Source organism: Chanodichthys erythropterus, chromosome 11 (genome assembly GCF_024489055.1).
Source record: "Chanodichthys erythropterus isolate Z2021 chromosome 11, ASM2448905v1, whole genome shotgun sequence".
NCBI lineage: Eukaryota > Metazoa > Chordata > Actinopteri > Cypriniformes > Xenocyprididae > Chanodichthys > Chanodichthys erythropterus.
The window spans coordinates 41,549,143-41,621,231 of NC_090231.1; the positions used below are offsets into that span (position 1 = coordinate 41,549,143).

At 36.8% G+C, this 72,089-nt stretch overlaps 3 protein-coding genes and 1 pseudogene across 7 annotated transcripts; all 4 read left to right on the plus strand.

Annotated features, from left to right (window-relative positions):
• The first annotated feature begins 3,566 nt into the window (after nucleotides 1-3,566).
• LOC137030616 (uncharacterized) lies at nucleotides 3,567-7,791 on the plus strand. 3 transcript variants are annotated; one of them, XR_010896437.1, is made up of 3 exons: nucleotides 3,567-4,936; nucleotides 6,483-6,846; nucleotides 6,912-7,791. XR_010896437.1 is itself a non-coding variant. In XM_067401029.1 (3 exons), the coding sequence occupies exons 2-3, from the start codon at nucleotides 6,483-6,485 to the stop codon at nucleotides 7,643-7,645; spliced, it is 1,116 nt and encodes a 371-aa protein (XP_067257130.1). In that variant the 5' UTR covers nucleotides 3,567-4,936; the 3' UTR covers nucleotides 7,646-7,791. The 3 variants fall into 3 exon arrangements, 2 of the variants coding, with proteins under 2 accessions (XP_067257130.1, XP_067257131.1); XM_067401029.1 differs by having other exon boundaries at nucleotides 6,483-7,566; nucleotides 7,614-7,791; XM_067401030.1 differs by having other exon boundaries at nucleotides 6,483-7,566; nucleotides 7,632-7,791.
• A 1,505-nt stretch (nucleotides 7,792-9,296) lies between these two features.
• Nucleotides 9,297-14,971, plus strand: LOC137030759 (uncharacterized; annotated as a pseudogene).
• An 11,270-nt stretch (nucleotides 14,972-26,241) lies between these two features.
• LOC137030617 (uncharacterized) lies at nucleotides 26,242-30,377 on the plus strand. 3 transcript variants are annotated; one of them, XR_010896438.1, is made up of 3 exons: nucleotides 26,242-27,611; nucleotides 29,069-29,432; nucleotides 29,498-30,377. XR_010896438.1 is itself a non-coding variant. In XM_067401031.1 (3 exons), exons 2-3 carry the CDS (start codon nucleotides 29,069-29,071, stop codon nucleotides 30,229-30,231), a joined length of 1,116 nt encoding a protein of 371 aa, XP_067257132.1. In that variant the 5' UTR covers nucleotides 26,242-27,611; the 3' UTR covers nucleotides 30,232-30,377. The 3 variants fall into 3 exon arrangements, 2 of the variants coding, with proteins under 2 accessions (XP_067257132.1, XP_067257133.1); XM_067401031.1 differs by having other exon boundaries at nucleotides 29,069-30,152; nucleotides 30,200-30,377; XM_067401032.1 differs by having other exon boundaries at nucleotides 29,069-30,152; nucleotides 30,218-30,377.
• Nucleotides 30,378-31,882: 1,505 nt separating this feature from the next.
• LOC137030760 (uncharacterized) lies at nucleotides 31,883-37,558 on the plus strand. Its single transcript, XM_067401196.1, has one exon. The coding sequence runs from the start codon at nucleotides 31,883-31,885 to the stop codon at nucleotides 37,556-37,558; it is 5,676 nt and encodes a 1,891-aa protein (XP_067257297.1).
• Nucleotides 37,559-72,089: the final 34,531 nt, after the last annotated feature.

Genomic DNA, 72,089 nt, shown 5'->3' on the forward strand with positions numbered 1-72,089 from the left:
TCACTCAGCTGAAATCAACATCGTTTCGACGTTAGGTAAGCAAACCAATTAGATCGATTTTATGTTGAATATGTGTTGATTCTACAACGTCGTTTCAACCATCCGAAAATCAACATCGTTTCAACGTTCGGTAACCAAACCAATTGCGTCGATTTTCCGTTAGATTTGAATGGAGTGTCTGACGTTGATTCAACATTACCCCGATGAGCAAACTGATGCCGGATCAACGTCGGAGATCAACGTCGTTTCGATGTCACGAGAAACGTCGTTTCTACGTTGATTCTATGTCAGTTTGCTATCTGGGTTGTCATTTTTCATCTTTTTAACTGTTATAACTTCTATACCTGTTGCCCAATCTCCACAAAATTTGTCATGCTTATTTAGAACAATATTTGGCATATGCTCACTTATTTTCGTGAAGTTCCGAGTTTTCGTTTAGGATTTATAGGCTTTTGAGTACATTTTGCCACACCCATTTTCTAAATGACCCAGTTATAGCAACCCAAAGGACAAAGTTCAACTTTTTTTGATAATTATTGATCTAGAGAGTCCATAGAATTGTCCTACACTGGTTTCATTCCAATCGGGTGAAAAACCTAGGACTAGTTCGCAAAAGTAGGTTTTTCACATATTTGCGAATAATTAATGAACGATTTGATTGACAGAATTGGTTCTTGAGGCAAAGTTGTTCAGCATGAGGAGATCTATCAAATGATATGCATTTTATGAAACACCATGTGATTACCGAGGCGTAAAACTCGTTAGCGCCAACTTGTGGCCGATTTCTTTCAAAATTCTTACAGACCTCTAGGACCATGAGTTGAACATGCCCATTGAGTTTCGTTCCGATCGGCCTCCGTTAACCTGGTCTAATAGGTGCTCAAACTTCATTGGCCGATGGCGGCCATGTTTTTTGAGATACGCCAATGTCCTCATAGACCATCATGCCCCCTTGGACCAAGACACTGCATGCCAAATTTCAAGTCGATTGGACTAACGGTTGCTTAGTTACAGACGTGTTTATGTTTTTTTCAAGTTATAGCGCCACCTAATGCCCAATCGACGAGATTTTTTTATCGTGACCAAAGAATGAGCCCATACACATGTGTACTGAGTTTGGTGCAAATATCTCATTTCGTTCTCGAGTTATAGCCATTTTAGTAAAAGTGGCTCCGCCCTTAACGAACGTTTTGGCGCCCCTTCGTGACCGTGAATCAAAATTTCAACTTTTTTTTGATAATTATTGATATTCACACTCCAGAGAACATTTCTGCACTGGTTTGGTTCCGATCGGGCAAAAAACCTAGGACTAGTTCGAAAAGTAGGTTTTGGACAAAATTCAAAATGGCGGGAAAACGGGACCTCGGAGAGCAAATCTGATCTTCTACGCTTGTCACCGCCTTGACGCAAGGATTCCAAATATGTAATTCTTTTAATCTACGACAAACGGTTTAGGAGTTATGAGCCATTTTGCGCATTTGATCGCTGTAGCGCCACCTATTGGCCGATTTGGGTCATACTTTGTCAACCTCTCCTCGATTTTTGTACTATCATCTGACAAAGTTTCAAGTCTCTAGGCCTTACGGTTTGGGCTGCACGATGCGTTTTACGGCAGAAGAAAAAGAATAATAATTAAAGCTGCAAGCAGCATTTACCGGGGTTCAAGCCTTTAAGGCGTTTAATTAACATATATGTGCAAAAAGATATTAAGCTTTATTTAGCAAGCATGACACTGCTTAAATCACAGATGACCAGCTAATATATATGCTAAATCAAACACAGAGAAAGAGAAAGAAAAGGCTTAAACAATAATACGCGTGCTTACACATACACAAACACACATCACTTATTGGCTCACTTTCATTCTGTGTCAGAACAGTATCTGTTTTGTGTTTTGTGTGTCTGAGCATTCCTTGGAGAGATATATGGCTTTCAGGGACACTTGGTGAAGGCCACATTTTGAAATTACCCTTTTATATCCACTAATGCAAAAGTTCAACTTTTTTTGATTATTATTAAACAACAGAGTCCAGAGAATTGTACTGCATTGGTTTTATTCAGATTGAGCAAAAAACCTGATTAGTATGCAAAAGTAGGTTTTTAAAATATTCTTGAATGAACGATTTGATTGACATAATAAATGATGGGTAACAAAATGTTTACTGCAAGTCTCCTTAAAGTTTCACATAATGTGGCACAATTGTCATTAATAATTGAACCGAAATTGAGTGATGCATTTTGACAAAATGTGATTGTAATCATTAATAGTGATTTTATCAAGTCTAAATATGCATTACAGAACAATATGACTACTTTAACCAGCAGGTGGCAGCAAAGGACCAGTCATTAGCCTACTTTCAGTTTAAAAATGGTCTGGTTTTGTACATTTTCCATAACTGCATTAAACATGTTTACACACACATTGTTGTAAATATTTGAAATACATGATAGGTAAGAAAATCTTAGTGCAAGTCTTGTCTTTCTGACAACAGAATAATGAATGAATGATAAATGGGAATTTGGTTTTTCGCTTATATCTCGGGAACAGGACATCGAAAAATTCTGAAACTCAGAGAGTAGATAGTGCTCAACAGGCCCTGTGGAACGAGACCATCGCGGGGACAGTGAGTGTTGGGGGTCGGGAGTTACGCCTGGTCTAATGCGTATCTTTTTGTGCTTATATCTCAAGAACGCCCAGACCAAATCGCACCAATCTTGAATCGAATCTAGTTGGGGAAATGGCCTTTCCAACGAGCCCTTCCCCAAGGTCCTAGGAGGTAGGGCTCGGGAGTTACGGCCGTTTAAATTCGGGGGTCCCGCGAACTCGCGATCCGCGGGGGGGCGTTCCCGAGGCCCGAGACGGATGTGGCCGCTCAAGGGCCCGGAGGGGACCTTACCATCCGAGTTTGAGCTCGCGGGGACTTTCGGTTCCTGAGTTAGAAGCAAAAATGTACCGGGATGTGACGTCATTGGCGGCCGCCATTTTAAAACGCGCCCGCTGGTTTTTGGCTAATATCTCGGCGAAAATTCAATGAAAATGCCTGAAATTCATAATGTGGACAGACGTCATCTAGACGGTTCGAATGAGCTCAGTGCTGGCTGGATTGGTTTTATTTTGGATGGATTTATTTATTTTGTTTATAACACTATTTTCACATTTCTCTGCAATTATAATGCGTTTTAATTATTATTCCATGCACTAGAGGGCGCATGTATTATTGTTAGAGATAGCGTATTCCGGGTTTGCCCGGAAGTGAAGCCATTTTGTCTACTAGCTGGGCAAGGTAAGATGTATGGTGTTCTTTCTGTCTCTAATCCTAATCATCTGTGCATTATTGTTAGTCATCCGTGATATTTTGAAGTTATTCTAAGTAGTTTTTTGTGTGTTTGCATATTGTGTGGCTGTATTTCTTACATAAATGTTGAAAGGCAACGTTTTATTTCAGTTCTAGATTCTTAATTGACTGGGACAGTAATTTGATTATAAGACGAAATAAATCTCTTCTTTTTTTTTTTTACAGTGATTGCTATTATTAGTTTAATAGTTAGTGGTTCATGTAGTTTATTCTTAGTATTGACATGTTTGGAAAGTAAGGGTGTAATTGTTAATTGCTCTAGCTTCATCTGTTTTTCTTCTTGGTTGAATTTATCATTAGCTTCAGTTTTAAAGGGTAGTTCATAAAAAAATACCAGTTTTGTGTTATATTTACTCATATTTTGTTGACGATGTAAATTCTGTCTATAGATACATTAGTATATTGTATAACGCATGCAGTGCGTCAACAACGTGTAGCACATGCAGTGCATGGGCAAGACACGTGATAAATGTTATTCATATGGTGCATTCAAGTCCTCCTGGGAAGTTTGTATTTATGAGGTGGAAAGTCGTGTGTACAACGGTAGGTGTCTTTCAAGTCACTTTCGTCGGAGTATGATGGCGGTGGGCCTTGTCTAAATTAATTACACAAAATAACAACATTTCTGCTTCTAGAAAATGTAGAGCAAAGAATATGCATTAGTTGTATGTTGCTTTTTTATGTTTTTTAATTAATTTATGAAGCCATTGTAAAATTTATTGTTACATATTACATTTTTATATTGTGATGCTATCGTATTTTTTGCTGGGAATCAGCTTACTTCGTTGTAAATAGAAAAGCCTGACAATGTCACTGCTAAATACCTGTAAGTATTGTGGTATTTCACTATGTTTCTGATTGACATGCCCCCAACTCGTACAGATCGGAGATTAAAGAAAATTACGAGATTCCCACTGGTATTTACGACATTGTGGTGGCGTTCATGTTGGTTCTGCTCGTAAATACGATCTTTCCGACATGACTTGAACGCACCATTAGTCTTTTTAACTAAAGCTAATTTTTTAACCATTTGTTGTGTAAATGTTTTATTCTTTATTGTTATGAAATTTTTCCATGTACCATGAATATGAAATCGAAATTACATACTTTAATAATCATAATTAAATCGTAATTGTAATAATCGTACTTTATCAGTCTCATGTTTCACTTGTTGTTAAACGTTTTTCTGTGTTTGTTGTGTACATAACTGAAAGCATAATAAGTTTGTGATTGGAAGAGAGAGGGCAGATAACTAATACGTGACATGATTGACAGTCAAGTCAAGTAAGCAATCATGGAAACATACTTGATACAGCATTTTAAATCAGTGATGCTCATTAGATCACATAATTTCGTGGATAAACAATAGAATCAGATTATATGTAAAACAAAAAAAATGAAAGTATACCTAATGATATCAGTATCTCTCTTAATAAACAATTTTGACTAAAAGCCATAATTGGCCGTGTTTAGTGATGCTTGCATTAAAATGTAGTGTGAAGTCTTTAAATGTATTTCTTTATATGTTATTAATTTTTTCTCAATTTTGTTGCAGAAGATTTGCAGAAACGTGATTTGAGGTAAGATGATAGTTCTTTTGATATTGCAATAATATGTCCAACAGTGAAGTATTTTGGGTAAAGTAGTGAATGTTTCACAATTTTTTTAATAGATAGCGTGTTGATAAGATTTGTGTAATATACTGTGTATTCTGTAAATAGTTATTATATGTGCTTTCTGAAGATATGTCTAATAAATTTTTATTTTATTTTATTATATTCTTTTTATTTATAGGTAAGAAAAACTCAAATGTTTATCATTTTTTGTAGGACTAGAGTGAATGTAGTTATAAAGGTCATGAAAATCTACATTGAGACATTTATAGTGCAAAAGATATTGATTTCAGTACAAGAAGTTACGTTAAAGTAAAATTAATCCCTCACACAACAATTATTTTATTGTATTTTAAATGAGGAAAGCATTTCAATTAAGATGGACTTTATTAATTGCAAATAGTCTGGCTGTGCTTAATGGGTATATATTTTTTTCCCTTTAAGCACACCCCTGTACTCATTAAGCTCACATCATGTTTTATTAAAAATTCTTGTTTATTTTAAACAGCCTTTTTAAAGAATAATTGAAAAATGTTTTATTTTAAGGCACAAAGTTAATCACACAGACACACAAAAACAGAACTATAAAATCAAGCAACGAGGCATTCAATTTGATCACTTATATATAATATACATGATTTTCCACTTTCTACTTTCCAGTTTAAATAATTTTGCTAAAGTTTGTTGTTTAGCACATTTTGAAATAATGAAAACAATCATGAGTAGTTGGTGGTGGTGTTGGAATTTGAATAATGATTTATCCTTTATGATCATAAGTTAGTTTTGTTTCAACACTTTTGAATTGCTGTGTGTGAATATACATAGATGCACACAGATTTGTATGTGTGCTTATGATATAATGCAATAGAAAATTTGCACATTTACTGCATTTTGAAACTGTTTGGGAAAATAATCTCTAAACTGAACATTTAATAATTATTTGACACCATTTGTAAGTTAAAAATGGGGTAAAGGTCTTTCAAATGCAAAGAAGCTAAATTATTGTTCATTGGTACAAAGAAATAAATAAAATATGTAACTTTACGATTTCACCACTAGATGTCAGTATAGCTCTAATTAAAACAGGGTTGTTTTGTAGGGATTTAAAGAATTGTGTATTCGTTATCAATGGCTTTTTAGTGCAATCTGTTTATTGAAAAGCATAATGACTATGCAGGTTAATTTTATGTTTGTTATATATGTGAGTAATTATGTTCTGTTTGGTTATTATGGTTAGCTAATATGTTAATAGTTGTGAGTTTAGTTACCATTCAGTTTTATCAGTTAAACATTTAAAAATGAAAAAGTTAATGCTTGTATTTATTTAATTTTTTCATATATAAACATTTTAAGTGCAAAAGACCAAAGTAAGGAGAGTAGCATGCAATATTATTGTTACTAAACATTATTGTAATGTGAACTAAATTTAAAAAAATCTTTAATGTATTTTTTGTTAATTATTATGCAGTAATATGTCATTTAATTTATCTTCCTATATTTTGTGTATGTGCAGATGCCTCGGACGAAGCAGTCTCAGCGTTCTCAGGCAGCCAAGAGGAGAATCGCGGACAGGCTGGCTGCTAATCCTGAAGAGATTTTGCAGCCTCCTAAACAAAGAAAAGAAATACAAGAGCCTGATCCTAATTTTGCCAATTGTTCCGAATTTGCCAATTGTTCCGAATTTGCCAATTGTTCCGAATTTGCCAATTTTACCGATTCTTACCCAAAGTCTGATTCAGACGCTAATTCAAAGTCTATGCCAAAGTTTCCAAAAGATGCTGAGATGACTATGCATGCTGTTTCTTATTTGTCTCCACAGACTTCCTATATCAGAGGCTCTTTTCATCAAGGACATCCCCGCTTCAATCCCAATGGTGGTAAGCAATGTGCTGCAAACAGTTTAATTGCCATTGTCATGTCTAAGATGAAAAATGTGTTGCAGTGGACCATCAGTGACCTGAATGATGTTCTGATTCACGGAAATGACCTGTACAGTGCCATGAGAGATGCAGGGAAAATCAACGATCACTTAGATGGCTACATGGAAGTTGCTGAGCTGCCTGACACACACACGCTGAATAATTGTACTTTTTCAATAAAGTATGGACAATTACACACAGGGTTGTTTGGCATTTCTAATTATGATGAAGGTCTGCAAGGCTTCGCCATGTCATTTGATGAAGCAGTAAAACAAGCATTCCAGAGGTTTGATGCATGTTTGGTAAATATGAACCACACCATATGTGCAGCTGTTAGACAAGGTTCATGGTATGCAGTGATTGATCCACATTCCCGACACTGTGATGGAACAATGGCAGCTTACGGTAAGAGTGTAGTGACTTTCTATGGCAGCATAGAATCTTTACTCATTCATTTCAAGAGACTTGGTGCATCCTTGAATGCAAAAAATCATCCTTTTGAGGTAACGGGGGTTGAGGTGAATAAGTGTGTACAAAAGTCAAAATGTTTCTCTCCCTATGTCTCTACTACTGAACATAATGAGATGAAAATGAATGCTGGTACTGATGTATGTCCCCAGAGATCTTGCATAAGAGGCTCTTTCCATCAAGGACATCCCCGTTTCAATCCCAATGGTGGTAAGCAATGTGCTGCAAACAGTTTAATTGCCATTGTCATGTCTAAGATGAAAAATGTGTTGCAGTGGACCGTCAGTGACCTGAATGATGTCCTCATTCACGGAGATGACCTGTACAGTGCCATGAGAGATGCAGGGAAAATCAACGATTGCACAGATGGCTACATTCAAGTTGCTGAGCTGCCTGACACACACATGTTGAATAATTGCACTTTTTCAATAAAGTATGGACAATTGCTCACAGGGTTGTTTGGCATTTCTCATTATGATGAAGGTCTACAAGGGTTTGCCATGTCATTTGATGAAGCAGTAAAACAAGCATTCCAGAGGTTTGATGCATGTTTGGTAAATATGAACCACACCATATGTGCAGTTGTCAGACAAGGTTCATGGTATGCAGTGATTGATCCACATTCACGACGCTCTGATGGAACATATGCACAGTATGGTAAGAGTATAGTGACTTTCTATGGCAGCATAGAATCTTTGCTCATTCACTTCAGGAGACTTGGTGCATCATTGATTGCAAAAAATCGTCCTTTTGAGGTAACTGGGGTCGAGGCAAATATGATTAATGATAACACTCTCCGCAATCGTTTGGTGTGCCATCCAGTGGTGGAAGAAAATACTGAAGCAGAACCAGTGAGTAGAGGTATGAAATCAGAAATGGAAAGTTGCAGTAATACTCTGACTGATTTTATCAACACAGATGCAATACCTGTGCATGAAACATGTACACAAATTGACAAAGATATTCAAAATAATCAGGTGATATGTAATCCTGTGATGGAAAATACTAAAATAGAAAAAATGACTGAGGGTATAAAATCAGAAATGGAAAGTTGCAGTTACTCTTTGACTGATTTCTCTAGTGCAGATGAAATATATTTTGTTCAAAGTTATGCACAAAGGAAAACGGAAATGCCCAGTGCATGCCCAAGAAATGAAAATACAGCAGATGTTGAATTCATTTCACAAACTGACACTGTTTGTTTTCAGTTTAGTCCATTAACAGTACAGCAACAAAAAAATATTTGCTTGAAGCTAAACATTGTACATGTTTCAATTGAACAAAATTATCCAAATGAAAGTGTTGAAATGGCTGAACCTTGTAAAACCAAAGATATTGTGGGTGATGGTAACTGCTTTTTCATGATCAATAGCTTATGCTGTAAGTGGAAGTGAAAAAGAACACAGAAAAGTGAGACGTGCTGTTGTATCTCATATTCTCCAAAATGAAGAAAGGTACATTCAGTATCTCAGACAAGGACACAGTTCTGTTGGGAACTATATTGCCACTTTGAGAATGAAATATGTTGGAACTTGGGCATCAGAGCTAGAAATACAAGCAGCCAGTGATTTAATTGGTGTAGACATATTTACTTTTACTCAAGAGAAATGGCTTAAGTATTCAGCCTTAAATGCCACATCAAACAGACAGAGCTGCCAATACAAGGGGATTTACTTGAAACATGCTAATAGTTGTCATTATGAAGTTGTTCTATGTGTGAAAAAAAGGATGGTAGCTGTGCTTCAATTTGTAAATCACCAGTTGAAGTTTCCATGTTTCCTGCATCATTAAATCCCAAGTCAGACCCACTTAAGCTTTATAGACAGAAAGTCCAATACAATAGTAATTATGACTTAAATGAGGGGAAAAAAATGAAAGCAATGAAAAGATATCATGAGGATGAAATGTACAAACATAGGAAAATTAAATCTGGTATTAAAATGTATAATGAAAATGAACACTATCAAGAAAAATTAAAAATATTAAGCAAAAATAAATATGAATCGCGCTGTCAATCTTTGAAAAGGTATTCTATTGACAAATACGCAGAGAATACCGCACACAGGGAATCTTTGAAGCAGCATTCTATTGACAAATACGCAGAGAATACCGCACACAGGGAATCTTTGAAACAGTATTCTATTGACAAATACGCAGAGAATACCGCACACAAGGAACGTTTGAAACAGTACAGTATTAGAAAATATAGTGAAGATGAAATGCACAAGACTAAGGTGATTCATTATAACAAAGAGAAATATAAAAATGATATTAATTTTGCTAGTAGCATTAAAATTAGAAATGCTGTAACTCATCATGAGGCAGAGATCAAAAGGAAAGAGATTGATTGTGTGATTGAACAATTTAAAGAAAAAATATCAACAGGTCCTGAATATGTATGTTCAGTTTGTCATCGCTGCTGCTTTAAAATGCAGGTGAAATACTGTAATAAAAATAAATATATTCAAAAATCTATCCAGGCTGGCTGCATTGCAGAAAAATGTATAACATTGAATGATTTTCATAAATGTAATAAAGACTGCAGTGAAGAATGTGTGTATAAAAATAGTCCAGCGGAATATTTGTGGATTTGTCACACATGTGATAGAAAAATTTCTGAAGGTAAAATGCCTGCTGAAAGTGTTGCAAACAATCTCACTCTGGATCCTATTCCTCCTGAATTGAGCTGTTTAAACTCTCTTGAGCAACATCTAATAGCGAAGCATATCCCATTCATGAAAATGATGGCATTACCACGAGGTGGACAGAATGGTGTTCATGGACCAGTGACATGTGTTCCATCTAATGTTACAGATGTGGTGAATGTTTTACCAAGATCAGAAGATGAGGATTTGATGATTCGTGTAAAGCTTAAGAGAAAACTGACATATAAAGGACACTATGAATATAAGTTTGTGCACGTTGATAAGGTAAAAACTGCTTTAAAATATCTACAACAATATAACAAGTGCTATACAGATGTAGAGTTTAATGAAAGTTGGATTAATCCTCTGAGTAAAACAGAAGAACAAATAAATGATAAAAGTGATAACAATGAACGAGACTTGGGCATATGTGTTAATAAAGAGTATGATATTGAAAATGAAGACAATGACATCACTGATGAGACACTTCATGATCGACAGCAACATGGTTTGTTTATGGATTCGTGTTTGCAACCAGTTGACATTGCACAAGAGGTGTTAGATCAACATTTTGATGGAATTATATCACTTGCACCAGCAGAGGGCAACAATCCAGTGAGAATGTTAATGGATGAAACTAATGAAGCAAAATGCTTTCCAGTTCTCTTCCCAAATGCAACAGGAACATTTCATGATTCACGACCTGAAAAATTAACACTGTCTAGATATTTAAATAATAGAATCCTAAATGCAGATGGACGTTTTGCTCAAAACCTGGACTACATCTTTTATGGACAATATTTGTCTGAGCTTAATCAAGTGATCTCAAATGTATCTATTGCTTTAAGGAAAGGCTATGACACAAGCAACAAAACAAAAATTACTTCAGAAATGCTAACAAACAAAGAATCCCTGCAAAAGATTTTAAATTTTGATCAGGGTTATAAATTTTGAAACCTGTGAGAGGGACTCCTGTTTTTTGGCAAAGTGTTCAAAAAGATTTATTTGCAATGGTTAGACAATTAGGTATTCCAACATGGTTTTGCTCATTTTCATCAGCGGATTTGCGATGGACAGAGCTAATGCAATGTATTGTAAAACAAGAGGGCTGTCAAACACCTATTGATAAATTGGATTGGTCTGATAGATGTGGGATGTTGAAACGTAATCCTGTAACTGCTGCCAGAATGTTTGATTATCGATTTCACTACTTTCTGAAAGATGTTATTATGTCTCCAGCCCAACCAATTGGAAAAATAATAGATTATTTCTATCGAATAGAATTCCAACAACGTGGTTCACCTCATACACATTGTCTGTTTTGGGTTGAAAATGCACCTCAAGTGGACAGAGATGATGATAATGAAGTTGTAGCATTTGTTGATCGCTATGTCACTTGTGAAATGCCACCTGAACAGCAAAAAGAAATGCATGAAATAGTGAGCAGTGTGCAACAACACAGTAAAAGACATGCAAAAACATGTAAAAAGAAAGGAACTGTGTGTAGATTCAACTTTCCACGTCCACCAAGCAAAAATACTTTTATTACAAGAAGCAGCAAGAGTGATAAAGATGAAAAAGAAACTGATGATGAAAAAAATGAAAGACAATACAAAAAGACAAACTGTAAACAAATATCAAAAGAGTTAGCTGAAGCTGTAATGAAAAAAGTCAGAGAATGTTTATTGAATAGCGATGTTGCATTTGATTCAGTTGACTCTATGTTTGCATCTATTGGTATAAATCAAGAGACATTTGAAATGGCATACAATAGAATTACGAAAAAAACAAATGTTGTTTTGAAGAGAAAGCCAAGTGATGTATGGGTTAATCAATATAATCCTGATCTTCTGAGATGTTGGAATGCAAACATGGATATACAATTTGTTGTTGATGCTTACTCTTGTATAGTATATATAATTTCCTATATTTCCAAAGCTGAGAGAGAAATGGGTTTGCTGCTGGCTAATGCTCAAAAAGAAGCACACAGTCAAGGTAATATGGATGCAAAACAAGCTTTAAGAAAACTTGGCAGTGTGTTTTTACATAATCGAGAGGTCTCAGCTCAAGAAAGTGTTTATCGGCTGACTAACATGAAACTAAAAGAGGGGTCAAGGAAAGTAGTGTTCATTCCAACTGGAATTAATACAATAAGAATGAGTTTACCCTTAAACACTATACATAAAAAAGCTGAATGTGGAGATGACAACAGTGATGGCATATGGATGAAAAGCATCACAGAGAGATACAGAGCCCGTCCAAATACCAAAGAATTTACTGGAATGTGTTTAGCAACCTTTGCCTCAGAGTACAGAGTTTTGAGTAAATCTGAATACTTGTGTGCAGATAGAGTAAAACTGGAAAATGACATGGGCTTTGTGAGAAAACGAACTTGTTCAAACTGTGCCATTGTACGATATGCCCGTTTTTCACCCACTAAAAATCCAGAAAATTATTATCAAAGTATTTTGGAATTATTTTTGCCTCATTTTGTGCGAGATCAATTGAAGCCACCACATTTCCCTTCCCATCAGGAGTTTTATGAGACTGGATTTGTAACAATTTATAATGATGAGCTTGAGTCAGTGAAAATTATAGTTGACACAAACATGGCAAAATTTGAAAAAGAAGCAGACACAATACAAAGAGCTCAAGATGATTTAGAACAGCACGGACCAATGGAAGATGCTTGGGCCCAAATCTGTCCAGAAGCAGAACTTGAACGTTTGGAATGTCTAGAGAGTAAGAAACAACAAATAGAAACAGAGGAAGGTGATGATATTATACCTGATCTATTACCAAATGTAGGTCCTTCAAAACTAGAATCCAATCCATCTGCTATGACAAAGCAAGATGTTTTGGCTTTGCTACGGTCTTTGAATGAAAAGCAGTCACAAATCTTTTACAAAGTGCGGCAATGGTGTTTAGCAAAAGTACAAGGTGAAAACCCAGATCCATTTCATGTCTTTATATCTGGTCCAGGAGGTGTTGGAAAGTCAGTGCTGATAAAAGCAATCTATTATGAAACCTCTCGCATACTTTCAAGGTTAACAGAGAACCCAGATGAGACACACGTGCTATTAACAGCACCAACTGGTGTTGCAGCTTACAACTTAAAAAATGCAGCTACAGTACATTCCACTCTGTCCATTGGAATAAATGCTACACTGCCATATCAACCACTTGGAGATGAAAAAATTAATTCCTTGAGAGCCAAATTTGGAAAACTGCAAATATTAATAATTGATGAAATTTCAATGGTTGATCATAAACTTCTGTCATATATTCATGGAAGATTGAGACAAATCAAACAAACAGGTGATTACTCTGCATTTGGAAATGTCTCTGTGATAGCAGTTGGAGATTTTTATCAGCTGTCTCCTGTTAAAGGAAAACCACTTTACACTGAACCAGTCAACGGTGTTAATCTTTGGGAAACTAACTTTCATTTTGTTGAACTTACAGAGATTATGCGTCAGAAGGACAAAAAGTTTGCAGAATTATTAAACCGTTTAAGGCTACGTAAAAAAGATGAAGTAATGCTTGAAGAAGATGTTAATATGCTTAAGAAATGTGAAACAGGTGATGGTGATGATAGTACAGATATCCATATTTATGCAACTAATAGTGAAGTTGATGATCACAATATATCAAAGTTACACAAAGTATGCACTGACACGGTTACTATAAATGCTCAAGATTTTGAAAGAAATGCTAAGAATGGCCGAATGGAAAAAAAGGATGGGTTTCATTCCAGAGTGCAGAACAGTAGTTTGGAAAAATCCCTTGAATTAGCCATTGATGCTCGAGTAATGCTGCTGAAAAATATTAATGTCTCAGATGGTCTTGTGAATGGAATCTTTGGGACAATTAAAGAATTTTGTTATGATGATGATGAAATGTTTCCATCAAAAATATATATCGAATTTGATGATGAACATGTTGGTAAAGAAGCTAGAGGTAAAAAAACATGTTTAAAACCTGGACTGGAGAAAAGTACACCAATTGAACCTGAAGAAGAAAAAGTAACAAGCACTGGTGGTGTCAGAAGGCAATATCCTTTGAGACTGGCCTGGGCGTGCACAGTTCACAAAGTACAAGGTCTGACAGTGAACAAAGCTGTTGTTTCAATGAAAAAGATGTTTGCTCCAGGACAAGCATATGTAGCATTAAGTAGAGTGACCTGTCTTGATGGACTCATAATAGAAGATTTCAAAGAAAATGTTATTTTTGCAAAAGACAACATTGAGCAAGCTCTACAGAGTATGCCTCCATTCATTGTTCCAAGGGAAATTACAGAAAGTGTAAAATTTCAAATTATGTTACACAATGTTCAAGGAGTCAATCCACATATTTTAGATATTCGCCAAGATAAGAGATATTTTCAAGCAGATATGATTTGTGTAACAGAGACATGGTTAAAACCAAACTATTTTGAGAATGAAATCAGTCTTACTGGATACTATTGTTATGATAAACCACGAAATGTTGCTTACGACACAAGTCAGGATGTTTTTGCTAAACTAAAAGAAGAAAATCATGGTGGTGTTGGTATCTATTATAGACAGAATGTAAAAGCTACTTTAGTTGATTTACCATGTATTAACATTGAATGTCTAACGTGCAATATACAACATTTAAACACAACCTTGGCAGTTGTGTATAGACCACCATCATATATCTTACCATTGTTTAGAGAGAGGTTGATTACCTTAATTAATCAAATAAACTGCTTACCAGGTGGAAAAATAATTTTAGGGGATTTCAATGAAAACCTTTTTAGTAATTCAACAATTCATGATGTTATGCAGCATTTTGGTTTTACACAAATTGTTGAAAAACCAACAACTGAAAATGGGACATTAATTGACCATGTATATATAAAAGATATTGACTTGGATAAACTTACGATTGACATAATGCCCACATACTTCAGCTATCATGACTGCATTGTGATGAAGTGGCTATAATGCATTGTCCACCGTAAGGGGGGGATACAGAGGTGGATGTTAATCAGTGGACAGCCTCTGTGGGAATTTATGCTGCCTTCATGTGCTATCGGAATTATTGTAAATAAAAGTTTCTTATTTCATAATTTAATATGATTTTACATAAATATCTTTAATAACAAAATATTAATCAATGACATTTCTAAAAAAAAAGAAGGCAAGAATCAACCTGCCTTCTATTGAAATTCCTATATTCCTATAGAGAATTAAATAAATTACGAAGACAAACTAAAAATTATGACTTAAGAAGTCAAAAGTAGGACATTTCCGATAGCACGTGAAGGCAGCAGTAGCCATTGGGATTGTTTAATTTTTTACTACTTTAAGTTGGTGTTAAGGTCATGTTCATATTTATGTTTATCTAAAATAAATAGCAGTACTCATTTTTTAGTTATTTAAACTTGTAATGAGTTAATATATTTAAAATATATTTATTGGATTCAAAAATAATGCCATTTATTCAGAGGCCTTAACACCATACACTTTTTTTAAAACAATTACTCATTTTAATTGTTGTAGTTTTTTTATTATTATTATTATTCATTCATTTATTCATTCATTCATTCATTCATTTGTCTTTGTTTGTTTCCAATATTTTATTGATCAAAATGTCTATGTAATATGCTTTTGTAATGACTTTGTATGCAGAAATTAATTTTACAGTTGGCATTGATCAAATTTATATTCAACTACTTAAAGAGGTGAAACTTCATTTTAAAACAGTAAGACATTGTATATAAAAGAGAAAGGAAAGACAAAGAGGAACTTTAAGAAATCTTGGACTATCTTAGCTACTTCATTTTCATCATATTACAACAGTTGGAGTATTCATAAACAGGTGAGACCATTTTTATCTTTTAAATTGGTCATAAGTTTTATAATATTAACATACAATTCTAAAATTACCACTATACAATATTTTTGCATTAGAAGAATATTTTGTTTGAATATAAAATATTGTGGTTAAAGTAACCATTTACAGTGTAATCCATTTGTATGTGTTGTAAAATTTAAAAAAAAATTCTAATCAGAATCTAATTCTCCTTAGGTACATCAAATGTAACATCAAATGTTGCTTTGATGACCACATCATCTCCATTATTAGGACAACATTCAACTCCAAGACCTCCTGGCATTTCCATTACATTTCCGTTTTCTACGTAAATCAGGAACAAACAGTTTGACTGCAGAGAACATTCTCCAGACCATTACAGCCCCATCACCATTATGGATTATTGATTCAAGGCAAGTTATTGACTCATGATCTCGGTATCATATGTGTGTGGCTGAATTCAGCTGCAAATCAAATAAGAGTGCAGTGTACCTTTTTCCACTGTTGACTGACCTTTTTTTTTTTTTTTGACTTTGAGCTAATTGCAGATTTAGCTTTCTGTTCTTGGCTCTCAGAAGAAGGAAACAATTTGATCATGTCATTTTACATTGCCATTTATGTAAAACGTAAAAAAAAGGATTTTTTTTGTCTGCAGTAGCCTATTATCATTCACTGGATTGTTTGTGCATTTAATTATTTGTTTACATACTAAGTAAGACTATTGATCTTCTAGGATTTTCCTGCAGAACTGTAACAGAAATACTCAATTCAAACAACAATCATGACTCCATCTGTCTCGCTGAGGACAATATCTGCCTCACTTTGAACCAGAAACTGAGTCAGCCTTTTTGGATCCTTGGTACAGATAATGAGAGCCTGGAGTGTTTGACAACATCTAATGTCATATTTCGCTGAGGATATTTTGTTGGCCTGCATGGACTGAAACTCAAACTGCTATCACTGAGAATTATCCTATGAGCTCAGTTACCATCAAGTTTTGTTATATTATGAGCTAAATTCTAAGCCAATCAATCCAATTCCAAGTAATGTCCATCACTGCTGATTCCACCCAACTTTAAGTATCTGTTGTTGGAGCTTGTCTCTGTTGGCTCAAAGTCTCCTTTATCAACATGTTCACCTGGATTTACACTGTTCACAACTCCACCCATGTCGGTCAAGCTCCTTGTTCTATTGTGCATCTAACCTCCATCTGTTTAGTTGTGGGCCTCCATCACATCCTACCTTCTTACTTCTTATCCACTGTATTATTTGTTTCTGCTACATCCTAAGTCTCATCAGTCTTTGCCTGCTCCTCTCCAACGTTTTGAACCACTTTTTGTTGCTTCTGTTGAGCATTTTGCAGCACAACCACATACTTTTTAGTAGTGGGGCTTGGAGAGTAATGTCATGAAAATATTCTGATAGTTCAGTTTCAATCTGATTTAATTTTGAACATGTATTAACACAAAAATTTTACTACTTTCACATATATAACCCATTGAAATTGATGGAATGAATGAATGAATCATTTTAAATTTGTTGGATATTTTTAAAATGTTTTATGCTTTTTAAAATTTTCAGTAATTTAAAAAAAAAATGTACTTTTTACATTTCTAAACTCTGTAAATGTTTTTGACACTTAACATTTGTTACTTCAAAGATATGTTTTATATATTATGTGCTTTTTGTTTTTGACATCTACACACTTTAATATCCAAACCATTGAAACTGAATGAATGAATGAATGAATTAATTAATTAATTAGGCTAATTAATATTTCCTTACTATTTTATATTTCTTATTTTCACATGCATTTTTTTTTTTTATATTTTATTGTCTTTATACTCATATACATTTTTTTGTTTGTTAATTGTATGTACTTGTTTTTTATATATAATTTTATATTGTGTAATATTTTTTAAATCTAATATGTGATTTTCCTTTTGCACATCTTATCACCTTTATAAATTATAAGGTTCTGTCTGCATTCTAGTTACTTTTTTAAGTAAGCTTCAAAGTTTTTTTATTGTATTTGTAAATGTATAATTTCCAGCTGACCATATATTAACACAGTTTGCTACTTTAATACACCAACAATTGAAATGAATACGTGTTAATTTACATTTATTGGATTTTTTAATGTATCTTTTTTTTTTTTTTTAAATTCCCCATGTAATAGTCAATATTTGATTTGTATTGAGTTGGTTTTGGTTTAATTCACAATATTTATTACTGCAATATACAAAAAAGTAAAATAATAATAATAATAATAATAATAATAAAATAAAATAAAATAAAATAAAATAAAAACAAAAGGTAATGAGAGAATTTGATGTTATTTAGACTATTATACATTATATGAAATTATTTACAAATAGTTTAACTTTACTGTTTTTACTATTTGTCTTAACAAATGTTTCATTTGAACTCAGTATACAATATTTTTTTTTCTGAACCATATATATGCAAATAGAAACAATATAATGAAATTCCTAATAAATGCATTAATTATTTATTTCCTATAATATTTTAAAAATTGAACCTACTTTGTATGAGTATATGCAAAATTTCACCAACCAAAAAACTTCTTTCCATTAATTATATATTTGTATTTTTAGTAATAACTCAACCATATTGTGGCGGGCTTCAATGAGAACATTGGGGCAGACAGATTTACAGTTGTTTTAAGGGAATTTTAAACAACAGTTGCAGTATGTACAATATTTATATAAACAGTCCCAATGTCATGTGTGTTCTGTTGTCTGTCATGTTCTAGTTGCCATGTTGTTTGATTATGTTAATCCTTGCTTAGCTGTTCCCATTTAGTTCCCTCATCCACTCCTGTGTATATATTCTCCCTGTTTAGTTCAGTCTCTGTCTGTTATTGTTTGTGTGTTAGCACTCTGTTGCATATTTGCCTGAATTAAAACCTGTTTTTTGTTATTCAGCCTTCATCTGTATTCTTCCTGTAACACCCAAACACTAATAAATTATATGATCATACACAGGTATAACTAGATTTTTTGATAACTTTATTAAACATCATTTATAAACTTTCAAAGTACAAATACATTTTTTTCATACATTCATAGACAATTGAAAACCATAATTACATTTCCTATTGGTTAATTCCTTTTTAGAACTGTGCACACACTCAAAAAACAATGAATCAAACAGGTCCACCAATCGGCCTCTATAACTGATAAATGATACATAAAAAATACTTACTGCAAGCTAAAATTAATTAAATTTAATAATTAGCAAAATTATTTTGAAATGACCCTTTTATATCCACTAATGCAAAAGTTCAACTTTTTTTGATCATTATTAAACAACAGAGTCCAGAGAATTGTACTGCATTGGTTTTATTCAGATTGAGCAAAAAACCTGATTAGTATGCAAAAGTAGGTTTTTAAAATATTCTTGAATGAACGATTTGATTGACAAAATAAATGATGGGTAACAAAATGTTTACTCCAAGTCTCCTTAAAGTTTCACATAATGTGGCACAATTGTCATTAATCAACCGAAATTAAGTGATGCATTTTGACAAAATGTGATTGTAATCATTAATAGTGATTTTTATCAAGTCTAAATATGGATTATAGAACAATATGACAACTTTAACCAGCAGGTGGCAGCAAAGGACCAGTCATTAGCCTACTTTCATGGTCTGGTTTTGGTTTTGTACATTTTCCATGACTGCATTAAACATGTTTACACACACATTGTTGTAGATATTTGAAATACATGATAGGTAAGAAAATCTTAGTGCAAGTCTTGTCTTTCTGACAACAGAATAATGAATGAATGATAAATGGGAATTTGGTTTTTCGCTTATATCTCGGGAACAGGACATCGAAAAATTCTGAAACTCAGAGAGTAGATAGTGCTCAACAGGCCCTGTGGAACGAGACCATCGCGGGGACAGTGAGTGTTGGGGGTCGGGAGTTACGCCTGGTCTAATGCGTATCTTTTTGTGCTTATATCTCAAGAACGCTCAGGCCAAATTGCACCAAACTCGAATCGAATCTAGTCGGGGAAAGGGCCTTTCCAACGAACCCTTCCCCAAGGTCCTAGGAGGTAGGGCTCGGGAGTTACGGCCGTTTAAATTCGGGGGTCCCGCGAACTAGCGATCCGCGGGGGGGCGTCCCCGAGGCCCGCGACGGATGTGGCCGCTCAAGGGCCCGGAGAGGACCTTGCCATCCGAGTTTGAGCTCGCGGGGACTTTCGGTTCCTGAGTTAGAAGCAAAAATGTACCGGGATGTGACGTCATTGGCGGCCGCCATTTTAAAACGCGCCCGCTGGTTTTTGGCTAATATCTCGGCGACAATTCAATGAAAATGCCTGAAATTCATAATGTGGACAGACTTCATCTAGACGGTTCGAATGAGCCCGGTGCTGGCTGGATTGGTTGAGATTTCGTTTATAAACATAGGAATATTGTCATTTTTCATCATTATAACTGTTATAACTTCTATACCTGTTGCCCAATCTTCACAAAATTTGTCATGCTTATTTAGAACAATATTTGGCATATGCTCACTTATTTTCGTGAAGTTCCGAGTTTTCGTTTAGGATTTATAGGCTTTTGAGTACATTTTGCCACACCCATTTTCTAAATGACCCAGTTATAGCAACCCAAAGGACAAAGTTCAACTTTTTTTGATAATTATTGATCTAGAGAGTCCATAGAATTGTCCTACACTGGTTTCATTCCAATCGGGTGAAAAACCTAGGACTAGTTCGCAAAAGTAGGTTTTTCACATATTTGCGAATAATTAATGAACGATTTGATTGACAGAATTGGTTCTTGAGGCAAAGTTGTTCAGCATGAGGAGATCTATCAAATGATATGCATTTTATGAAACACCATGTGATTACCGAGGCGTAAAACTCGTTAGCGCCAACTTGTGGCCGATTTCTTTCAAAATTCTTACAGACCTCTAGGACCATGAGTTGAACATGCCCATTGAGTTTCGTTCCGATCGGCCTCCGTTAACCTGGTCTAATAGGTGCTCAAACTTCATTGGCCGATGGCGGCCATGTTTTTTGAGATACGCCAATGTCCTCATAGACCATCATGCCCCCTTGGACCAAGACACTGCATGCCAAATTTCAAGTCGATTGGACTAACGGTTGCTTAGTTACAGACGTGTTTATGTTTTTTTCAAGTTATAGCGCCACCTAATGCCCAATCGACGAGATTTTTTTATCGTGACCAAAGAATGAGCCCATACACATGTGTACTGAGATTGGTGCAAATATCTCATTTCGTTCTCGAGTTATAGCCATTTTAGTAAAAGTGGCTCCGCCCTTAACGTACGTTTTGGCGCCCCTTCGTGACCGTGAATCAAAATTTCAACTTTTTTTGATAATTATTGATATTCACACTCCAGAGAACATTTCTGCACTGGTTTGGTTCCGATCGGGCAAAAAACCTAGGACTAGTTCGAAAAGTAGGTTTTGGACAAAATTCAAAATGGCGGGAAAACGGGACCTCGGAGAGCAAATCTGATCTTCTACGCTTGTCACCGCCTTGACGCAAGGATTCCAAATATGTAATTTTTTTAATCTACGACAAACGGTTTAGGAGTTATGAGCCATTTTGCGCATTTGATCGCTGTAGCGCCACCTATTGGCCGATTTGGGTCATACTTTGTCAACCTCTCCTCGATTTTTGTACTATCATCTGACAAAGTTTCAAGTCTCTAGGCCTTACGGTTTGGGCTGCACGATGCGTTTTACGGCAGAAGAAAAAGAATAATAATAATAAAAATCAGCACAATAACAATAGGGTTTCAGCACTACGTGCTTGAACCCCTAATAATAAAAATCAGCACAATAACAATAGGGTTTCAGCACTACGTGCTTGAACCCCTAATTAAAGCTGCATGCAGCATTTTATCGGGGTTCAAGCATTTAAGGCAGTTTAAGGCAGGATTTGTCTTATTTAGCAAGCATGTACCACTGAAATCATATATGCTAAAACAAACACAGAAAGAAAAGGTTTAAACAGTAATACCTTATACATACGAAGCATGCTTTACACACATACACACACACACATAAACAAAAAACTATAATTTTCAGGTCACAATGTAATTGTAATGTTGTCTTACTGCAAAGACATAAGTCACATGAACAAATGAAGTGGTAAACCTTGAAAAAAATGTGATTTGTAATGTTATTATAAGGATTTATATAGTTTAAAGTAGGGGTGCCCAATCCTGTTCCTGGAGATCTACCTTCCTACAATTCAGCTCTAGCCCAGCTCAACACACCTGTCTGTAATTATGAAGTGCTCCTGAAGATCTTAATTAACTGATTCAGGTGTGTTTTATCAGGGTTGGAGCTAAAATGTGCAGGTAGGTAGATGTCCAGGAACAGGATTGGGCACCCCTGGTTTAAAGGGATTTTAAATGACAAAACATTGAATTCTTGAAACCTTGAATTATATTAGTGGCCTTCTGCTGCCATCTGGTGGCACAAAATGACAGTGTCAGGCAATTCATTATAGAAATATATAGTTTTAAAGGTTTTTTGACAGTTATAGCGCCACCTATTGCCCGATCTCCACCATTTTTGGGGGATGTCCTTGGAGTGTATCCATACATATGTGTGCCAAATTTGGTGAAAATATCTCATTTCGTTTTGACGTTATAGACACTTATATATATGAGCGCATAAAAATTGACCCATGAAAGACTTTGATTGGATTTTTTTGCCACTTCCTATCAAAATTTTGACATTTGGGCTTTAACGTATAGTATACCAACTTAGGTTCCGTGTTTTCTACGGTGGTTTCGTGACGATCGGACAAACGGTTTCGAAGATATTCGCAAACGTTTTTTAAGCGCTAAATCACAACGTGGCACAAACCGTTTTCCGAAACCTGGCAAGTCTGATATGGTTGAACTCGGCAAGGATTCAGGAGTCTAAAGATATATCTCCCGTTGAAATAAGTCGATCACATCCAGAGTTATATACAATTTCATCCAAAAGCATTAAAAACACAAGTTTTTTAAAGTTTTCTAACAGTTATAGCGCCACCTATGGTCCGATCTCCATAAAAATTGGTGTGCTTCTGTATAGTCATACTCTGCATGCGTTCACCAATTTTCGTGAAGTTCTGAGTTTTCGTTTAGGTTTTATAGGCTTTTGGGTATATTTAGCCACGCCCACTTTCTAAATGACCCCGTTATAGCGACCCAAAGGATAAAGTTCAACTTTTTTTTAATAATTATTGATATAGAGAGTCCAGAGAATTGTTCTACACTGGTTTTATTCCGATTAGGCGAAAAACCTAGGACTAGTTCGCAAAAGTAGGTTTTTAAAATATTCATGAATAATTAATGAACGGTTTGATTGACAGAATTGGTTCTTGAGGCAAAATTGTTCAGCATGAGTAGATCTATCAAATGATATGCATATTGTGTGGATTTATGAAACACCATGTGATTACAGAGTCGTAAAACTCGTTAGCGCCAACTAGTGGCCGATTTCTTTCAAAATTGGTACAGACGTCCATGAGCACGATTCGATCATGCACACCGAGTTTCGTTCCGATCGGGCTCCGTTAACCTTGTCTAATAGGTGCTCAAATTTCATTGGCCGATGGCGGCCATGTTTTTTGAGATACGCCAATGTTCTCATAGACAATCATGCCCCCTTGGACCAAGACACTACACGCCAAATTTTAAGTCAATCGGACTAACGGTTGCATAGTTACAGCTGTTTTCATGTTTTTTTCGCGTTATAGCGCCACCTAGTGGCCAATCGTCGCGATTTTTTTATCGTGACCAAAAATTTAGCCCGTATACAGGTGTACCAAGTTTGGTGCAAATATCTAATTTCGTTCTCGAGTTATAGCCATTTTAGTAAAAGTGGCTCCGCCCACATCGTACGTTTTGGCGCCCTTTAGTGACCGTGAATGAAAATTTCAACTTTTTTAATAATTATTGATAATCACACTACAGAGAACATTTCTGCACTGGTTTGGTTCTGATCGGGCAAAAAACCTAGGACTAGTTCGCAAAAGTAGGTTTTGGACAAAATTCAAAATGGCGGGAAAACGGGACCTCGCAGCGCGAATCTTTTTTTCTATGCTTTTAACCGCCTTGACCCAAGGATTCCAAATATGTAAATTTATTAATCTACGATAAACGGTTTAGGAGTTATGAGCCATTTCGCACATTTGATCGCTGTAGCGCCACCTATTGGCCGATTTGGGTCATACTTTGTCAACCTCTCCTCGATTTTTGTACTATCATTTGACAAAGTTTCAAGTCTCTAGCACTTACGGTTTAGGCTGCACAATCAGTTTTACGGCAGAATAATAATAATAATAATAATAATAATAATAATAAAAATCCTAACAATTACAATAGGGTTTCAGCACTTCGTGCTTGAACCCCTAAAAATCAGCACAATAACAATAGGGTTTCAGCACTACGTGCTTGAACCCCTAATTAAAGCTGCAAGCAGCATTTACCGGGGTTCAAGCCTTTAAGGCGTTTAATTAACATATATGTGCAAAAAGATATTAAGCTTTATTTAGCAAGCATGACACTGCTTAAATCACAGATGACCAGCTAATATATATGCTAAATCAAACACAGAGAAAGAGAAAGAAAAGGCTTAAACAATAATACGCGTGCTTACACATACACAAACACACATCACTTATTGGCTCACTTTCATTCTGTGTCAGAACAGTATCTGTTTTGTGTTTTGTGTGTCTGAGCATTCCTTGGAGAGATATATGGCTTTCAGGGACACTTGGTGAAGGCCACATTTTGAAATGACCCTTTTATATCCACTAATGCAAAAGTTCAACTTTTTTTGATTATTATTAAACAACAGAGTCCAGAGAATTGTACTGCATTGGTTTTATTCAGATTGAGCAAAAAACCTGATTAGTATGCAAAAGTAGGTTTTTAAAATATTCTTGAATGAACGATTTGATTGACATAATAAATGATGGGTAACAAAATGTTTACTGCAAGTCTCCTTAAAGTTTCACATAATGTGGCACAATTGTCATTAATAATTGAACCGAAATTGAGTGATGCATTTTGACAAAATGTGATTGTAATCATTAATAGTGATTTTATCAAGTCTAAATATGCATTACAGAACAATATGACTACTTTAACCAGCAGGTGGCAGCAAAGGACCAGTCATTAGCCTACTTTCAGTTTAAAAATGGTCTGGTTTTGTACATTTTCCATAACTGCATTAAACATGTTTACACACACATTGTTGTAAATATTTGAAATACATGATAGGTAAGAAAATCTTAGTGCAAGTCTTGTCTTTCTGACAACAGAATAATGAATGAATGATAAATGGGAATTTGGTTTTTCGCTTATATCTCGGGAACAGGACATCGAAAAATTCTGAAACTCAGAGAGTAGATAGTGCTCAACAGGCCCCGTGGAACGAGATCATCGCGGGGACAGTGAGTGTTGGGGGTCGGGAGTTACGCCTGGTCTAATGCGTATCTTTTTGTGCTTATATCTCAAGAACGCCCAGACCAAATCGCACCAATCTTGAATCGAATCTAGTTGGGGAAATGGCCTTTCCAACGAGCCCTTCCCCAAGGTCCTAGGAGGTAGGGCTCGGGAGTTACGGCCGTTTAAATTCGGGGGTCCCGCGAACTCGCGATCCGCGGGGGGGCGTTCCCGAGGCCCGAGACGGATGTGGCCGCTCAAGGGCCCGGAGGGGACCTTACCATCCGAGTTTGAGCTCGCGGGGACTTTCGGTTCCTGAGTTAGAAGCAAAAATGTACCGGGATGTGACGTCATTGGCGGCCGCCATTTTAAAACGCGCCCGCTGGTTTTTGGCTAATATCTCGGCGAAAATTCAATGAAAATGCCTGAAATTCATAATGTGGACAGACGTCATCTAGACGGTTCGAATGAGCTCAGTGCTGGCTGGATTGGTTTTATTTTGGATGGATTTATTTATTTTGTTTATAACACTATTTTCACATTTCTCTGCAATTATAATGCGTTTTAATTATTATTCCATGCACTAGAGGGCGCATGTATTATTGTTAGAGATAGCGTATTCCGGGTTTGCCCGGAAGTGAAGCCATTTTGTCTACTAGCTGGGCAAGGTAAGATGTATGGTGTTCTTTCTGTCTCTAATCCTAATCATCTGTGCATTATTGTTAGTCATCCGTGATATTTTGAAGTTATTCTAAGTAGTTTTTTGTGTGTTTGCATATTGTGTGGCTGTATTTCTTACATAAATGTTGAAAGGCAACGTTTTATTTCAGTTCTAGATTCTTAATTGACTGGGACAGTAATTTGATTATAAGACGAAATAAATCTCTTCTTTTTTACAGTGATTGCTATTATTAGTTTAATAGTTAGTAGTTCATGTAGTTTATTCTTAGTATTGACATGTTTGGAAAGTAAGGGTGTAATTGTTAATTGCTCTAGCTTCATCTGTTTTTCTTCTTGGTTGAATTTATCATTAGCTTCAGTTTTAAAGGGTAGTTCATAAAAAAATACCAGTTTTGTGTTATATTTACTCATATTTTGTTGACGATGTAAATTCTGTCTATAGATACATTAGTATATTGTATAACGCATGCAGTGCGTCAACAACGTGTAGCACATGCAGTGCATGGGCAAGACACGTGATAAATGTTATTCATATGGTGCATTCAAGTCCTCCTGGGAAGTTTGTATTTATGAGGTGGAAAGTCGTGTGTACAACGGTAGGTGTCTTTCAAGTCACTTTCGTCGGAGTATGATGGCGGTGGGCCTTGTCTAAATTAATTACACAAAATAACAACATTTCTGCTTCTAGAAAATGTAGAGCAAAGAATATGCATTAGTTGTATGTTGCTTTTTTATGTTTTTTAATTAATTTATGAAGCCATTGTAAAATTTATTGTTACATATTACATTTTTATATTGTGATGCTATCGTATTTTTTGCTGGGAATCAGCTTACTTCGTTGTAAATAGAAAAGCCTGACAATGTCACTGCTAAATACCTGTAAGTATTGTGGTATTTCACTATGTTTCTGATTGACATGCCCCCAACTCGTACAGATCGGAGATTAAAGAAAATTACGAGATTCCCACTGGTATTTACGACATTGTGGTGGCGTTCATGTTGGTTCTGCTCGTAAATACGATCTTTCCGACATGACTTGAACGCACCATTAGTCTTTTTAACTAAAGCTAATTTTTTAACCATTTGTTGTGTAAATGTTTTATTCTTTATTGTTATGAAATTTTTCCATGTACCATGAATATGAAATCGAAATTACATACTTTAATAATCATAATTAAATCGTAATTGTAATAATCGTACTTTATCAGTCTCATGTTTCACTTGTTGTTAAACGTTTTTCTGTGTTTGTTGTGTACATAACTGAAAGCATAATAAGTTTGTGATTGGAAGAGAGAGGGCAGATAACTAATACGTGACATGATTGACAGTCAAGTCAAGTAAGCAATCATGGAAACATACTTGATACAGCATTTTAAATCAGTGATGCTCATTAGATCACATAATTTCGTGGATAAACAATAGAATCAGATTATATGTAAAACAAAAAAAATGAAAGTATACCTAATGATATCAGTATCTCTCTTAATAAACAATTTTGACTAAAAGCCATAATTGGCCGTGTTTAGTGATGCTTGCATTAAAATGTAGTGTGAAGTCTTTAAATGTATTTCTTTATATGTTATTAATTTTTTCTCAATTTTGTTGCAGAAGATTTGCAGAAACGTGATTTGAGGTAAGATGATAGTTCTTTTGATATTGCAATAATATGTCCAACAGTGAAGTATTTTGGGTAAAGTAGTGAATGTTTCACAATTTTTTTAATAGATAGCGTGTTGATAAGATTTGTGTAATATACTGTGTATTCTGTAAATAGTTATTATATGTGCTTTCTGAAGATATGTCTAATAAATTTTTATTTTATTTTATTATATTCTTTTTATTTATAGGTAAGAAAAACTCAAATGTTTATCATTTTTTGTAGGACTAGAGTGAATGTAGTTATAAAGGTCATGAAAATCTACATTGAGACATTTATAGTGCAAAAGATATTGATTTCAGTACAAGAAGTTACGTTAAAGTAAAATATTAATCCCTCACACAACAATTATTTTATTGTATTTTAAATGAGGAAAGCATTTCAATTAAGATGGACTTTATTAATTGCAAATAGTCTGGCTGTGCTTAATGGGTATATATTTTTTTCCCTTTAAGCACACCCCTGTACTCATTAAGCTCACATCATGTTTTATTAAAAATTCTTGTTTATTTTAAACAGCCTTTTTAAAGAATAATTGAAAAATGTTTTATTTTAAGGCACAAAGTTAATCACACAGACACACAAAAACAGAACTATAAAATCAAGCAACGAGGCATTCAATTTGATCACTTATATATAATATACATGATTTTCCACTTTCTACTTTCCAGTTTAAATAATTTTGCTAAAGTTTGTTGTTTAGCACATTTTGAAATAATGAAAACAATCATGAGTAGTTGGTGGTGGTGTTGGAATTTGAATAATGATTTATCCTTTATGATCATAAGTTAGTTTTGTTTCAACACTTTTGAATTGCTGTGTGTGAATATACATAGATGCACACAGATTTGATAATTATTTGACACCATTTGTAAGTTAAAAATGGGGTAAAGGTCTTTCAAATGCAAAGAAGCTAAATTATTGTTCATTGGTACAAAGAAATAAATAAAATATGTAACTTTACGATTTCACCACTAGATGTCAGTATAGCTCTAATTAAAACAGGGTTGTTTTGTAGGGATTTAAAGAATTGTGTATTCGTTATCAATGGCTTTTTAGTGCAATCTGTTTATTGAAAAGCATAATGACTATGCAGGTTAATTTTATGTTTGTTATATATGTGAGTAATTATGTTCTGTTTGGTTATTATGGTTAGCTAATATGTTAATAGTTGTGAGTTTAGTTACCATTCAGTTTTATCAGTTAAACATTTAAAAATGAAAAAGTTAATGCTTGTATTTATTTAATTTTTTCATATATAAACATTTTAAGTGCAAAAGACCAAAGTAAGGAGAGTAGCATGCAATATTATTGTTACTAAACATTATTGTAATGTGAACTAAATTTAAAAAAAATCTTTAATGTATTTTTTGTTAATTATTATGCAGTAATATGTCATTTAATTTATCTTCCTATATTTTGTGTATGTGCAGATGCCTCGGACGAAGCAGTCTCAGCGTTCTCAGGCAGCCAAGAGGAGAATCGCGGACAGGCTGGCTGCTAATCCTGAAGAGATTTTGCAGCCTCCTAAACAAAGAAAAGAAATACAAGAGCCTGATCCTAATTTTGCCAATTGTTCCGAATTTGCCAATTGTTCCGAATTTGCCAATTGTTCCGAATTTGCCAATTTTACCGATTCTTACCCAAAGTCTGATTCAGACGCTAATTCAAAGTCTATGCCAAAGTTTCCAAAAGATGCTGAGATGACTATGCATGCTGTTTCTTATTTGTCTCCACAGACTTCCTATATCAGAGGCTCTTTTCATCAAGGACATCCCCGCTTCAATCCCAATGGTGGTAAGCAATGTGCTGCAAACAGTTTAATTGCCATTGTCATGTCTAAGATGAAAAATGTGTTGCAGTGGACCATCAGTGACCTGAATGATGTTCTGATTCACGGAAATGACCTGTACAGTGCCATGAGAGATGCAGGGAAAATCAACGATCACTTAGATGGCTACATGGAAGTTGCTGAGCTGCCTGACACACACACGCTGAATAATTGTACTTTTTCAATAAAGTATGGACAATTACACACAGGGTTGTTTGGCATTTCTAATTATGATGAAGGTCTGCAAGGCTTCGCCATGTCATTTGATGAAGCAGTAAAACAAGCATTCCAGAGGTTTGATGCATGTTTGGTAAATATGAACCACACCATATGTGCAGCTGTTAGACAAGGTTCATGGTATGCAGTGATTGATCCACATTCCCGACACTGTGATGGAACAATGGCAGCTTACGGTAAGAGTGTAGTGACTTTCTATGGCAGCATAGAATCTTTACTCATTCATTTCAAGAGACTTGGTGCATCCTTGAATGCAAAAAATCATCCTTTTGAGGTAACGGGGGTTGAGGTGAATAAGTGTGTACAAAAGTCAAAATGTTTCTCTCCCTATGTCTCTACTACTGAACATAATGAGATGAAAATGAATGCTGGTACTGATGTATGTCCCCAGAGATCTTGCATAAGAGGCTCTTTCCATCAAGGACATCCCCGTTTCAATCCCAATGGTGGTAAGCAATGTGCTGCAAACAGTTTAATTGCCATTGTCATGTCTAAGATGAAAAATGTGTTGCAGTGGACCGTCAGTGACCTGAATGATGTCCTCATTCACGGAGATGACCTGTACAGTGCCATGAGAGATGCAGGGAAAATCAACGATTGCACAGATGGCTACATTCAAGTTGCTGAGCTGCCTGACACACACATGTTGAATAATTGCACTTTTTCAATAAAGTATGGACAATTGCTCACAGGGTTGTTTGGCATTTCTCATTATGATGAAGGTCTACAAGGGTTTGCCATGTCATTTGATGAAGCAGTAAAACAAGCATTCCAGAGGTTTGATGCATGTTTGGTAAATATGAACCACACCATATGTGCAGTTGTCAGACAAGGTTCATGGTATGCAGTGATTGATCCACATTCACGACGCTCTGATGGAACATATGCACAGTATGGTAAGAGTATAGTGACTTTCTATGGCAGCATAGAATCTTTGCTCATTCACTTCAGGAGACTTGGTGCATCATTGATTGCAAAAAATCGTCCTTTTGAGGTAACTGGGGTCGAGGCAAATATGATTAATGATAACACTCTCCGCAATCGTTTGGTGTGCCATCCAGTGGTGGAAGAAAATACTGAAGCAGAACCAGTGAGTAGAGGTATGAAATCAGAAATGGAAAGTTGCAGTAATACTCTGACTGATTTTATCAACACAGATGCAATACCTGTGCATGAAACATGTACACAAATTGACAAAGATATTCAAAATAATCAGGTGATATGTAATCCTGTGATGGAAAATACTAAAATAGAAAAAATGACTGAGGGTATAAAATCAGAAATGGAAAGTTGCAGTTACTCTTTGACTGATTTCTCTAGTGCAGATGAAATATATTTTGTTCAAAGTTATGCACAAAGGAAAACGGAAATGCCCAGTGCATGCCCAAGAAATGAAAATACAGCAGATGTTGAATTCATTTCACAAACTGACACTGTTTGTTTTCAGTTTAGTCCATTAACAGTACAGCAACAAAAAAATATTTGCTTGAAGCTAAACATTGTACATGTTTCAATTGAACAAAATTATCCAAATGAAAGTGTTGAAATGGCTGAACCTTGTAAAACCAAAGATATTGTGGGTGATGGTAACTGCTTTTTCATGATCAATAGCTTATGCTGTAAGTGGAAGTGAAAAAGAACACAGAAAAGTGAGACGTGCTGTTGTATCTCATATTCTCCAAAATGAAGAAAGGTACATTCAGTATCTCAGACAAGGACACAGTTCTGTTGGGAACTATATTGCCACTTTGAGAATGAAATATGTTGGAACTTGGGCATCAGAGCTAGAAATACAAGCAGCCAGTGATTTAATTGGTGTAGACATATTTACTTTTACTCAAGAGAAATGGCTTAAGTATTCAGCCTTAAATGCCACATCAAACAGACAGAGCTGCCAATACAAGGGGATTTACTTGAAACATGCTAATAGTTGTCATTATGAAGTTGTTCTATGTGTGAAAAAAAGGATGGTAGCTGTGCTTCAATTTGTAAATCACCAGTTGAAGTTTCCATGTTTCCTGCATCATTAAATCCCAAGTCAGACCCACTTAAGCTTTATAGACAGAAAGTCCAATACAATAGTAATTATGACTTAAATGAGGGGAAAAAAATGAAAGCAATGAAAAGATATCATGAGGATGAAATGTACAAACATAGGAAAATTAAATCTGGTATTAAAATGTATAATGAAAATGAACACTATCAAGAAAAATTAAAAATATTAAGCAAAAATAAATATGAATCGCGCTGTCAATCTTTGAAAAGGTATTCTATTGACAAATACGCAGAGAATACCGCACACAGGGAATCTTTGAAGCAGCATTCTATTGACAAATACGCAGAGAATACCGCACACAGGGAATCTTTGAAACAGTATTCTATTGACAAATACGCAGAGAATACCGCACACAAGGAACGTTTGAAACAGTACAGTATTAGAAAATATAGTGAAGATGAAATGCACAAGACTAAGGTGATTCATTATAACAAAGAGAAATATAAAAATGATATTAATTTTGCTAGTAGCATTAAAATTAGAAATGCTGTAACTCATCATGAGGCAGAGATCAAAAGGAAAGAGATTGATTGTGTGATTGAACAATTTAAAGAAAAAATATCAACAGGTCCTGAATATGTATGTTCAGTTTGTCATCGCTGCTGCTTTAAAATGCAGGTGAAATACTGTAATAAAAATAAATATATTCAAAAATCTATCCAGGCTGGCTGCATTGCAGAAAAATGTATAACATTGAATGATTTTCATAAATGTAATAAAGACTGCAGTGAAGAATGTGTGTATAAAAATAGTCCAGCGGAATATTTGTGGATTTGTCACACATGTGATAGAAAAATTTCTGAAGGTAAAATGCCTGCTGAAAGTGTTGCAAACAATCTCACTCTGGATCCTATTCCTCCTGAATTGAGCTGTTTAAACTCTCTTGAGCAACATCTAATAGCGAAGCATATCCCATTCATGAAAATGATGGCATTACCACGAGGTGGACAGAATGGTGTTCATGGACCAGTGACATGTGTTCCATCTAATGTTACAGATGTGGTGAATGTTTTACCAAGATCAGAAGATGAGGATTTGATGATTCGTGTAAAGCTTAAGAGAAAACTGACATATAAAGGACACTATGAATATAAGTTTGTGCACGTTGATAAGGTAAAAACTGCTTTAAAATATCTACAACAATATAACAAGTGCTATACAGATGTAGAGTTTAATGAAAGTTGGATTAATCCTCTGAGTAAAACAGAAGAACAAATAAATGATAAAAGTGATAACAATGAACGAGACTTGGGCATATGTGTTAATAAAGAGTATGATATTGAAAATGAAGACAATGACATCACTGATGAGACACTTCATGATCGACAGCAACATGGTTTGTTTATGGATTCGTGTTTGCAACCAGTTGACATTGCACAAGAGGTGTTAGATCAACATTTTGATGGAATTATGTCACTTGCACCAGCAGAGGGCAACAATCCAGTGAGAATGTTAATGGATGAAACTAATGAAGCAAAATGCTTTCCAGTTCTCTTCCCAAATGCAACAGGAACATTTCATGATTCACGACCTGAAAAATTAACACTGTCTAGATATTTAAATAATAGAATCCTAAATGCAGATGGACGTTTTGCTCAAAACCTGGACTACATCTTTTATGGACAATATTTGTCTGAGCTTAATCAAGTGATCTCAAATGTATCTATTGCTTTAAGGAAAGGCTATGACACAAGCAACAAAACAAAAATTACTTCAGAAATGCTAACAAACAAAGAATCCCTGCAAAAGATTTTAAATTTTGATCAGGGTTATAAATTTTTGAAACCTGTGAGAGGGACTCCTGTTTTTTGGCAAAGTGTTCAAAAAGATTTATTTGCAATGGTTAGACAATTAGGTATTCCAACATGGTTTTGCTCATTTTCATCAGCGGATTTGCGATGGACAGAGCTAATGCAATGTATTGTAAAACAAGAGGGCTGTCAAACACCTATTGATAAATTGGATTGGTCTGATAGATGTGGGATGTTGAAACGTAATCCTGTAACTGCTGCCAGAATGTTTGATTATCGATTTCACTACTTTCTGAAAGATGTTATTATGTCTCCAGCCCAACCAATTGGAAAAATAATAGATTATTTCTATCGAATAGAATTCCAACAACGTGGTTCACCTCATACACATTGTCTGTTTTGGGTTGAAAATGCACCTCAAGTGGACAGAGATGATGATAATGAAGTTGTAGCATTTGTTGATCGCTATGTCACTTGTGAAATGCCACCTGAACAGCAAAAAGAAATGCATGAAATAGTGAGCAGTGTGCAACAACACAGTAAAAGACATGCAAAAACATGTAAAAAGAAAGGAACTGTGTGTAGATTCAACTTTCCACGTCCACCAAGCAAAAATACTTTTATTACAAGAAGCAGCAAGAGTGATAAAGATGAAAAAGAAACTGATGATGAAAAAAATGAAAGACAATACAAAAAGACAAACTGTAAACAAATATCAAAAGAGTTAGCTGAAGCTGTAATGAAAAAAGTCAGAGAATGTTTATTGAATAGCGATGTTGCATTTGATTCAGTTGACTCTATGTTTGCATCTATTGGTATAAATCAAGAGACATTTGAAATGGCATACAATAGAATTACGAAAAAAACAAATGTTGTTTTGAAGAGAAAGCCAAGTGATGTATGGGTTAATCAATATAATCCTGATCTTCTGAGATGTTGGAATGCAAACATGGATATACAATTTGTTGTTGATGCTTACTCTTGTATAGTATATATAATTTCCTATATTTCCAAAGCTGAGAGAGAAATGGGTTTGCTGCTGGCTAATGCTCAAAAAGAAGCACACAGTCAAGGTAATATGGATGCAAAACAAGCTTTAAGAAAACTTGGCAGTGTGTTTTTACATAATCGAGAGGTCTCAGCTCAAGAAAGTGTTTATCGGCTGACTAACATGAAACTAAAAGAGGGGTCAAGGAAAGTAGTGTTCATTCCAACTGGAATTAATACAATAAGAATGAGTTTACCCTTAAACACTATACATAAAAAAGCTGAATGTGGAGATGACAACAGTGATGGCATATGGATGAAAAGCATCACAGAGAGATACAGAGCCCGTCCAAATACCAAAGAATTTACTGGAATGTGTTTAGCAACCTTTGCCTCAGAGTACAGAGTTTTGAGTAAATCTGAATACTTGTGTGCAGATAGAGTAAAACTGGAAAATGACATGGGCTTTGTGAGAAAACGAACTTGTTCAAACTGTGCCATTGTACGATATGCCCGTTTTTCACCCACTAAAAATCCAGAAAATTATTATCAAAGTATTTTGGAATTATTTTTGCCTCATTTTGTGCGAGATCAATTGAAGCCACCACATTTCCCTTCCCATCAGGAGTTTTATGAGACTGGATTTGTAACAATTTATAATGATGAGCTTGAGTCAGTGAAAATTATAGTTGACACAAACATGGCAAAATTTGAAAAAGAAGCAGACACAATACAAAGAGCTCAAGATGATTTAGAACAGCACGGACCAATGGAAGATGCTTGGGCCCAAATCTGTCCAGAAGCAGAACTTGAACGTTTGGAATGTCTAGAGAGTAAGAAACAACAAATAGAAACAGAGGAAGGTGATGATATTATACCTGATCTATTACCAAATGTAGGTCCTTCAAAACTAGAATCCAATCCATCTGCTATGACAAAGCAAGATGTTTTGGCTTTGCTACGGTCTTTGAATGAAAAGCAGTCACAAATCTTTTACAAAGTGCGGCAATGGTGTTTAGCAAAAGTACAAGGTGAAAACCCAGATCCATTTCATGTCTTTATATCTGGTCCAGGAGGTGTTGGAAAGTCAGTGCTGATAAAAGCAATCTATTATGAAACCTCTCGCATACTTTCAAGGTTAACAGAGAACCCAGATGAGACACACGTGCTATTAACAGCACCAACTGGTGTTGCAGCTTACAACTTAAAAAATGCAGCTACAGTACATTCCACTCTGTCCATTGGAATAAATGCTACACTGCCATATCAACCACTTGGAGATGAAAAAATTAATTCCTTGAGAGCCAAATTTGGAAAACTGCAAATATTAATAATTGATGAAATTTCAATGGTTGATCATAAACTTCTGTCATATATTCATGGAAGATTGAGACAAATCAAACAAACAGGTGATTACTCTGCATTTGGAAATGTCTCTGTGATAGCAGTTGGAGATTTTTATCAGCTGTCTCCTGTTAAAGGAAAACCACTTTACACTGAACCAGTCAACGGTGTTAATCTTTGGGAAACTAACTTTCATTTTGTTGAACTTACAGAGATTATGCGTCAGAAGGACAAAAAGTTTGCAGAATTATTAAACCGTTTAAGGCTACGTAAAAAAGATGAAGTAATGCTTGAAGAAGATGTTAATATGCTTAAGAAATGTGAAACAGGTGATGGTGATGATAGTACAGATATCCATATTTATGCAACTAATAGTGAAGTTGATGATCACAATATATCAAAGTTACACAAAGTATGCACTGACACGGTTACTATAAATGCTCAAGATTTTGAAAGAAATGCTAAGAATGGCCGAATGGAAAAAAAGGATGGGTTTCATTCCAGAGTGCAGAACAGTAGTTTGGAAAAATCCCTTGAATTAGCCATTGATGCTCGAGTAATGCTGCTGAAAAATATTAATGTCTCAGATGGTCTTGTGAATGGAATCTTTGGGACAATTAAAGAATTTTGTTATGATGATGATGAAATGTTTCCATCAAAAATATATATCGAATTTGATGATGAACATGTTGGTAAAGAAGCTAGAGGTAAAAAAACATGTTTAAAACCTGGACTGGAGAAAAGTACACCAATTGAACCTGAAGAAGAAAAAGTAACAAGCACTGGTGGTGTCAGAAGGCAATATCCTTTGAGACTGGCCTGGGCGTGCACAGTTCACAAAGTACAAGGTCTGACAGTGAACAAAGCTGTTGTTTCAATGAAAAAGATGTTTGCTCCAGGACAAGCATATGTAGCATTAAGTAGAGTGACCTGTCTTGATGGACTCATAATAGAAGATTTCAAAGAAAATGTTATTTTTGCAAAAGACAACATTGAGCAAGCTCTACAGAGTATGCCTCCATTCATTGTTCCAAGGGAAATTACAGAAAGTGTAAAATTTCAAATTATGTTACACAATGTTCAAGGAGTCAATCCACATATTTTAGATATTCGCCAAGATAAGAGATATTTTCAAGCAGATATGATTTGTGTAACAGAGACATGGTTAAAACCAAACTATTTTGAGAATGAAATCAGTCTTACTGGATACTATTTTTATGATAAACCACGAAATGTTGCTTACGACACAAGTCAGGATGTTTTTGCTAAACTAAAAGAAGAAAATCATGGTGGTGTTGGTATCTATTATAGACAGAATGTAAAAGCTACTTTAGTTGATTTACCATGTATTAACATTGAATGTCTAACGTGCAATATACAACATTTAAACACAACCTTGGCAGTTGTGTATAGACCACCATCATATATCTTACCATTGTTTAGAGAGAGGTTGATTACCTTAATTAATCAAATAAACTGCTTACCAGGTGGAAAAATAATTTTAGGGGATTTCAATGAAAACCTTTTTAGTAATTCAACAATTCATGATGTTATGCAGCATTTTGGTTTTACACAAATTGTTGAAAAACCAACAACTGAAAATGGGACATTAATTGACCATGTATATATAAAAGATATTGACTTGGATAAACTTACGATTGACATAATGCCCACATACTTCAGCTATCATGACTGCATTGTGATGAAGTGGCTATAATGCATTGTCCACCGTAAGGGGGGGGGGATACAGAGGTGGATGTTAATCAGTGGACAGCCTCTGTGGGAATTTATGCTGCCTTCATGTGCTATCGGAATTATTGTAAATAAAAGTTTCTTATTTCATAATTTAATATGATTTTACATAAATATCTTTAATAACAAAATATTAATCAATGACATTTCTAAAAAAAGAAGGCAAGAATCAACCTGCCTTCTATTGAAATTCCTATATTCCTATAGAGAATTAAATAAATTACGAAGACAAACTAAAAATTATGACTTAAGAAGTCAAAAGTAGGACATTTCCGATAGCACGTGAAGGCAGCAGTAGCCATTGGGATTGTTTAATTTTTTACTACTTTAAGTTGGTGTTAAGGTCATGTTCATATTTATGTTTATCTAAAATAAATAGCAGTACTCATTTTTTAGTTATTTAAACTTGTAATGAGTTAATATATTTAAAATATATTTATTGGATTCAAAAATAATGCCATTTATTCAGAGGCCTTAACACCATACACTTTTTTTAAAACAATTACTCATTTTAATTGTTGTAGTTTTTTTATTATTATTATTATTCATTCATTTATTCATTCATTCATTCATTCATTTGTCTTTGTTTGTTTCCAATATTTTATTGATCAAAATGTCTATGTAATATGCTTTTGTAATGACTTTGTATGCAGAAATTAATTTTACAGTTGGCATTGATCAAATTTATATTCAACTACTTAAAGAGGTGAAACTTCATTTTAAAACAGTAAGACATTGTATATAAAAGAGAAAGGAAAGACAAAGAGGAACTTTAAGAAATCTTGGACTATCTTAGCTACTTCATTTTCATCATATTACAACAGTTGGAGTATTCATAAACAGGTGAGACCATTTTTATCTTTTAAATTGGTCATAAGTTTTATAATATTAACATACAATTCTAAAATTACCACTATACAATATTTTTGCATTAGAAGAATATTTTGTTTGAATATAAAATATTGTGGTTAAAGTAACCATTTACAGTGTAATCCATTTGTATGTGTTGTAAAATTTAAAAAAAATTCTAATCAGAATCTAATTCTCCTTAGGTACATCAAATGTAACATCAAATGTTGCTTTGATGACCACATCATCTCCATTATTAGGACAACATTCAACTCCAAGACCTCCTGGCATTTCCATTACATTTCCGTTTTCTACGTAAATCAGGAACAAACAGTTTGACTGCAGAGAACATTCTCCAGACCATTACAGCCCCATCACCATTATGGATTATTGATTCAAGGCAAGTTATTGACTCATGATCTCGGTATCATATGTGTGTGGCTGAATTCAGCTGCAAATCAAATAAGAGTGCAGTGTACCTTTTTCCACTGTTGACTGACCTTTTTTTTTTTTGACTTTGAGCTAATTGCAGATTTAGCTTTCTGTTCTTGGCTCTCAGAAGAAGGAAACAATTTGATCATGTCATTTTACATTGCCATTTATGTAAAACGTAAAAAAAAGGATTTTTTTTGTCTGCAGTAGCCTATTATCATTCACTGGATTGTTTGTGCATTTAATTATTTGTTTACATACTAAGTAAGACTATTGATCTTCTAGGATTTTCCTGCAGAACTGTAACAGAAATACTCAATTCAAACAACAATCATGACTCCATCTGTCTCGCTGAGGACAATATCTGCCTCACTTTGAACCAGAAACTGAGTCAGCCTTTTTGGATCCTTGGTACAGATAATGAGAGCCTGGAGTGTTTGACAACATCTAATGTCATATTTCGCTGAGGATATTTTGTTGGCCTGCATGGACTGAAACTCAAACTGCTATCACTGAGAATTATCCTATGAGCTCAGTTACCATCAAGTTTTGTTATATTATGAGCTAAATTCTAAGCCAATCAATCCAATTCCAAGTAATGTCCATCACTGCTGATTCCACCCAACTTTAAGTATCTGTTGTTGGAGCTTGTCTCTGTTGGCTCAAAGTCTCCTTTATCAACATGTTCACCTGGATTTACACTGTTCACAACTCCACCCATGTCGGTCAAGCTCCTTGTTCTATTGTGCATCTAACCTCCATCTGTTTAGTTGTGGGCCTCCATCACATCCTACCTTCTTACTTCTTATCCACTGTATTATTTGTTTCTGCTACATCCTAAGTCTCATCAGTCTTTGCCTGCTCCTCTCCAACGTTTTGAACCACTTTTTGTTGCTTCTGTTGAGCATTTTGCAGCACAACCACATACTTTTTAGTAGTGGGGCTTGGAGAGTAATGTCATGAAAATATTCTGATAGTTCAGTTTCAATCTGATTTAATTTTGAACATGTATTAACACAAAAATTTTACTACTTTCACATATATAACCCATTGAAATTGATGGAATGAATGAATGAATCATTTTAAATTTGTTGGATATTTTTAAAATGTTTTATGCTTTTTAAAATTTTCAGTAATTTAAAAAAAAATGTACTTTTTACATTTCTAAACTCTGTAAATGTTTTTGACACTTAACATTTGTTACTTCAAAGATATGTTTTATATATTATGTGCTTTTTGTTTTTGACATCTACACACTTTAATATCCAAACCATTGAAACTGAATGAATGAATGAATGAATTAATTAATTAATTAGGCTAATTAATATTTCCTTACTATTTTATATTTCTTATTTTCACATGCATTTTTTTTTTTATATTTTATTGTCTTTATACTCATATACATTTTTTTGTTTGTTAATTGTATGTACTTGTTTTTTATATATAATTTTATATTGTGTAATATTTTTTAAATCTAATATGTGATTTTCCTTTTGCACATCTTATCACCTTTATAAATTATAAGGTTCTGTCTGCATTCTAGTTACTTTTTTAAGTAAGCTTCAAAGTTTTTTTATTGTATTTGTAAATGTATAATTTCCAGCTGACCATATATTAACACAGTTTGCTACTTTAATACACCAACAATTGAAATGAATACGTGTTAATTTACATTTATTGGATTTTTTAATGTATCTTTTTTTTTTTTTAAATTCCCCATGTAATAGTCAATATTTGATTTGTATTGAGTTGGTTTTGGTTTAATTCACAATATTTATTACTGCAATATACAAAAAAGTAAAATAATAATAATAATAATAATAATAATAAAATAAAATAAAATAAAATAAAATAAAAACAAAAGGTAATGAGAGAATTTGATGTTATTTAGACTATTATACATTATATGAAATTATTTACAAATAGTTTAACTTTACTGTTTTTACTATTTGTCTTAACAAATGTTTCATTTGAACTCAGTATACAATATTTTTTTTTCTGAACCATATATATGCAAATAGAAACAATATAATGAAATTCCTAATAAATGCATTAATTATTTATTTCCTATAATATTTTAAAAATTGAACCTACTTTGTATGAGTATATGCAAAATTTCACCAACCAAAAAACTTCTTTCCATTAATTATATATTTGTATTTTTAGTAATAACTCAACCATATTGTGGCGGGCTTCAATGAGAACATTGGGGCAGACAGATTTACAGTTGTTTTAAGGGAATTTTAAACAACAGTTGCAGTATGTACAATATTTATATAAACAGTCCCAATGTCATGTGTGTTCTGTTGTCTGTCATGTTCTAGTTGCCATGTTGTTTGATTATGTTAATCCTTGCTTAGCTGTTCCCATTTAGTTCCCTCATCCACTCCTGTGTATATATTCTCCCTGTTTAGTTCAGTCTCTGTCTGTTATTGTTTGTGTGTTAGCACTCTGTTGCATATTTGCCTGAATTAAAACCTGTTTTTTGTTATTCAGCCTTCATCTGTATTCTTCCTGTAACACCCAAACACTAATAAATTATATGATCATACACAGGTATAACTAGATTTTTTGATAACTTTATTAAACATCATTTATAAACTTTCAAAGTACAAATACATTTTTTTTCATACATTCATAGACAATTGAAAACCATAATTACATTTCCTATTGGTTAATTCCTTTTTAGAACTGTGCACACACTCAAAAAACAATGAATCAAACAGGTCCACCAATCGGCCTCTATAACTGATAAATGATACATAAAAAATACTTACTGCAAGCTAAAATTAATTAAATTTAATAATTAGCAAAATTATTTTGAAATGACCCTTTTATATCCACTAATGCAAAAGTTCAACTTTTTTTTGATCATTATTAAACAACAGAGTCCAGAGAATTGTACTGCATTGGTTTTATTCAGATTGAGCAAAAAACCTGATTAGTATGCAAAAGTAGGTTTTTAAAATATTCTTGAATGAACGATTTGATTGACAAAATAAATGATGGGTAACAAAATGTTTACTCCAAGTCTCCTTAAAGTTTCACATAATGTGGCACAATTGTCATTAATCAACCGAAATTAAGTGATGCATTTTGACAAAATGTGATTGTAATCATTAATAGTGATTTTTATCAAGTCTAAATATGGATTATAGAACAATATGACAACTTTAACCAGCAGGTGGCAGCAAAGGACCAGTCATTAGCCTACTTTCATGGTCTGGTTTTGGTTTTGTACATTTTCCATGACTGCATTAAACATGTTTACACACACATTGTTGTAGATATTTGAAATACATGATAGGTAAGAAAATCTTAGTGCAAGTCTTGTCTTTCTGACAACAGAATAATGAATGAATGATAAATGGGAATTTGGTTTTTCGCTTATATCTCGGGAACAGGACATCGAAAAATTCTGAAACTCAGAGGGTAGATAGTGCTCAACAGGCCCTGTGGAACGAGACCATCGCGGGGACAGTGAGTGTTGGGGGTCGGGAGTTACGCCTGGTCTAATGCGTATCTTTTTGTGCTTATATCTCAAGAACGCTCAGGCCAAATTGCACCAAACTCGAATCGAATCTAGTCGGGGAAAGGGCCTTTCCAACGAGCCCTTCCCCAAGGTCCTAGGAGGTAGGGCTCGGGAGTTACGGCCGTTTAAAAATGGGGTCCCGCGAACTAGCGATCCGCGGGGGGGCGTCCCCGAGGCCCGCGACGGATGTGGCCGCTCAAGGGCCCGGAGAGGACCTTGCCATCCGAGTTTGAGCTCGCGGGGACTTTCGGTTCCTGAGTTAGAAGCAAAAATGTACCGGGATGTGACGTCATTGGCGGCCGCCATTTTAAAACGCGCCCGCTGGTTTTTGGCTAATATCTCGGCGACAATTCAATGAAAATGCCTGAAATTCATAATGTGGACAGACTTCATCTAGACGGTTCGAATGAGCCCGGTGCTGGCTGGATTGGTTGAGATTTCGTTTATAAACATAGGAATATTGTCATTTTTCATCATTATAACTGTTATAACTTCTATACCTGTTGCCCAATCTTCACAAAATTTGTCATGCTTATTTAGAACAATATTTGGCATATGCTCACTTATTTTCGTGAAGTTCCGAGTTTTCGTTTAGGATTTATAGGCTTTTGAGTACATTTTGCCACACCCATTTTCTAAATGACCCAGTTATAGCAACCCAAAGGACAAAGTTCAACTTTTTTTGATAATTATTGATCTAGAGAGTCCATAGAATTGTCCTACACTGGTTTCATTCCAATCGGGTGAAAAACCTAGGACTAGTTCGCAAAAGTAGGTTTTTCACATATTTGCGAATAATTAATGAACGATTTGATTGACAGAATTGGTTCTTGAGGCAAAGTTGTTCAGCATGAGGAGATCTATCAAATGATATGCATTTTATGAAACACCATGTGATTACCGAGGCGTAAAACTCGTTAGCGCCAACTTGTGGCCGATTTCTTTCAAAATTCTTACAGACCTCTAGGACCATGAGTTGAACATGCCCATTGAGTTTCGTTCCGATCGGCCTCCGTTAACCTGGTCTAATAGGTGCTCAAACTTCATTGGCCGATGGCGGCCATGTTTTTTGAGATACGCCAATGTCCTCATAGACCATCATGCCCCCTTGGACCAAGACACTGCATGCCAAATTTCAAGTCGATTGGACTAACGGTTGCTTAGTTACAGACGTGTTTATGTTTTTTTCAAGTTATAGCGCCACCTAATGCCCAATCGACGAGATTTTTTTATCGTGACCAAAGAATGAGCCCATACACATGTGTACTGAGATTGGTGCAAATATCTCATTTCGTTCTCGAGTTATAGCCATTTTAGTAAAAGTGGCTCCGCCCTTAAAGAACGTTTTGGCGCCCCTTCGTGACCGTGAATCAAAATTTCAACTTTTTTTTGATAATTATTGATATTCACACTCCAGAGAACATTTCTGCACTGGTTTGGTTCCGATCGGGCAAAAAACCTAGGACTAGTTCGAAAAGTAGCTTTTGGACAAAATTCAAAATGGCGGGAAAACGGGACCTCGGAGAGCAAATCTGATCTTCTACGCTTGTCACCGCCTTGACGCAAGGATTCCAAATATGTAATTCTTTTAATCTACGACAAACGGTTTAGGAGTTATGAGCCATTTTGCGCATTTGATCGCTGTAGCGCCACCTATTGGCCGATTTGGGTCATACTTTGTCAACCTCTCCTCGATTTTTGTACTATCATCTGACAAAGTTTTAAGTCTCTAGGCCTTACGGTTTGGGCTGCACGATGCGTTTTACGGCAGAAGAAAAAGAATAATAATAATAACTAGAATGTACATTTCCTGAAGAAAATGTGAATGGTGCTTGCAGTGGCAAAACTCGGCACTCTTGATTAGCATGATGCTAACATAATTACCGTCCTGCTAGGATGTTTTTATCAAGATGCTAACATGATTAGCATGTTGCTGGCATTATGCTAACACCCTTAGCATGCTGCTAGCATGTTTTTAGAAAGATGCTAATCATGTTAGCATTATGCTAGCAACATGCTAACATGATTAGCATTTGTTGCTAGCATAATGCTAACACCCTTAGCATGCTGCTAGCATGTTTTTAGAAAGATGCTAATCATGTTAGCATAATGCTAGCAACATGCTAACATGATTAGCATAATGCTAGCATGATGCTAGCATGATTACCATGTTGCTAGCATGTTTTTAACAAGATGCTAACATAATTAGCATGTTTGCTAGCATGATGCTAACATGATTAGCATGCTACTAGCATGATGCTAACACAATTAGCATGTTACCAGCATGATGTAACACATTTTTACTAGTTTGTGTCATGTTTAAACCCTAAGCTAATCACTATTAGCATGTAGCTATTCACTGCTAGCATGTGTAGCATGTTGGAAGTTCAGTTTGCTAGCATGAGTCAAAAGAGCCAACCGCCATGTCTCTATGATGCTCTGATGCAGAGATATAGATCTTGCTAAACGGTTGCTAGGGTACTCTGTTTGGTTGCTAAGGAGTGGCTTGGCAGCTACCAATGATGATACTCCAAAGGCTGCTTGACAATATAAACCAACCCCCATGTCTTTATGATGTTCTGATGCAGAGATATAGATCTTGCAAAACGGTTGCTAGGGTACTCTGTTTGGTTGCTAGGGAGTGGCTTGGCAGCTGCTAGTAATGATAAACCAAAGGCTGCTTGCCAGTATAAATGATATAAACCAACCCCCATGCCTCTATGATATTCAGATTTGAAGATATCTGCCTATGCTTTGGGTTGCTAGGGTGCTTTAAATGGTTGCTAAGGCGTGGCTATGATGTCTTTAAGGTGATTTGTGATTGGCGGTTTGCTGCCTCCAGTCAAATGAGCCCACCCTCTTGTTTGTACGACACTTCTATCCAAAGATATTCATTTGACCTTTTTCAATGGAAGTCAATGGAACTTGTTGCTATGGTGCTCTATATGGTTGCTAGGGCGTGGCTTGATAGCTTCACAATGATCCTGAGAGACTGATTGGTTGCCTGAGTAAAATGGGCCCACCCCCTTGTCTCTATGACATTGTGATCCAGAGTTATGTTCAATACAAAATCCCTATGTAATTTCCCATAGTAGGAAAAACACAGTACTTCCTGGTTCATGGGCACGGCTTCACCATAGTATGTCTATGGGGCAACTTTGGGCAGCTCTTGCGCCCCAGGGGTACAACTTACACCCCATTTTGAGGTATGGTCTGAGAGAGCCTATCAGGCTCTTCAAACGTGGTAACCCACATGTTTCTATGAAATTCTCGTTAGGAGCTATTACTCATCAAAGTTTGTCCCAATGCAAAGTCTATGGGATTTTTTTCGCTACTTTTTCGCCCGCCGGACGAACATCGTACACCCGATCGCTTATAAAAGTCATAGCACACCTGTCCTCAATGAGCCGGTCGATTTGACACCTCATTCATGGGTCTATGACAAAAACTGCGGGAGGAGTAGCGCGCAGAAATTGTGTCCAGAAGAAGAAGAAGAAGAACTAGAATGTACATTTCCTGAAGAAAATGTGAATGGTGCTTGCAGTGGCAAAACTCGGCACTCTTGATTAGCATGATGCTAACATAATTACCGTCCTGCTAGGATGTTTTTATCAAGATGCTAACATGATTAGCATGTTGCTGGCATTATGCTAACACCCTTAGCATGCTGCTAGCATGTTTTTAGAAAGATGCTAATCATGTTAGCATTATGCTAGCAACATGCTAACATGATTAGCATTTGTTGCTAGCATAATGCTAACACCCTTAGCATGCTGCTAGCATGTTTTTAGAAAGATGCTAATCATGTTAGCATAATGCTAGCAACATGCTAACATGATTAGCATAATGCTAGCATGATGCTAGCATGATTACCATGTTGCTAGCATGTTTTTAACAAGATGCTAACATAATTAGCATGTTTGCTAGCATGATGCTAACATGATTAGCATGCTACTAGCATGATGCTAACACAATTAGCATGTTACCAGCATGATGTAACACATTTTTACTAGTTTGTGTCATGTTTAAACCCTAAGCTAATCACTATTAGCATGTAGCTATTCACTGCTAGCATGTGTAGCATGTTGGAAGTTCAGTTTGCTAGCATGAGTCAAAAGAGCCAACCGCCATGTCTCTATGATGCTCTGATGCAGAGATATAGATCTTGCTAAACGGTTGCTAGGGTACTCTGTTTGGTTGCTAAGGAGTGGCTTGGCAGCTACCAATGATGATACTCCAAAGGCTGCTTGACAATATAAACCAACCCCCATGTCTTTATGATGTTCTGATGCAGAGATATAGATCTTGCAAAACGGTTGCTAGGGTACTCTGTTTGGTTGCTAGGGAGTGGCTTGGCAGCTGCTAGTAATGATAAACCAAAGGCTGCTTGCCAGTATAAATGATATAAACCAACCCCCATGCCTCTATGATATTCAGATTTGAAGATATCTGCCTATGCTTTGGGTTGCTAGGGTGCTTTAAATGGTTGCTAAGGCGTGGCTATGATGTCTTTAAGGTGATTTGTGATTGGCGGTTTGCTGCCTCCAGTCAAATGAGCCCACCCTCTTGTTTGTACGACACTTCTATCCAAAGATATTCATTTGACCTTTTTCAATGGAAGTCAATGGAACTTGTTGCTATGGTGCTCTATATGGTTGCTAGGGCGTGGCTTGATAGCTTCACAATGATCCTGAGAGACTGATTGGTTGCCTGAGTAAAATGGGCCCACCCCCTTGTCTCTATGACATTGTGATCCAGAGTTATGTTCAATACAAAATCCCTATGTAATTTCCCATAGTAGGAAAAACACAGTACTTCCTGGTTCATGGGCACGGCTTCACCATAGTATGTCTATGGGGCAACTTTGGGCAGCTCTTGCGCCCCAGGGGTACAACTTACACCCCATTTTGAGGTATGGTCTGAGAGAGCCTATCAGGCTCTTCAAACGTGGTAACCCACATGTTTCTATGAAATTCTCGTTAGGAGCTATTACTCATCAAAGTTTGTCCCAATGCAAAGTCTATGGGATTTTTTTCGCTACTTTTTCGCCCGCCGGACGAACATCGTACACCCGATCGCTTATAAAAGTCATAGCACACCTGTCCTCAATGAGCCGGTCGATTTGACACCTCATTCATGGGTCTATGACAAAAACTGCGGGAGGAGTAGCGCGCAGAAATTGTGTCCAGAAGAAGAAGAAGAAGAACTAGAATGTACATTTCCTGAAGAAAATGTGAATGGTGCTTGCAGTGGCAAAACTCGGCACTCTTGATTAGCATGATGCTAACATAATTACCGTGAAATTGTGTCCAGAAGAAGAAGAAGAAGAATAATAAGTATGCAGAAGAATAAGAATGGAGCTTTGCCTTTGGCAAGCACCATTAATAATAAGTATGCAGAAGAATAAGAATGGAGCTTTGCCTTTGGCAAGCACCATTAATAATAATAATTAAAGCTGCAAGCAGCATTTACCGGGGTTCAAGCATTTAAGACCTTTAATCAGATATGCATAAAAAGATATTTTATAGTTTGAAAGATATTTAAGTTTTATTTAGCAAGCATGTCACCACTTAAATCACAGATGAACAGCTATGATATATGCTAAACCAAACACAGAGAAAGAAAAGGCTTAAACAATAATACGCATGCTTACTCATACACACACACACCACTTATTGGTTCACTTTCATTCTGTGTCAAAACAGTATGTGTTTTGTGTTTCAAGTATATTTCCATGTTCACTACATTAATTAAACATGCTTACAAACACATTTTGTTGCAAATATGGATATTTGAAATCAATAATGAGGTAAGAAAATGCTTATTCCAGGTTTTCCCTTTAAAAATCATCATTTTCAGGTCTCAATGTAATTGTAATGTTGTATTATTGCAAAAAAACATATGTCAGATGAACAAATGAAGAGGTAAACCTTGACAAAATGTGATTTGTAATGATATTATAAGGATTTATATAGTTTAAAAGAGATATAACATGACAAAACCTTGAAAAAAACTCAAAATCTTGAACTATATTAGTGGCCTTCTACTGCCATCTGGTGGCAAATGACAATTTCAGGACATACAAAATATGAACATTGTCATTCAACACATTTTTAACTGTTGAAGTTAGCTATTGTCCCGATCTCCATGAAATTGCTTGTTTAGAGTCATGTCACACGTCCTTGCTTATTTTCAGAAAGATCTGAGCATTCCTTGGAGAGATATATGGCTTTCAGGGACACTTGGTGAAGGCCACATTTTGAAATGACCCTTTTATATCCACTAATGCAAAAGTTCAACTTTTTGATTATTATTAAACAACAGAGTCCAGATAATTGTACTGCATTGGTTTTATTCAGATTAAGCAAAAAACCTGATTAGTATGCAAAAGTAGGTTTTTAAAATATTCTTGAATGAACGATTTGATTGACATAATAAATGATGGGTAACGAAATGTTTACTGCAAGTCTCCTTAAAGTTTCACATAATGTGGCACAATTGTCATTAATAATTCAACCGAAATTGAGTGATGCATTTTGACAAAATGTGATTGTAATCATTAATAGTGATTTTATCAAGTCTAAATATGCATTACAGAACAATATGACTACTTTAACCAGCAGGTGGCAGCAAAGGACCAGTCATTAGCCTACTTTCAGTTTAAAAATGGTCTGGTTTTGTACATTTTCCATGACTGCATTAAACATGTTTACACACACATTGTTGTAGATATTTGACATACATGATAGGTAAGAAAATCTTAGTGCAAGTCTTGTCTTTCTGACAACAAAATAATGAATGAATGATAAATGGGAATTTGGTTTTTCGCTTATATCTCAGGAACAGGACATCGAAAAATTCTGAAACTCAGAGGGTAGATAGAGCTCAACAGGCCCTGTGGAACGAGACCATCGCGGGGACAGTGAGTGTTGGGGGTCGGGAGTTACGCCTGGTCTAATGCGTATCTTTTTGTGCTTATATCTCAAGAACGCCAAGACCAAATCGCACCAAACTTGAATCGAATCTAGTTGGGGAAAGGGCCTTTCCAACGAGCCCTTCCCTAAGGTCCTAGGAGGTAGGGCTCGGGAGTTACGGCCGTTTAAAGTCGGGGGTCCCGCGAACTAGCGATCCGCGGGGGGGCGTCCCCGAGGCCCGCGACGGATGTGGCCGCTCAAGGGCTGGGAGGGGACCTTGCCATCCGAGTTTGAGCTCGCGGGGACTTTCGGTTCCTGAGTTAGAAGCAAAAATGTACCGGGATGTGACGTCATTGGCGGCCGCCATTTTAAATCGCGCCCGCTGGTTTTTGGCTAATATCTCGGCGAAAATTCAATGAAAATGCCTGAAATTCATAGTGTGGACAGACGTCATCTAGACTGTTCGAATGAGCTCAGTGCTGGCTGGATTGGTTGAGATTTCGTTTATAAACATAGGAATATTGTCATTTTTCATCATTATAACTGTTATAACTTCTATACCTGTTGCCCAATCTTCACAAAATTTGTCATGCTTATTTAGAATAATATTTGGCATATGCTCACTTATTTTCGTGAAGTTCCGAGTTTTCGTTTAGGATTTATAGGCTTTTGAGTACATTTTGCCACACCCATTTTCTAAATGACCAGTTATAGCAACCCAAAGGACAAAGTTCAACTTTTTTTTGATAATTATTGATCTAGAGAGTCCATAGAATTGTCCTACACTGGTTTCATTCCAATCGGGTGAAAAACCTAGGACTAGTTCGCAAAAGTAGGTTTTTCACATATTTGCGAATAATTAATGAACGATTTGATTGACAGAATTGGTTCTTGAGGCAAAGTTGTTCAGCATGAGGAGATCTATCAAATGATATGCATTTTATGAAACACCATGTGATTACCGAGTCGTAAAACTCGTTAGCGCCAACTTGTGGCCGATTTCTTTCAAAATTCTTACAGACCTCTAGGACCATGAGTTGAACATGCCCATTGAGTTTCGTTCCGATCGGCCTCCGTTAACCTGGTCTAATAGGTGCTTAAACTTCATTGGCCGATGGCGGCCATGTTTTTTGAGATACGCCAATGTCCTCATAGACCATCATGCCCCCTTGGACCAAGACACTGCATGCCAAATTTCAAGTCGATTGGACTAACGGTTGCTTAGTTACAGACGTGTTTATGTTTTTTTCAAGTTATAGCGCCACCTAATGCCCAATCGACGAGATTTTTTTATCGTGACCAAAGAATGAGCCCATACACATGTGTACCGAGTTTGGTGCAAATATCTCATTTCGTTCTCGAGTTATAGCCATTTTAGTAAAAGTGGCTCCGCCCTTAACGTACGTTTTGGCGCCCCTTCGTGACCGTGAATCAAAATTTCAACTTTTTTTGATAATTATTGATATTCACACTCCAGAGAACATTTCTGCACTGGTTTGGTTCCGATCGGGCAAAAAACCTAGGACTAGTTCGAAAAGTAGGTTTTGGACAAAATTCAAAATGGCGGGAAAACGGGACCTCGGAGAGCGAATCTGATCTTCTACGCTTGTCACCGCCTTGACGCAAGGATTCCAAATATGTAATTCTTTTAATCTACGACAAACGGTTTAGGAGTTATGAGCCATTTTGCGCATTTGATCGCTGTAGCGCCACCTATTGGCCGATTTGGGTCATACTTTGTCAACCTCTCCTCGATTTTTGTACTATCATCTGACAAAGTTTCAAGTCTCTAGGCCTTACGGTTTGGGCTGCACGATGCGTTTTACGGCAGAAGAAAAAGAATAATAATAATAATAATAATAATAAAAATCAGCACAATAACAATAGGGTTTCAGCACTACGTGCTTGAACCCCTAATAATAATAAAAATCAGCACAATAACAATAGGGTTTCAGCACTACGTGCTTGAACCCCTAATTAAAGCTGCAAGCAGCATTTACCGGGGTTCAAGCATTTAAGACCTTTAAGCAGATATGCATAAAAAGATACTTTAAAGTTTCAAAGATATTTAAGTTTTATTTAGCAAGCATGGAAACACCTAAATCATAGAAGGAATTGACCATTTTCAGCCAAAACAGGCAATTTACCATTGAAAATATATGGATTTTAAAGCTTTTACAGTTATAGCGCCACCTATTGGTCGATCTCCATAAAAATTGGCATGCTTCTTTAGAGGCATATGCTGCGTGTGCTCACTTAATTTCGTGAAGTTCTGAGTTTTAATTTAGGAATTATAAGCTCTTGAGTACATTTTGCCACGCAAAATGTTTTGTTGTAGATATTTGAAATTACATGATAGGTAAGAAAATCTTAGTGCAAGTCTTGTCTTTTTCACACCAAAATAATGAATGAATGAATGATGAATAGGAATTTGGTTTATCGCTTATATCTCAGGAACAGGACATCGAAAAATTCTGAAACTCAGAGGGTAGATAGAGCTCAACGGGCCCTGTGGAACAATCCTGTTCCTGCAGATCTACCTTCCTACAGAATTCAGCTTTAGCCCAGCTCAACACAACACACCTGTCTGTAATTATGAAGTGCTCCTGAAGATCTTAATTATAACTGATTCAGGTGTGTTTTATCAGGGTTGGAGCTAAAATGTGCAGGTAGGTAGATATCCAGGAACAGGATTGGGCACCCCTGGTTTAAAGGGATTTTAAATGACAAAACATTGAATTCTTGAAACCTTGAATTATATTAGTGGCCTTCTGCTGCCATCTGGTGGCACAAAATGACAGTGTCAGGCAATTCATTATAGAAATATATAGTTTTAAAGGTTTTTTGACAGTTATAGCGCCACCTATTGCCCGATCTCCACCATTTTTGGGGGATGTCCTCGGAGTGTATCCATACATATGTGTGCCAAATTTGGTGAAAAAATCTCATTTCGTTTTGACGTTATAGACACTTATATATATGAGCGCATAAAAATTGACCCATGAAAGACTTTGATTGGATTTTTTTGCCACTTCCTATCAAAATTTTGACATTTGGGCTTTAACATATAGTAAACCAACTTAGGTTTCGTGTTTTCTACGGTGGTTTCGTGACGATCGGACAAACGGTTTCGAAAATATTCGCAAATAAAGCGCAAATAAAGTGCAAATAAATATTCGCAAACTGCGTGTGCTCACTTAATTTCGTGAAGTTCTGAGTTTTAATTTAGGAATTATGAGCTCTTGAGTACATTTTGCCACGCAAAATGTTTTGTTGTAGATATTTGAAATTACATGATAGGTAAGAAAATCTTAGTGCAAGTCTTGTCTTTTTCACACCAACATAATGAATGAATGAATGATGAATAGGAATTTGGTTTATCGCTTATATCTCAGGAACAGGACATCGAAAAATTCTGAAACTCAGAGGGTAGATAGAGCTCAACGGGCCCTGTGGAACGAGACCATCGCCGGGACAGTGAGTGTTGGGGGTCGGGAGTTACGCCTGGTCTAATGCGTATCTTTTTGTGCTTATATCTCAAGAACGCCTAGACCAAATCGCACCAAACTTGAATCGAATCTAGTTGGGGAAAGGGCCTTTCCAACGAGCCCTTCCCCAAGGTCCTAGGAGGTAGGGCTCGGGAGTTACGGCCGTTTAAATTCGGGGGTCCCGCGAACTAGCGATCCGCGGGGGCGTCCCCGAGGCCCGCGACGGATGTGGCCGCTCAAGGGCCGGGAGGGGACCTTGCCATCCGAGTTTGAGCTCGCGGGGACTTTCGGTTCCTGAGTTAGAAGCAAAAATGTACCGGGATGTGACGTCATTGGCGGCCGCCATTTTAAATCGCGCCCGCTGGTTTTTGGCTAATATCTCGGCGAAAATTCAATGAAAATGCCTGAAATTCATAGTGTGGACAGACGTCATCTAGACTGTTCGAATGAGCTCAGTGCTGGCTGGATTGGTTGAGATTTCGTTTATAAACATAGGAATATTGTCATTTTTCATCATTATAACTGTTATAACTTCTATACCTGTTGCCCAATCTTCACAAAATTTGTCATGCTTATTTAGAACAATATTTGGCATATGCTCACTTATTTTCGTGAAGTTCCGAGTTTTCGTTTAGGATTTATAGGCTTTTGAGTACATTTTGCCACACCCATTTTCTAAATGACCAGTTATAGCAACCCAAAGGACAAAGTTCAACTTTTTTTGATAATTATTGATCTAGAGAGTCCATAGAATTGTCCTACACTGGTTTCATTCCAATCGGGTGAAAAACCTAGGACTAGTTCGCAAAAGTAGGTTTTTCACATATTTGCGAATAATTAATGAACGATTTGATTGACAGAATTGGTTCTTGAGGCAAAGTTGTTCAGCATGAGGAGATCTATCAAATGATATGCATTTTATGAAACACCATGTGATTACCGAGGCGTAAAACTCGTTAGCGCCAACTTGTGGCCGATTTCTTTCAAAATTCTTACAGACCTCTAGGACCATGAGTTGAACATGCCCATTGAGTTTCGTTCCGATCGGCCTCCGTTAACCTGGTCTAATAGGTGCTCAAACTTCATTGGCCGATGGCGGCCATGTTTTTTGAGATACGCCAATGTCCTCATAGACCATCATGCCCCCTTGGACCAAGACACTGGATGCCAAATTTCAAGTCGATTGGACTAACGGTTGCTTAGTTACAGACGTGTTTATGTTTTTTTCAAGTTATAGCGCCACCTAATGCCCAATCGACGAGATTTTTTTATCGTGACCAAAGAATGAGCCCATACACATGTGTACTGAGTTTGGTGCAAATATCTCATTTCGTTCTCGAGTTATAGCCATTTTAGTAAAAGTGGCTCCGCCCTTAACGTACATTTTGGCGCCCCTTCGTGACCGTGAATCAAAATTTCAACTTTTTTTTGATAATTATTGATATTCACACTCCAGAGAACATTTCTGCACTGGTTTGGTTCCGATCGGGCAAAAAACCTAGGACTAGTTCGAAAAGTAGGTTTTGGACAAAATTCAAAATGGCGGGAAAACGGGACCTCGGAGAGCAAATCTGATCTTCTACGCTTGTCACCGCCTTGACGCAAGGATTCCAAATATGTAATTCTTTTAACCTACGACAAACGGTTTAGGAGTTATGAGCCATTTTGCGCATTTGATTGCTGTAGCGCCACCTATTGGCCGATTTGGGTCATACTTTGTCAACCTCTCCTCGATTTTTGTACTATCATCTGACAAAGTTTCAAGTCTCTAGGCCTTACGGTTTGGGCTGCACGATGCGTTTTACGGCAGAAGAAAAAGAATAATAATAATTAAAGCTGCATGCAGCATTTTATCGGGGTTCAAGCATTTAAGGCAGTTTAAGGCAGGATTTGTCTTATTTAGCAAGCATGTACCACTGAAATCATATATGCTAAAACAAACACAGAAAGAAAAGGTTTAAACAGTAATACCTTATACATACGAAGCATGCTTTACACACATACACACACACACATAAACAAAAAACTATAATTTTCAGGTCACAATGTAATTGTAATGTTGTCTTACTGCAAAGACATAAGTCACATGAACAAATGAAGTGGTAAACCTTGAAAAAAATGTGATTTGTAATGTTATTATAAGGATTTATATAGTTTAAAGTAGGGGTGCCCAATCCTGTTCCTGGAGATCTACCTTCCTACAATTCAGCTCTAGCCCAGCTCAACACACCTGTCTGTAATTATGAAGTGCTCCTGAAGATCTTAATTAACTGATTCAGGTGTGTTTTATCAGGGTTGGAGCTAAAATGTGCAGGTAGGTAGATGTCCAGGAACAGGATTGGGCACCCCTGGTTTAAAGGGATTTTAAATGACAAAACATTGAATTCTTGAAACCTTGAATTATATTAGTGGCCTTCTGCTGCCATCTGGTGGCACAAAGTGACAGTGTCAGGCAATTCATTATAGAAATATATAGTTTTAAAGGTTTTTTGACAGTTATAGCGCCACCTATTGCCCGATCTCCACCATTTTTGGGGGATGTCCTTGGAGTGTATCCATACATATGTGTGCCAAATTTGGTGAAAATATCTCATTTCGTTTTGACGTTATAGACACTTATATATATGAGCGCATAAAAATTGACCCATGAAAGACTTTGATTGGATTTTTTGCCACTTCCTATCAAAATTTTGACATTTGGGCTTTAACGTATAGTAAACCAACTTAGGTTCCGTGTTTTCTACGGTGGTTTCGTGACGATCGGACAAACGGTTTCGAAGATATTCGCAAACGTTTTTTAAGCGCTAAATCACAACGTGGCACAAACCGTTTTCCGAAACCTGGCAAGTCTGATATGGTTGAACTCGGCAAGGATTCAGGAGTCTAAAGATATATCTCCCGTTGAAATAAGTCGATCACATCCAGAGTTATATACAATTTCATCCAAAAGCATTAAAAACACAAGTTTTTTAAAGTTTTCTAACAGTTATAGCGCCACCTATGGTCCGATCTCCATAAAAATTGGTGTGCTTCTGTATAGTCATACTCTGCATGCGTTCACCAATTTTCGTGAAGTTCTGAGTTTTCGTTTAGGTTTTATAGGCTTTTGGGTATATTTAGCCACGCCCACTTTCTAAATGACCCCGTTATAGCGACCCAAAGGATAAAGTTCAACTTTTTTTTAATAATTATTGATATAGAGAGTCCAGAGAATTGTTCTACACTGGTTTTATTCCGATTAGGCGAAAAACCTAGGACTAGTTCGCAAAAGTAGGTTTTTAAAATATTCATGAATAATTAATGAACGGTTTGATTGACAGAATTGGTTCTTGAGGCAAAATTGTTCAGCATGAGTAGATCTATCAAATGATATGCATATTGTGTGGATTTATGAAACACCATGTGATTACAGAGTCGTAAAACTCGTTAGCGCCAACTAGTGGCCGATTTCTTTCAAAATTGGTACAGACGTCCATGAGCACGATTCGATCATGCACACCGAGTTTCGTTCCGATCGGGCTCCGTTAACCTTGTCTAATAGGTGCTCAAATTTCATTGGCCGATGGCGGCCATGTTTTTTGAGATACGCCAATGTTCTCATAGACAATCATGCCCCCTTGGACCAAGACACTACACGCCAAATTTTAAGTCAATCGGACTAACGGTTGCATAGTTACAGCTGTTTTCATGTTTTTTTCGCGTTATAGCGCCACCTAGTGGCCAATCGTCGCGATTTTTTTATCGTGACCAAAAATTTAGCCCGTATACAGGTGTACCAAGTTTGGTGCAAATATCTAATTTCGTTCTCGAGTTATAGCCATTTTAGTAAAAGTGGCTCCGCCCACATCGTACGTTTTGGCGCCCTTTAGTGACCGTGAATGAAAATTTCAACTTTTTTTTAATAATTATTGATAATCACACTACAGAGAACATTTCTGCACTGGTTTGGTTCTGATCGGGCAAAAAACCTAGGACTAGTTCGCAAAAGTAGGTTTTGGACAAAATTCAAAATGGCGGGAAAACGGGACCTCGCAGCGCGAATCTTTTTTTCTATGCTTTTAACCGCCTTGACCCAAGGATTCCAAATATGTAAATTTATTAATCTACGATAAACGGTTTAGGAGTTATGAGCCATTTCGCACATTTGATCGCTGTAGCGCCACCTATTGGCCGATTTGGGTCATACTTTGTCAACCTCTCCTCGATTTTTGTACTATCATTTGACAAAGTTTCAAGTCTCTAGCACTTACGGTTTAGGCTGCACAATCAGTTTTACGGCAGAATAATAATAATAATAATAATAATAATAATAATGATAATAATTAAAGCTGCAAGCAGCATTTACCGGGGTTCAAGCATTTAAGACCTTTAAGCAGATATGCATAAAAAGATATTTTAAAGTTTGAAAGATATTTAAGTTTTATTTAGCAAGCATGTCACCACTTAAATCACAGATGAACAGCTATGATATATGCTAAACCAAACACAGAGAAAGAAAAGGCTTAAACAATAATACGCATGCTTACTCATACACACACACACACCACTTATTAGGTTCACTTTCATTCTGTGTCAAAACAGTATCTGTTTTGTGTTTCAAGTATATTTCCATGTTCACTACATTAATTAAACGTGCTTACAAACACATTTTGTTGCAGATATGGATATTTGAAATCAATAATGAGGTAAGAAAATGCTTATTCCAGGTTTTCCCTTTAAAAATCATCATTTTCAGGTCTCAATGTAATTGTAATGTTGTATTATTGCAAAAAAACATATGTCAGATGAACAAATGAAGAGGTAAACCTTGACAAAATGTGATTTGTAATGATATAATAAGGATTTATATAGTTTAAAAGAGATTGGAAAAACCTTGAAATCTTGAACTATATTAGTGGCCTTCTACTGCCATCTGGTGGCAAATGACAATTTCAGGACATACAAAACATATGAACATTGTCATTCAACACATTTTTAACTGTTAAAGTTAGCTATTGTCCCGATCTCCATGAAATTGCTTGTTTAGAGTCATGTCACACGTCCTTGCTTATTTTCAGAAAGATCTGAGCATTCCTTGGAGAGATATATGGCTTTCAGGGACACTTGGTGAAGGCCACATTTTGAAATGACCCTTTTATATCCACTAATGCAAAAGTTCAACTTTTTTTGATCATTATTAAACAACAGAGTCCAGAGAATTGTACTGCATTGGTTTTATTCAGATTGAGCAAAAAACCTGATTAGTATGCAAAAGTAGGTTTTTAAAATATTCTTGAATGAACAATTTGATTGGCAAAATAAATGATGGGTAACAAAATGTTTACTCCAAGTCTCCTTAAAGTTTCACATAATGTGGCAAAATTGTCATTAATACTTCAACCGAAATTAAGTGATGCATTTTGACAAAATGTGATTGTAATCATTAATAGTGATTTTATCAAGTCTAAATATGGATTATAGAACAATATGACAACTTTAACCAGCAGGTGGCAGCAAAGGACCAGTCATTAGCCTACTTTCATGGTCTGGTTTTGGTTTTGTACATTTTCCATGACTGCATTAAACATGTTTACACACACATTGTTGTAGATATTTGAAATACATGATAGGTAAGAAAATCTTAGTGCAAGTCTTGTCTTTCTGACAACAGAATAATGAATGAATGATAAATGGGAATTTGGTTTTTCGCTTATATCTCGGGAACAGGACATCGAAAAATTCTGAAACTCAGAGGGTAGATAGTGCTCAACAGGCCCTGTGGAACGAGACCATCGCGGGGACAGTGAGTGTTGGGGGTCGGGAGTTACGCCTGGTCTAATGCGTATTTTTTGTGCTTATATCTCAAGAACGCTCAGGCCAAATTGCACCAAACTCGAATCGAATCTAGTCGGGGAAAGGGCCTTTCCAACGAGCCCTTCCCCAAGGTCCTAGGAGGTAGGGCTCGGGAGTTACGGCCGTTTAAAGTCGGGGGTCCCGCGAACTAGCGATCCGCGGGGGGGCGTCCCCGAGGCCCGCGACGGATGTGGCCGCTCAAGGGCCCGGAGGGGACCTTGCCATCCGAGTTTGAGCTCACGGGGACTTTCGGTTCCTGAGTTAGAAGCAAAAATGTACCGGGATGTGACGTCATTGGCGGCCGCCATTTTAAAACGCGCCCGCTGGTTTTTGGCTAATATCTCGGCGACAATTCAATGAAAATGCCTGAAATTCATAATGTGGACAGACTTCATCTAGACGGTTCGAATGAGCCCGGTGCTGGCTGGATTGGTTGAGATTTCGTTTATAAACATAGTTAAAAAGATGAAAAATGACAATATTCCTGTTATAACTTCTATACCTGTTGCCCAATCTCCACAAAATTTGTCATGCTTATTTAGAACAATATTTGGCATATGCTCACTTATTTTCGTGAAGTTCCGAGTTTTCGTTTAGGATTTATAGGCTTTTGAGTACATTTTGCCACACCCATTTTCTAAATGACCCAGTTATAGCAACCCAAAGGACAAAGTTCAACTTTTTTTGATAATTATTGATCTAGAGAGTCCATAGAATTGTCCTACACTGGTTTCATTCCAATCGGGTGAAAAACCTAGGACTAGTTCGCAAAAGTAGGTTTTTCACATATTTGCGAATAATTAATGAACGATTTGATTGACAGAATTGGTTCTTGAGGCAAAGTTGTTCAGCATGAGGAGATCTATCAAATGATATGCATTTTATGAAACACCATGTGATTACCGAGGCGTAAAACTCGTTAGCGCCAACTTGTGGCCGATTTCTTTCAAAATTCTTACAGACCTCTAGGACCATGAGTTGAACATGCCCATTGAGTTTCGTTCCGATCGGCCTCCGTTAACCTGGTCTAATAGGTGCTCAAACTTCATTGGCCGATGGCGGCCATGTTTTTTGAGATACGCCAATGTCCTCATAGACCATCATGCCCCCTTGGACCAAGACACTGCATGCCAAATTTCAAGTCGATTGGACTAACGGTTGCTTAGTTACAGACGTGTTTATGTTTTTTTCAAGTTATAGCGCCACCTAATGCCCAATCGACGAGATTTTTTTATCGTGACCAAAGAATGAGCCCATACACATGTGTACTGAGATTGGTGCAAATATCTCATTTCGTTCTCGAGTTATAGCCATTTTAGTAAAAGTGGCTCCGCCCTTAACGTACGTTTTGGCGCCCCTTCGTGACCGTGAATCAAAATTTCAACTTTTTTTGATAATTATTGATATTCACACTCCAGAGAACATTTCTGCACTGGTTTGGTTCCGATCGGGCAAAAAACCTAGGACTAGTTCGAAAAGTAGGTTTTGGACAAAATTCAAAATGGCGGGAAAACGGGACCTCGGAGAGCAAATCTGATCTTCTACGCTTGTCACCGCCTTGACGCAAGGATTCCAAATATGTAATTCTTTTAATCTACGACAAACGGTTTAGGAGTTATGAGCCATTTTGCGCATTTGATCGCTGTAGCGCCACCTATTGGCCGATTTGGGTCATACTTTGTCAACCTCTCCTCGATTTTTGTACTATCATCTGACAAAGTTTCAAGTCTCTAGGCCTTACGGTTTGGGCTGCACGATGCGTTTTACGGCAGAAGAAAAAGAATAATAATAATAAAAATCAGCACAATAACAATAGGGTTTCAGCACTACGTGCTTGAACCCCTAATAATAATAATAATTAAAGCTGCATGCAGCATTTTATCGGGGTTCAAGCATTTAAGGCAGTTTAAGGCAGGATTTGTCTTATTTAGCAAGCATGTACCACTGAAATCATATATGCTAAAACAAACACAGAAAGAAAAGGTTTAAACAGTAATACCTTATACATACGAAGCATGCTTTACACACATACACACACACACATAAACAAAAAAAATATAATTTTCAGGTCACAATGTAATTGTAATGTTGTCTTACTGCAAAGACATAAGTCACATGAACAAATGAAGTGGTAAACCTTGAAAAAAATGTGATTTGTAATGTTATTATAAGGATTTATATAGTTTAAAGTAGGGGTGCCCAATCCTGTTCCTGGAGATCTACCTTCCTACAATTCAGCTCTAGCCCAGCTCAACACACCTGTCTGTAATTATGAAGTGCTCCTGAAGATCTTAATTAACTGATTCAGGTGTGTTTTATCAGGGTTGGAGCTAAAATGTGCAGGTAGGTAGATGTCCAGGAACAGGATTGGGCACCCCTGGTTTAAAGGGATTTTAAATGACAAAACATTGAATTCTTGAAACCTTGAATTATATTAGTGGCCTTCTGCTGCCATCTGGTGGCACAAAATGACAGTGTCAGGCAATTCATTATAGAAATATATAGTTTTAAAGGTTTTTTGACAGTTATAGCGCCACCTATTGCCCGATCTCCACCATTTTTGGGGGATGTCCTTGGAGTGTATCCATACATATGTGTGCCAAATTTGGTGAAATTATCTCATTTCGTTTTGACGTTATAGACACTTATATATATGAGCGCATAAAAATTGACCCATGAAAGACTTTGATTGGATTTTTTTGCCACTTCCTATCAAAATTTTGACATTTGGGCTTTAACGTATAGTAAACCAACTTAGGTTCCGTGTTTTCTACGGTGGTTTCGTGACGATCGGACAAACGGTTTCGAAGATATTCGCAAACGTTTTTTAAGCGCTAAATCACAACGTGGCACAAACCGTTTTCCGAAACCTGGCAAGTCTGATATCGTTGAACTCGGCAAGGATTCAGGAGTCTAAAGATATATCTCCCGTTGAAATAAGTCGATCACATCCAGAGTTATATACAATTTCATCCAAAAGCATTAAAAACACAAGTTTTTTAAAGTTTTCTAACAGTTATAGCGCCACCTATGGTCCGATCTCCATAAAAATTGGTGTGCTTCTGTATAGTCATACTCTGCATGCGTTCACCAATTTTCGTGAAGTTCTGAGTTTTCGTTTAGGTTTTATAGGCTTTTGGGTATATTTAGCCACGCCCACTTTCTAAATGACCCCGTTATAGCGACCCAAAGGATAAAGTTCAACTTTTTTTAATAATTATTGATCTAGAGAGTCCAGAGAATTGTCCTACACTGGTTTTATTCCGATTAGGCGAAAAACCTAGGACTAGTTTGCAAAAGTAGGTTTTTAAAATATTCATGAATAATTAATGAACGGTTTGATTGACAGAATTGGTTCTTGAGGCAAAATTGTTCAGCATGAGTAGATCTATCAAATGATATGCATATTGTGTGGATTTATGAAACACCATGTGATTACAGAGTCGTAAAACTCGTTAGCGCCAACTAGTGGCCGATTTCTTTCAAAATTGGTACAGACGTCCATGAGCACGATTCGATCATGCACACCGAGTTTCGTTCCGATCGGGCTCCGTTAACCTTGTCTAATAGGTGCTCAAATTTCATTGGCCGATGGCGGCCATGTTTTTTGAGATACGCCAATGTTCTCATAGACAATCATGCCCCCTTGGACCAAGACACTACACGCCAAATTTTAAGTCAATCGGACTAACGGTTGCATAGTTACAGCTGTTTTCATGTTTTTTTCGCGTTATAGCGCCACCTAGTGGCCAATCGTCGCGATTTTTTTATCGTGACCAAAAATTTAGCCCGTATACAGGTGTACCAAGTTTGGTGCAAATATCTAATTTCGTTCTCGAGTTATAGCCATTTTAGTAAAAGTGGCTCCGCCCACATCGTACGTTTTGGCGCCCTTTAGTGACCGTGAATGAAAATTTCAACTTTTTTTAATAATTATTGATAATCACACTACAGAGGACATTTCTGCACTGGTTTGGTTCTGATCGGGCAAAAAACCTAGGACTAGTTCGCAAAAGTAGGTTTTGGACAAAATTCAAAATGGCGGGAAAACGGGACCTCGCAGCGCGAATCTTTTTTTCTATGCTTTTAACCGCCTTGACCCAAGGATTCCAAATATGTAATTTTATTAATCTACGATAAACGGTTTAGGAGTTATGAGCCATTTCGCACATTTGATCGCTGTAGCGCCACCTATTGGCCGATTTGGGTCATACTTTGTCAACCTCTCCTCGATTTTTGTACTATCATTTGACAAAGTTTCAAGTCTCTAGCACTTACGGTTTAGGCTGCACAATCAGTTTTACGGCAGAATAATAATAATAATAAATATAGCTGCAAGCAGCAATTACGGGGCCAAGCACAAAAATGGCACAAGAAGCAAGCCAACATGGCTGGGAGCATCAGACCAGCAGTAGTGAGCAATTAGAAAAAAAGTTATTAGCATTTTTGTCAATTTTGTTATATCTTTTGACCACAAGCTGGCGCTGGTCCGAAACTTCTCAGGCTCCTTCAGTGCATTGTCCTGATGACCCATACCAAATTTATGAATTTTGGTCAAACCCATCAGAAGTTATAAGCAAAAATGGCATTTTTAATATCTCCACTCCAGTAGGTGGCGCTGCGCCGAAACAGAGTATGCTGCCTCAGGTCATGCTTGTGAAGACACATACCAAGTTTGGTCTGAATATGTCAAAGCACTGAAGAGATACAGCTTCAAGAGTCGTTTTTGCATCATGCCTCAAATTCTTTGCTCTGGTATACGAAAACGGTTTGACATATCGACTTGAAATCCATAACTTTTTGTCGGCATGGTCTGACGATGACACGGTTCAATTTTGGTGAAAATCGGAGCAACGGTCTAGGAGGAATTCGAAAAAGTAGGTTTTTAAAGAAAAACAATATGGCGGACAGGAAGTTTAGCTGACTATGGCAAATTTGATATCTTTGTTCTCAGCATGACCCAAGGAATCTACTGAGACCAGTTTCATTACAATTGGTGAATACAGTCAAAAGTTATTAGCATTTTTGTAAATTTTGTTATAACTTTTGACCACAAGGCGGCGCTGTGCCGAAACTTCTCAGGCTCCTTCAGGGCATTGTGCTGATGACCCATACCAAGTTTTGTAAAGATACGTTAATACGTTCGTAAAATACAGCATTTTAGCACAAAATTCAAAATGGCCGACGGCCAAAATGGCCGAATTGGGAAAATTGGATATAATTCGACTCGGCATGATTCCCCGAATCCAACGAGACCAAATTTATGATTTTTGGACAAACCCATCAGAAGTTATAAGCAAAAATACCCATTTTTCATATCTCCGCACCAGTAGGTGGCGCTGCGCCGAAACACTGCATGGTACCTCAGGTCATGCTTGTGATGACATGTACCAAGTTTGGTCTGAATACAATAAAGCGTTGCGGAGATACAGCCTTACTTCTGTTTTCGCAAGCACTACGTACAATTCGTTCGTTAGTTTTTCGAAAACGGTTTGAGGAATCAACTTGAATTCCATAACTTTTTGTCAGCATGGTCTGAAGATGATCTGATTCAATTTTCATGAAAATCGGAGTAACGGCCTAGGAGGAGTTCGAAAAAGTAAGTTTTTCAGAAAATTCAAAATGGCGGAAAAATTTTCATGACGGAAAATGACGTCATATGGTGCGTTCGATTCGTCTTGAGGCAAGGAATAAGAGGAAAAAAGAATTGTGTTTCTAGCCCTTATGGTTCAAAAGTTATTAACATAAATATAAGTGCAAATTTGGACAGCTGGTGGCGCTAGAGGGATTGAGTTAGAGACTCCAAATTTGCTATGGACAAAGGTCAGACTGTCCTCTGACTGTGTGCCAAATTTCACAACTTTCCCGCAAGCGGTTCTATGGGCTGCCATAGACTTCAAGAGCGGAAGAAGAAGAAGAAGAATAATAATAAGCGTACGGAACGCCAACAATAACAATAGGTGCCTAAGCACCTTCGGTGCTTGGCCCCTAATAATAATTAAAGCTGCATGCAGCATTTTATCGGGGTTCAAGCATTCAAGGCAGTTTAAGGCAGGATTTGTCTTATTTAGCAAGCATGTACCACTGAAATCATATATGCTAAAACAAACACAGAAAGAAAAGGTTTAAACAGTAATACCTTATACATACAAAGCATGCTTTACACACATACACACACACACACACATAAACAAAAAAATATAATTTTCAGGTCACAATGTAATTGTAATGTTGTCTTACTGCAAAGACATAAGTCACATGAACAAATGAAGTGGTAAACCTTGAAAAAAAATGTGATTCGTAATGTTATTATAAGGATTTATATAGTTTAAAGCAGGGGTGTCCAATCCTGTTCCTGCAGATCTACCTTCCTACAGAGTTCAGCTTTAGCCCAGCTCAACACAACACACCTGTCTGTAATTATGAAGTGCTCCTGAAGATCTTAATTAACTGATTCAGGTGTGTTTTATCAGGGTTGGAGCTAAAATGTGCAGGTAGGTAGATATCCAGGAACAGGATTGGGCACCCCTGGTTTAAAGGGATTTTAAATGACAAAACATTGAATTCTTGAAACCTTGAATTATATTAGTGGCCTTCTGCTGCCATCTGGTGGCACAAAATGACAGTGTCAGGCAATACATTATAGAAATATATAGTTTTAAAGGTTTTTTGACAGTTATAGCGCCACCTATTGCCCGATCTCCACCATTTTTGGGGGATGTCCTCGGAGTGTATCCATACATATGTGTGCCAAATTTGGTGAAAATATCTCATTTCGGTTTGACGTTATAGACACTTATATATATGAGCGCATAAAAATTGACCCATGAAAGACTTTGATTGGATTTTTTTGCCACTTCCTATCAAAATTTTGACATTTGGGCTTTAACGTATAGTAAACCAACTTAGGTTTCGTGTTTTCTACGGTGGTTTCGTGACGATCGGACAAACGGTTTCGAAAATATTCGCAAACGTTTTTTAAGCGCTAAATCACAAGGTGACACAAACCATTTTCCGAAACCTGGCAAGTCTGATATCGTTGAACTCGGCAAGGATTCAGGAGTCTAAAGATATATCTCTTGTCAAAATAAGTCGATCACATCCAGAGTTATATACAATTTCATCCAAAAGCATTAAAAACACAAGTTTTTTAAAGTTTTCTAACAGTTATAGCGCCACCTATGGTCCGATCTCCATAAAAATTGGTGTGCTTCTGTATAGTTATACTTTGCATGCGTTCCCCAATTTTCGTGAAGTTCTGAGTTTACGTTTAGGTTTTATAGGCTTTTGGGTATATTTAGCCACGCCCACTTTCTAAATGACCCCGTTATAGCGACCCAAAGGGTAAAGTTCAACTTTTTTTTGATAATTATTGATCTGGAGAGTCCATAGAATTGTCCTGCACTGGTTTCGTTCCGATTGTGCGAAAAACCTAGGACTAGTTCGCAAAAGTAGGTTTTTAAAATATTCATGAATAATTAATGAACGATTTGATTGACAGCAATGGTTCTTGAGGCAAAGTTGTTCAGCATGAGGAGATCTATCAAATGATATGCATATTGTGTGGATTTATGAAACACCATGTGATTACAGAGTCGTAAAACTCGTTAGCGCCAACTAGTGGCCGATTTCTTTCAAAATTGGTACAGACGTCCATGACCACGATTCGATCATGCACACCGAGTTTCGTTCCGATCGGCCTCCGTTAACCTTGTCTAATAGGTGCTCAAATTTCATTGGCCGATGGCGGCCATGTTTTTTGAGATACACCAATGTCCTTAAAGACAATCATGCCCCCTTGGACCAAGACACTGCATGCCAAATTTTAAGTCAATCGGACTAACGGTTGCATAGTTATAGCTGTTTTTATGTTTTTTTCGCATTATAGCGCCACCTAGTGGCAGAGGTGCGCAATTTTTTTTATTTAACCAAAGTCTGAGCTTATACATATATGTCCCAAGTTTAGTGAAGATATTCCATTCCGTTCAAGAGTTATCACTAAAAATAGCATTTGGCTAACGTTAGCATAGATGTTTTTGGCGTACTGTTTCGTGCAAAATTCGAAATTTCAACTTTTTTTTGATAATTATTGATATTCAGTGTCCAGAGAATATTTCTGCAGTGGATTGGTTCCGATCGGTTGAAAATCCTAGGACTAGTTCGCGAAAGTACGTTTGGGCTTCGGGTCAATTTTACGGAAAAACGGTGCGTCGTAGAGTTAAAAAAGGCACAAAACAATTTTGTTCGTACTAACCCAAGGATTGCAACGATGTACAGTTTTTGAGTCTACGTCAAGCGGTTTACGAGCTATGGCCAAAAATGTCTGAAAATTTTGTTTTTTGCGCTGTAGCGCCCCCGTTTGGCCGATTGGGTCAAGACTTTGATAGGTTCTCCCCAAATTGAGCACTACAATCTGGCCAAATTTCAAGTCTCTAGGCCTTACGGTTTAGGCTGCACGATCAGTTTTACGGCAGAATAATAATAATAATAATAATAACTAGAATGTACATTTCCTGAAGAAAATGTGAATGGTGCTTGCAGTGGCAAAACTCGGCACTCTTGATTAGCATGATGCTAACATAATTACCGTCCTGCTAGGATGTTTTTATCAAGATGCTAACATGATTAGCATGTTGCTGGCATTATGCTAACACCCTTAGCATGCTGCTAGCATGTTTTTAGAAAGATGCTAATCATGTTAGCATTATGCTAGCAACATGCTAACATGATTAGCATTTGTTGCTAGCATAATGCTAACACCCTTAGCATGCTGCTAGCATGTTTTTAGAAAGATGCTAATCATGTTAGCATAATGCTAGCAACATGCTAACATGATTAGCATAATGCTAGCATGATGCTAGCATGATTACCATGTTGCTAAGCATGTTTTTAACAAGATGCTAACATAATTAGCATGTTTGCTAGCATGATGCTAACATGATTAGCATGCTACTAGCATGATGCTAACACAATTAGCATGTTACCAGCATGATGTAACACATTTTTACTAGTTTGTGTCATGTTTAAACCCTAAGCTAATCACTATTAGCATGTAGCTATTCACTGCTAGCATGTGTAGCATGTTGGAAGTTCAGTTTGCTAGCATGAGTCAAAAGAGCCAACCGCCATGTCTCTATGATGCTCTGATGCAGAGATATAGATCTTGCTAAACGGTTGCTAGGGTACTCTGTTTGGTTGCTAAGGAGTGGCTTGGCAGCTACCAATGATGATACTCCAAAGGCTGCTTGACAATATAAACCAACCCCCATGTCTTTATGATGTTCTGATGCAGAGATATAGATCTTGCAAAACGGTTGCTAGGGTACTCTGTTTGGTTGCTAGGGAGTGGCTTGGCAGCTGCTAGTAATGATAAACCAAAGGCTGCTTGCCAGTATAAATGATATAAACCAACCCCCATGCCTCTATGATATTCAGATTTGAAGATATCTGCCTATGCTTTGGGTTGCTAGGGTGCTTTAAATGGTTGCTAAGGCGTGGCTATGATGTCTTTAAGGTGATTTGTGATTGGCGGTTTGCTGCCTCCAGTCAAATGAGCCCACCCTCTTGTTTGTACGACACTTCTATCCAAAGATATTCATTTGACCTTTTTCAATGGAAGTCAATGGAACTTGTTGCTATGGTGCTCTATATGGTTGCTAGGGCGTGGCTTGATAGCTTCACAATGATCCTGAGAGACTGATTGGTTGCCTGAGTAAAATGGGCCCACCCCCTTGTCTCTATGACATTGTGATCCAGAGTTATGTTCAATACAAAATCCCTATGTAATTTCCCATAGTAGGAAAAACACAGTACTTCCTGGTTCATGGGCACGGCTTCACCATAGTATGTCTATGGGGCAACTTTGGGCAGCTCTTGCGCCCCAGGGGTACAACTTACACCCCATTTTGAGGTATGGTCTGAGAGAGCCTATCAGGCTCTTCAAACGTGGTAACCCACATGTTTCTATGAAATTCTCGTTAGGAGCTATTACTCATCAAAGTTTGTCCCAATGCAAAGTCTATGGGATTTTTTTCGCTACTTTTTCGCCCGCCGGACGAACATCGTACACCCGATCGCTTATAAAAGTCATAGCACACCTGTCCTCAATGAGCCGGTCGATTTGACACCTCATTCATGGGTCTATGACAAAAACTGCGGGAGGAGTAGCGCGCAGAAATTGTGTCCAGAAGAAGAAGAAGAAGAACTAGAATGTACATTTCCTGAAGAAAATGTGAATGGTGCTTGCAGTGGCAAAACTCGGCACTCTTGATTAGCATGATGCTAACATAATTACCGTCCTGCTAGGATGTTTTTATCAAGATGCTAACATGATTAGCATGTTGCTGGCATTATGCTAACACCCTTAGCATGCTGCTAGCATGTTTTTAGAAAGATGCTAATCATGTTAGCATTATGCTAGCAACATGCTAACATGATTAGCATTTGTTGCTAGCATAATGCTAACACCCTTAGCATGCTGCTAGCATGTTTTTAGAAAGATGCTAATCATGTTAGCATAATGCTAGCAACATGCTAACATGATTAGCATAATGCTAGCATGATGCTAGCATGATTACCATGTTGCTAGCATGTTTTTAACAAGATGCTAACATAATTAGCATGTTTGCTAGCATGATGCTAACATGATTAGCATGCTACTAGCATGATGCTAACACAATTAGCATGTTACCAGCATGATGTAACACATTTTTACTAGTTTGTGTCATGTTTAAACCCTAAGCTAATCACTATTAGCATGTAGCTATTCACTGCTAGCATGTGTAGCATGTTGGAAGTTCAGTTTGCTAGCATGAGTCAAAAGAGCCAACCGCCATGTCTCTATGATGCTCTGATGCAGAGATATAGATCTTGCTAAACGGTTGCTAGGGTACTCTGTTTGGTTGCTAAGGAGTGGCTTGGCAGCTACCAATGATGATACTCCAAAGGCTGCTTGACAATATAAACCAACCCCCATGTCTTTATGATGTTCTGATGCAGAGATATAGATCTTGCAAAACGGTTGCTAGGGTACTCTGTTTGGTTGCTAGGGAGTGGCTTGGCAGCTGCTAGTAATGATAAACCAAAGGCTGCTTGCCAGTATAAATGATATAAACCAACCCCCATGCCTCTATGATATTCAGATTTGAAGATATCTGCCTATGCTTTGGGTTGCTAGGGTGCTTTAAATGGTTGCTAAGGCGTGGCTATGATGTCTTTAAGGTGATTTGTGATTGGCGGTTTGCTGCCTCCAGTCAAATGAGCCCACCCTCTTGTTTGTACGACACTTCTATCCAAAGATATTCATTTGACCTTTTTCAATGGAAGTCAATGGAACTTGTTGCTATGGTGCTCTATATGGTTGCTAGGGCGTGGCTTGATAGCTTCACAATGATCCTGAGAGACTGATTGGTTGCCTGAGTAAAATGGGCCCACCCCCTTGTCTCTATGACATTGTGATCCAGAGTTATGTTCAATACAAAATCCCTATGTAATTTCCCATAGTAGGAAAAACACAGTACTTCCTGGTTCATGGGCACGGCTTCACCATAGTATGTCTATGGGGCAACTTTGGGCAGCTCTTGCGCCCCAGGGGTACAACTTACACCCCATTTTGAGGTATGGTCTGAGAGAGCCTATCAGGCTCTTCAAACGTGGTAACCCACATGTTTCTATGAAATTCTCGTTAGGAGCTATTACTCATCAAAGTTTGTCCCAATGCAAAGTCTATGGGATTTTTTTCGCTACTTTTTCGCCCGCCGGACGAACATCGTACACCCGATCGCTTATAAAAGTCATAGCACACCTGTCCTCAATGAGCCGGTCGATTTGACACCTCATTCATGGGTCTATGACAAAAACTGCGGGAGGAGTAGCGCGCAGAAATTGTGTCCAGAAGAAGAAGAAGAAGAACTAGAATGTACATTTCCTGAAGAAAATGTGAATGGTGCTTGCAGTGGCAAAACTCGGCACTCTTGATTAGCATGATGCTAACATAATTACCGTCCTGCTAGGATGTTTTTATCAAGATGCTAACATGATTAGCATGTTGCTGGCATTATGCTAACACCCTTAGCATGCTGCTAGCATGTTTTTAGAAAGATGCTAATCATGTTAGCATTATGCTAGCAACATGCTAACATGATTAGCATTTGTTGCTAGCATAATGCTAACACCCTTAGCATGCTGCTAGCATGTTTTTAGAAAGATGCTAATCATGTTAGCATAATGCTAGCAACATGCTAACATGATTAGCATAATGCTAGCATGATGCTAGCATGATTACCATGTTGCTAGCATGTTTTTAACAAGATGCTAACATAATTAGCATGTTTGCTAGCATGATGCTAACATGATTAGCATGCTACTAGCATGATGCTAACACAATTAGCATGTTACCAGCATGATGTAACACATTTTTACTAGTTTGTGTCATGTTTAAACCCTAAGCTAATCACTATTAGCATGTAGCTATTCACTGCTAGCATGTGTAGCATGTTGGAAGTTCAGTTTGCTAGCATGAGTCAAAAGAGCCAACCGCCATGTCTCTATGATGCTCTGATGCAGAGATATAGATCTTGCTAAACGGTTGCTAGGGTACTCTGTTTGGTTGCTAAGGAGTGGCTTGGCAGCTACCAATGATGATACTCCAAAGGCTGCTTGACAATATAAACCAACCCCCATGTCTTTATGATGTTCTGATGCAGAGATATAGATCTTGCAAAACGGTTGCTAGGGTACTCTGTTTGGTTGCTAGGGAGTGGCTTGGCAGCTGCTAGTAATGATAAACCAAAGGCTGCTTGCCAGTATAAATGATATAAACCAACCCCCATGCCTCTATGATATTCAGATTTGAAGATATCTGCCTATGCTTTGGGTTGCTAGGGTGCTTTAAATGGTTGCTAAGGCGTGGCTATGATGTCTTTAAGGTGATTTGTGATTGGCGGTTTGCTGCCTCCAGTCAAATGAGCCCACCCTCTTGTTTGTACGACACTTCTATCCAAAGATATTCATTTGACCTTTTTCAATGGAAGTCAATGGAACTTGTTGCTATGGTGCTCTATATGGTTGCTAGGGCGTGGCTTGATAGCTTCACAATGATCCTGAGAGACTGATTGGTTGCCTGAGTAAAATGGGCCCACCCCCTTGTCTCTATGACATTGTGATCCAGAGTTATGTTCAATACAAAATCCCTATGTAATTTCCCATAGTAGGAAAAACACAGTACTTCCTGGTTCATGGGCACGGCTTCACCATAGTATGTCTATGGGGCAACTTTGGGCAGCTCTTGCGCCCCAGGGGTACAACTTACACCCCATTTTGAGGTATGGTCTGAGAGAGCCTATCAGGCTCTTCAAACGTGGTAACCCACATGTTTCTATGAAATTCTCGTTAGGAGCTATTACTCATCAAAGTTTGTCCCAATGCAAAGTCTATGGGATTTTTTTCGCT

Bases quoted from the DNA above. Each gene is read 5' to 3' on its own strand.
- LOC137030617 (XM_067401031.1), top strand. From the start codon at position 29,069: ATGCCTCGGACGAAGCAGTCTCAGCGTTCTCAGGCAGCCAAGAGGAGA. The intron at 30,153-30,199 runs GTAAGCAATGTG...GTCATGTCTAAG, and splicing joins CCGTTTCAATCCCAATGGTG to ATGAAAAATGTGTTGCAGTG.
- LOC137030760 (XM_067401196.1), top strand. From the start codon at position 31,883: ATGTATAATGAAAATGAACACTATCAAGAAAAATTAAAAATATTAAGC.
- LOC137030616 (XM_067401029.1), top strand. From the start codon at position 6,483: ATGCCTCGGACGAAGCAGTCTCAGCGTTCTCAGGCAGCCAAGAGGAGA. The intron at 7,567-7,613 runs GTAAGCAATGTG...GTCATGTCTAAG, and splicing joins CCGTTTCAATCCCAATGGTG to ATGAAAAATGTGTTGCAGTG.